The sequence below is a fragment of the Silene latifolia genome, chromosome 10 (genome assembly GCF_048544455.1).
Source record: "Silene latifolia isolate original U9 population chromosome 10, ASM4854445v1, whole genome shotgun sequence".
Lineage (NCBI taxonomy): Eukaryota > Viridiplantae > Streptophyta > Magnoliopsida > Caryophyllales > Caryophyllaceae > Silene > Silene latifolia.
In genome coordinates this window covers 44,644,806-44,716,894 of record NC_133535.1, presented here as the reverse complement: position 1 = coordinate 44,716,894, position 72,089 = coordinate 44,644,806, and the positions used below count along the sequence as shown (strand labels likewise).

General features: G+C 39.5%; 2 protein-coding genes and 1 non-coding gene across 3 annotated transcripts; 1 reads left to right on the top strand and 2 right to left on the bottom strand.

Annotated features, from left to right (window-relative positions):
• Positions 1-9,014: 9,014 nt before the first annotated feature.
• LOC141609792 (small nucleolar RNA R71) lies at positions 9,015-9,121 on the top strand. Its single transcript, XR_012527702.1, has one exon. It is a non-coding gene; the product is annotated as a small nucleolar RNA R71 (small nucleolar RNA).
• A 45,694-nt stretch (positions 9,122-54,815) lies between these two features.
• Positions 54,816-55,408, bottom strand: LOC141607528 (uncharacterized). The gene is made up of 2 exons (XM_074426885.1): positions 55,322-55,408; positions 54,816-55,229 (listed from the first exon to the last, which is right to left on the bottom strand). Exons 1-2 carry the CDS (start codon positions 55,406-55,408, stop codon positions 54,816-54,818), a joined length of 501 nt encoding a protein of 166 aa, XP_074282986.1.
• A 272-nt stretch (positions 55,409-55,680) lies between these two features.
• Positions 55,681-56,898, bottom strand: LOC141607527 (uncharacterized). Its single transcript, XM_074426884.1, has 2 exons — positions 56,751-56,898; positions 55,681-56,360 (listed from the first exon to the last, which is right to left on the bottom strand). The coding sequence occupies exons 1-2, from the start codon at positions 56,896-56,898 to the stop codon at positions 55,681-55,683; spliced, it is 828 nt and encodes a 275-aa protein (XP_074282985.1).
• Between the last annotated feature and the right edge of the window lie 15,191 nt (positions 56,899-72,089).

The following is a 72,089-nucleotide window of genomic DNA, read 5'->3' as shown; positions in this document are numbered from 1 at the left end:
CACGTATCAAATCTCCCCAAACCAAACCTTGCTTGTCCCCAAGCAAGCACTATGACCCGTATAAAAACTAAATGGAGAGGAGTATATCTCAGAGCTAACTACAAGCCAATGCCAAACCGTTTAATGCACATAGTCAACTACTGCAAAGCTTAAATCAAGTGAACAAATTTATGCATATCATGGAATTTAATCGGGCGTTCGACCTTGCAAGACTCATACATTCGGACTCTCTCGGGCCACTCTTCTCTCAGCAAAGTAAATGGTAAGATTATATGTAAAAGAGAGAGAAGAAAAATACAGTCTCTCACCTAGACTGCGACCGACAAAACATCTATGCTTGACTAGCATGAATAATGATTCTAGCTACCGTACATACGCATAACCACCGTCAAGGACTATCACATGCCGAACTAATGCAAGATTTTGGGTATGTGAGATTAAGTGGGAAAGGAAGGGCAAAACAATTATGGGAAAAAGTGAAGGTAAGAGCCAAGCTAGTACCTATCCAACCATCAGAAATCGTATCCCGTTCTTCCAACTCAAAATAAAAACCATGCCCTTAGTGACTAGGCAACACAAAATCCCAAACAAACGCCTCCAATTCATGAGGTAAGCATATGAGGCGTGTTCTTATTCAACCAAAACCTTATTATTTTCAACTCTTTTTTTTTTCTTTCTTTCTGCCTGTTTCTTTTTCTTTTCTTTCATTTTCATTTTTTTCTTCCTTTTTTTTCTTTCATCCTCTGAACTGGTGGTCGATCGACCAGTGATGGCAGTCGATCGACCACCCTTGCACAGCCAGAGCTCTCTGCCCAGGTAAGTCCTTTTTTTTTTTTTCATTTCTTCTAAATTTCTTTCTTTCACTTCAAAAAGACACAGCCCCTTCACTTCTCATCAATACTCACTCCATCAGTACAAACGAACCAAAACTGCTTCTAATCCGACAAAAATTCCTCCACTACTTCCTAGCTTGGCACAATGGTAGGCTAAGTATGGGATGTAGTTGAGGGCAACTGGCAGTTATGGCTTATAGTGGATTTAATGGGGTAAAATGAGAAAAGGGGGATTGCAAAAGTTCTCAAAACATGCAATACCGACCACAAACCAATGCGTATAGGCAATAAGCAATCAAAATTCATACACGTGCAAAACATGAAATGAAGGGAGTACTACTCTCAATCCTAATTTAACCGGTCATGAATATCACCAGTTAGGGGCTCTATATCTCAGAAAGTATAAGTAGTTTGCCAAAAGTGATGAGTCAAGTCTAATTACCCGAAATGAATTCCATAACAAAATTTGAGAAATCACATTTAATTCTCGCTAAACAGCTGTGAAAAGGGCATGGAATGGCATATTTGACTAATAGTGCAAAATCATCATTAATAACTCCAATCCGACTCAACTATATGCAAAAGTAAACGTGATATTTTTGATTCTTTTTTGAATTTTCAAATTTTTTTTTTTTTTTTTTTTTTTAAATGAATGAATGAAAACAAATGCAAACAGAGATGCACTAAACATGTGACTGAAATGCAATAAAAACAAATGCAGATGCAAAACAAAAGGCATATGCAAATACCCTCCCCAAACCAAAACGCACAATGCCCTCATTGTGCTCAGCAGCAAATCACCAGCAGAAAAATGGGAGAATAAAAGCATAAGAAAATAAAAGGAAGCTAATAAAGAAAGGAAGAATCTCACAAAATACGACCTTCCCAAACCAGCCAAAAACGGGGAGGTCACCAGCATCTAATCTCCACCATCGTAGTCAGAGTCACTGTCCTCTCCAGACCCCGAGTCGCTCCCCTCGTCCGCCTCAGCAGCAACGGCAGTGGCTCTCCTGGAAGTGGAGGCACCAGCAGTAGTAGTGGGAGGGGGTCTCCTGGCAGGCTGAGGGTAGCCGCCCACAGGAGGGACAAAGTAGGAAGGGTGAGTCCAGTCACCCTGTGGGAGCATCCCTCCCCTGGCTAACTCCTCGTAAACCGGGTAGAGGGCTAGAGCCGTGTCTAGCCTATGCTCGTTGAAACTCCTGCACAAATCACCCAATACACGTGACATTGCCCTCTGGTCCATGACCGGAGGGACAACCAAGGGAGTAGGTGGTCGAAAAGTGGCCGGGTAGCCAGTGGGAGCAGGAGTGGAGGAAGAGGGTGCTGTCCAGTGGAGGCACGAGCTCTCCTCGAAGTGCTAGCAATAGCAGTGGCCGCCCGCAGAGGAAGCCTGTAACTAGGTAAGGGCGGCCGAGCTGCCCTCTCAACAGTGGTAAGGGGCAGGACAGGAGGATAGCCAGTGACAAGAATGCGGTCACAGATGAAAGAATCTATCTTCCACCGCATCTGTCTATCAACCCAATAGACAGCCCTCGCGTAAGGAAGGTCCATGAAACGTAGGTCAGGGTCGATGGGGTCCTCCTGTCGGGGGAAAAGTAAAACAAGGCGGTTGGCGATACGTGTCACCAATTCGCCACAAGCAATGGTGGTCAGTGCACTCACCGTGATCGAAAGTGAGCGGCAGTCAAGTAGGCAATGTTATATATACGGGCTGTCCGACTGTCAACGTTCAGATAGCCCGCCAAGATCGAAAGCTCAATATTATTCACATTATTAGAGTCTTTACGGCCAAAAATGGTATTACCCATTAGTCGCAGAAAATAACGAAGAGGGGGCAAATGGACGGAAGTGCCCGTCCTTTTTTACCCGTAAAAGTCACTGATACAAGACCACAGGACTCGATGAGTATCAGAGGTGTCCGAGGTTCTGCCCTCGAAATAAAGACCCGAAAACCCGCAAAATCACCCAACGTCGAGAGAGTAGTTGACATTGAAAAGTCGAAAGGAAATGCAAGGGTTGGTCTTATTAGCCAAGAAAGCTTTCGAGTCAAAAGCATAAGACGAAAAGAATTCAAGGGTCAAAACATAATACGTGAACTCAACCATGTCCACTAAACCTGTCATACCCGTCCCATTTAGCAGGGACACAACCGACTCATAACAGCCTAATTTCTCCAAAGTATCTTTATGGAGAAATCGGGTAGCTGTAACCTTCATCTTCGAAACAAAAAGAGAAAATTTAGCACGTTGCGTAGAATTAGCAAAGATAACCTGCGAATAGTCAGGTAGACTATCCGTGGTAGCTTCTATCAGCAGTGGCGGTCCTCGTGGCCGCTTGGCAGCGCCTTGGCTTGATTGACCCTCGTACATGTGCTCCTTTCCTTTCGTCATCTTTGTTACCTGCAAACAACTCATTAGCAACAAGAATTCCCAAACAATGTGAATTTAAGGAAACCCGCATCAAAATCAGAACTGAAATGCAAATTAGGGTTTCGAAAAAATTGGGGGAAACGGCTTTAAACACATCCTAGCTGCTTATTTGCTTTGAAAATCAAGGGGGAAAGGGTAGAATAAGCGATTAAAGCATAGAAAAGACAAGAAATCAGTCCCAAAAATCGATTTCCCCAAATCGATTTTTCCATCTCAAATGCATATAACTCGAAAATTTCGCATAGAAACCACAATAAAATCGAAAATAGAGCATGAAAATGAGATTAGAGACATACCTTGAAGATTTCCTTGAAGATTAAAGCAAGAAAGGAAGAGATTAAGACGAAATTTGCAGAGAAATCGCGAAAAAGGGAGAGAAATAGGGTTTGCTTATGATTTTCTGATTTTGGGAAAGTGAAAGAATAAAAGAATAAAGGATGAAGACTTCCCTTATTAGCTGCATTCTGAACCCGCGAACTGGTCGATCGACCAATTGATTTGGTCGATCGACTGGTTTTCCATTTTCACGGCTTCTGGACTTCCCTTGGTGGTCGATCGACTATATGACCCAGTCGATCGACCACTCCGCTATACACAGTAGCCTCTGTTCCTCCCCTGCAGTCGATCGACTTACTCACTTAGTCGATCGACTGCTATCGCTGGCAATTAGACTTTAATTCGTCAAAAATTCATTTTGCCATCATAACTTCCTGTCTTTCTCTCGCAAATATCCAGTAAACCATCTACGCACTTTGCATAAAATAAATTCCTGCAAAAATTATCAAAGGCGCGCAAGTTTTCCAAACCAAGAAATTGCAAATTAAAAGAAATTAAAGAAAACAAAAACAAAAAACTCAAAATGCAAATTAAATGAAATAACAAAATAAAATTCCTAAATTACAAATAATTACAACCTGGGTTGCCTCCCAGTTAGCGCTGGTTTAAGAGGTCCCGCACGACCTTTTTACCTCAATTTGCATCATCTGATAACGGGTCGAAGTACAAAACCTCGACTTTCCCAACATATGCATCTGATCCGTGATAATGCTTCACATATTGGCCATTAACCTTGAACCTTTCTCCAGCAGAGGTCTCCAATTCAACTGATCCGAACTTTGTAATCTTTGTGACCGTATAGGGGGCGGTCCACCTGGATTTGACTTACCGGAAATAGACGGATACGAGCGTTAAAAAGAAGTACCTTATCGCCAATATGGAACTCGCGCTTGATGATTCTCTTGTCGTGCCAGCGCTTTGTTTTCTCCTTGTAGATCCTTACATTGTCATAGGCCAGCAGCCTAAATTCCTCTAGCTCATTCAGCTGTGTCATGCGTTTCTCACGAGAGAGGTTAGGATCCAAATTCAAATCACAAATAGCCCACCAAGACTTACGCTCTAACTCAATAGGCAAATGACAAGTCTTACCATAAATCAATCGGTATGGTGACATCCCGATTGGCGTTTTAAACGCGGTTCTATAAGCTCATAAGACATCATCTAACTTAAGACTCCAATCTTTCCGTGATTTAGAAACAACTTTAGCTAAGACTTCTTTCAATTCTCTGTTAGAAACCTCAACTTGACCACTAGTTTGGGGATGATACCCCAAACCTCTACGATGTTGGACACCGAATTTAGTCAATAAAGCACTATATTGTTTCTCTTTAAAATGCATTCCCCCATCGCTAATGACAACCCGAGGGACACCAAAACGAGCGAAAATAATCTTTTTAAACAGTTTAATCACGGCCTTTGCATCGCAATGGGGGGTAGCAATAGCTTCCACCCATTTGGATACATAATCTACAGCTACGAGGATATATTTATTACCTTGACTGCTCGGAAAAGGTCCTTGATAATCAATGCCCCAGACATCGAAAATCTCAACCTCAAGAATGCCTACCTGTGGCATCTCATGTCTCTTGGAAATATTCCCCTATCTTTGACAAGCATCGCACTCAAAGAACAAAATTGCGACAATGCGCATGCAAAGTTGGCCAATAGAAACCAGATTGGAGTACCTTAGCTACAGTCCTGGACGGACCGTGATGACCACCATAAGCAGAAGAGTGGCAAGCCTCTAGGATATCCTTCACCTCCCACTGAGGTACGCATCTCCGGATGAGACCGTCTGCGCATTCCTTGAAAACATAAGGATCATCCCAAAAATATTGTCTAGCATCATAGGCAAACCGCTTCTTCTGCTGCCATGATAGCTCGGGTGGTATCCTACCTGTCACAGCAAAGTTAGCAAAATCAGCAAACCACGGAGGTGGATAAGACCCTGAAGTAGTAATAGCTAAAAGACTCTCATCAGGAAAATAATCATTAATAGGTAACGAATCCTCCTTTTCTGTCAGCTGCAGACGAGATAGGTGGTCAGCTACCACATTCTCTGCTCCTTTCTTATCTTTGATCTCCAAATCAAACTCCTGCAAAAGGAGTATCCACCTCAAAAGCCTCGGCTTCGCATCTTTCTTAATAAAGAGAGTCTTCAACGCTGCATGGTCAGTATAAACAATAACCTTAGAACCTAACAAGTAAGACCGAAATTTGTCTAAGGCAAAAACAACAGCTAGAAACTCTTTCTCGGTGGTAAAATAATTGACTTGAGCCTCATCCAGAGTTTGGCTCGCATAGTATATGGCATTCAAAGCTTTATTCTTTCATTTGTCCCAAGAATCGCATCGATCGCATAATCGCGGCATCACACATGATCTCAAATGGGAGGTCCCAATCGGTATTTGAATGATTGGCGCAGAAACTAGGGCCTCCTTTAACCTGTTAAAAGCGACAAGGCACTCATCAGTAAATTCAAAGACAACATCCTTAAGGAGCAATTGTGTAAGTGGTTTAGCAATTTTTGAAAAATCCTTAATGAAACGCCGGTAAAAACCAGCGTGACCAAGGAAACTCCTCACTCCTTTAACATTCACGGGAGGAGGTAATTGCTCAATCACCTGCACCTTTGCCTTATCAACATATATACCTTTATCAGAAATCAGATGCCCTAACACAACTCCCTCATTGACCATAAACTGACACTTTTCCCAGTTTAAAACAAGATTAACATCTATACAACGCTGCATGACTTTATCAAGGTTAGCTAAACAACGATCAAAGTCACTACCATAAACTGAGAAATCATCCATGAATACTTCCATATTATTCTCTATATAATCAGAAAAAATCCCCATCATGCACCTCTGAAAGGTAGCAGGGGCGTTACACAATCCCAAAGGCATTCTACGATATGCAAAAACACCCTGTGGACAGGTAAAAGTGGTCTTACTCTGATCGTCCGGATGAATAGGGATCTGAAAGAACCCTGAATATCCGTCTAGAAAACAGAAAAATTTGTTAAAAGCAAGTCTTTCAGTCATTTGGTCAACAAAAGGGAGGGGGAAGTGGTCTTTCTTGGTGGCGGCATTTAACTGTCTATAATCAATGCACATCCGCCACCCTGTCACTACTCGAGTTGGTATTAATTCATTTTTCTCATTTTTAACCACGGTAGTCCCTCCTTTCTTCGGGACTACCTGAACTGGGCTAACCCACTTGGAGTTGCCAACTGTATAAATAATACCTGCATCGAGTAGTTTCATCACCTCAGCCATAACAACTTCCTGCATCTTTGGGTTCAACTTGCGTTGACCCGTCCTGTAAGGCTTGTGGCCTTCTTCCAACTCTATCCTGTGTAGACAAACATCGGGTGATGCCCTTAATGTCATCCAAAGAGTAACCCAACCTTCCTGTTTTTCTTAAGCACACACATCAAAGCGGATAACTGGTCATCATTAAGCTTAGAGCTAACAATAGTGGGTCTTGCTCCGTATCATCTAGAAAAACATACTTAAGATTAGGGGGAAGTGGCTTACGCTCCAAGCACTTTTACTCTCTGACAAAGATAGACAGAATCGGCTTCAATGGTGTAGCAAGTGTTTACCAAGTTCTCGTTGGCCAAGCTCAAGAGCATCTCATCTTCTTCCTCATTGAGCTCGTAGCTCTCCATTGAGGCTACCAAAGCATCCGGCCCCTCAAAGATTCTCCACTTTGTATTACTCGCACACACACCTAAACGGGTTAGATCGGCTAAGGGATCCTTGGTTAAGGATTCCCTCTAATTACAAGTAATGACCCATCAACAATATCAATGGAATAACACGTATCCTTATCGCGAGGTTCGATCGCCTTATGAGCAAGATCGAACTCAATGGTGTCATCCCCTACCTCTAAGGTGATGGTTCCGCATTTGACATCTATTACAGCCCCATTTGTATGTAAAAACGGTCGCCTAAAATAATAGGTATCCGACTGTCCTCTCGCAATGTCCAAAACAACGAAATCGACAGAATAAAAAACTTACCCACTCGAACGGGTACATCCTCTAGAACACCTATAGGTCTCAGAGTCGATCTATTTGCCATTTGAACGGTAATATCGGTCACCTTAAGTCTACCAATGTTTAACCTTTCGCAAACGGAATACGGCATGACACCGACATCTTTGGCCCCTAAGTCACAAAGGGCCTTTCCAATTACGTGGTTACCTATAGTGCAAGGAATTGAAAAACTACCCGGGTCTTTTAATTTAGGTGGCACATTAATTTGCGAAAGAGCATTACACTCTTCCACAAAAGCAACATTACCATCATCACGAAAATTTCTCTTACGATTTAAAATATCTTTCATAAATTTAGCGTAAGAGGGTACCTGGGTAATTAGATCAGTGAAAGGGACCGTTACCTCGAGATTCTGGACCATCTCCAGAAACTTACCGAACTTACGCTCCAGCTTAGTAGCCTTCAAACGCTCCGGATACGGGACTGCAACACTGGCCGTAGGATCAGTAACCTTCGGCTTCCGTAGGTTTAAAACCCCCGTCAAATCATCAATGAGTGAAGAATCATGCGAACTAGTTGATGGATTTGCATCCTACTCTGGAGTTCCAGTCGATCGACTGATATGAGTGGTCGATCGACCCACTTGGCTAGGCGTGAACAGTTCCTGGCCAGAATTGAGTTCGTCAGGTGATCCAGTCGATCGACTGGTGATGTTGGTCGATCGACTGACTGTGCTGGGTGTGAATAGTTTCTGACCAGAAACTATTTTATCTGACGCTTCAGTCAATCGACTGACATTGTTGGTCGATCGACCAGGAGTACTGGCAATTGAGCTCGTTTTTGCACCAGAATTTAAACGAGCTTCTTCATCATTTCCCGAGTCTTCCTTTGGCTTGTCGGGACTTTCATAAGAGAGGCCACTCCTGAGATTAATGGCGTTAATCGTTTCAATCGGCCCTTCACATTTTCTTGAAGAATTAGCAGCTTGCTTAGCCTTTATATTCTCCAATTGCTTCACAAAATTCTTTGAGGACTCAATCCCGGCTGCTTCCATATTCGCCACTTGAACCAAAAGTAGTTGGACCATTTCCTCAACTTCTGGGTCTCATCTGAGTTTTGAACAGGTATTTCTACTTTCTCCTTGGAAGCTTCAGAAATCTCAAGCTTCTCGAGACGGGTAGAAATAGAAGTTATAAGTGTCACCACGGCACTCATTTCATCACTTTGCTTTCGGGACTTTCCACGGAACTTCCAAACTCAGCTCTATGGACTGCCATCTCCTCAATAGTGTTCCAACCTTTACTTTGACCGATATTGTTTTGGAACCTGCCATTAGCAGCTGCATCCAGGATGACCTTGTAATCATCATATAGCGCATTATAAAATAGGTTGCAAAGATACCATTGCTGGAAACCATGGTGAGGGACAGCTCGGACCAAACTTTTGAAACGTCCCCATGCTTCGCAAAAATCCTCATCCGCTCCTTGCTGGAAACTTGTGATTTTACTTCTCAAGGCGTCAGTCTTTGAAAGTGGGAAGTACTTCTTGTAGAAGGCCAATGCTAGAGATGTCCAGTCCGTGACTCCAGCTGCTACCCTATCAAGGTAGCGGTACCAATCTCGCGCTGAATCCTTCAAGGAGTATAAGAACATCAACCCCTTTACTTCATCCCGAGTCACCCCGGTGGTATAGGTATGGAACAGCAGATGAGTCCGTGAAAATCTCCATATGCTTCAAGGGGTCCTCATCTGGTAAACCAACAAATTGATTTCGCTCCACTAAATCGATATAAGAGGAACGAAATTCAAAGTTACCCGTAGTAGGGGTAGGTGGCGGTGCCCCTTTGGAAGATGGTGTTCCTTTGGCTGTAGATTGTCATATATTGTAGCCATAATTGCCAAAATGAGAGTACTCAAGTCTTCCTCTCAAAAACCTGTCTTCTAACTGTGCAAAAGCAAAACTAGAAGCAAAGGTAAGCAACGGCCTCAAGGAACCAAAGTTCCTTGAGACAAGAAAAATAAACTAAAATAAAGCAAATGTAAGAATTAGACCGTCTCCCGCAAGAAGCAACGGCGCCAAAATTTGATACCGTCGTTTAGTACCAAAATTAAATTTATAATTCCAAACTAAAACTATAGCTAGTGATAGTAAGGGTCGAACCACAGAGAGACAAGGTTGATTTTGTTTGCTATTTTTCAGTCTATAAAAGTAACAATTAATTGGGGGGTTTTGAGTTTGGTTGATTAATTGGCTAATTGCTAAAATGAATATTCTCAACAAGATGAAAAGGGGATCGGGAACTTCGGTTTACCATGGCAAAAGTCAGGTCGAGAAGGTAGCGAGAGGTCTTATAATACGGTCTCGGGGAATATAAGCTAACCTTTCGATCGATGCTCAATTAACCTTACGGTCTATTTATTCCCTAGAATTTCTCAAAGCCTTCGCTCAAGGGAAATTCCTAATATAATGATAATACAATTTACTAATCTTTCAATCTAGTAAAAGGTTTATCAAAAGACAACAAGACCAATACAGAAGAATTCATACTACAAAACAATCCTTATTTCTACCATGGCTCACCTCGTTCCCAATCAAAGAAATTACCTACGCATAATTATAACTATACTAACTTCAAAATTGATAGCAAAGAATAGATTTGACATAATTGAATCGAACTAAAACAAAAGGGAAGAACTCAATTGCTGAACTTAAATTGATGAAAACAAGAATCGAAATAACAAGGAATTAAGGAAGAAAAGGAATTGCATAAAAGCTTACTAATTGAATTCAAGAACAAAGTATTGAAATCCAAGGTTTCCGTCTGCCAAGCTAGATCTAAAAACTGAGTTTTTCAATAATGAAAAGCATGACCTAAAAGTTTCTGCGTTCTACTGATAAAAAGATACTGAAAGTTAATTACAAGTTGGGCTTTTAAAAGTCTAACACGAAGAAATAAGTATCACTGAAAATCGGTCGATCGGCCGGTCGGCGTGGTCGATCGATCGGTTAATGCGAAACGTAACGATAGCGTCGATGAGCTTGGTGGTCGATCGACTTTACAGCATAGTCGATCGACCGGTTGTGCTGTGTAAAAACACTTCTTTTCTTCAAAAACAGCTCCTCACTCCAATGCACGCATCCCAAGGTGAGTGAGTACGACTCTCGTTCTTCTGGGCTTCCTTGAAATTGCCTCCGGAGGACGAATTAGGCTTGATTTATCTTACTTCCACTCATTCCTACAATAAATCATAGAAAATGCAAATTAAACCGTTTCGGGAGAAATAGTAGCCTTAAGCTAACAATTATGCATAGAAACACGTGCCAAAACCACAGATAAAGTGTATAGAATATGCACGTATCAATAGGCATCGATATGTCTTTCTATGCAACTCTTAATCATAAATCTCATTTATATTCAAGGATGCATTTCGTTTCATTGGGCTCTTAAGTAAACATTAACGTGCAATCTTTATGTTAAGTCTTTTCATTAGTCATATTCTTATAAGTACTTTCTTTTGGTCTCCTCACGTAGTTTCCTTAAGAACATCTTCTTTTGGTTTCCTCACGTAGTTACCTTAAGAACATCTTCTTTTGGTTTCTTCACATGGATCCCATCTATACATCATTAGAAATGTACACAAAATTTATTTATTTTAATATAGATCTCATCTAGTTAAGGTGTATACATCATTACAAAATATTGAAATATAGATCTCGTCCATACAAGGTATACAAATCATCTTTGTGTCTGAATATTACTCCCACTCTATCTTTAGAATAATTACACTAAATATTTTCAAAAGATAGCTTTTGAGACACAAAAGATGTTTTGGTGAAGAAGGAGAGATATGACATAGATAAATAGACTTATTAATAAAGATTTAATAGGTGTATGTAGGTTATTAAGTTTCCCTTAATCGAGTTCATCAACTCAATATCACTTTATAATTGATCATACACAAACTTTAAGTTTATGGACATATAATGAATATATCATTATAATTGTCTATTGGATCAATTTCAAGTAGATATTCATAGGTTTCTATGTCAAGCATATAAAGATGAAATTTAGAACAATTAAAATACGATAAACGTAGTGACTTGGGTTGCAAACCAAGTCACTATTAATCCAAAATTACAACTATTGTTCAAAGGATTAAAACAAACTTCCATGTCAAACAAGGAAATTGAAATAGTTCTAGAAATTCAAAAACAACATGATAATAAAGACAACAAATAAAACCAAGCTTCATGGGTGGCTACTCCTAGCTCCCTCACGATCTCTCAAGCTTGCTTTTCCTTGCCCTTGTTGTTCCTTGGAGGAGGCCTTAATTACAATAAAAAGGGGATACATTATCACAACTTATATCAAAATACTAAAGTTGAATTAGAAACATAAAAGAAGGGATAGTCATATACCTACTGGAGTGATCTTTCCAGACTTGATGTCACCAAGATATTTGGAACAATTCCTCTTCCAATGTCCAATGCCATTACAATAATGGCACTTGTCAAGAGGACTCTTCTTGGTTTTGGAAGTGCTAGCTTCAAAAGTTTTAGCCTTGGTTTTCATAGGAGTTTGCCTCTTGCCCTTTTTACTACTCTTCTTGAAGGTTCCCTTGCTCTTATTGCTTATATTGAGCACATCCTTAGAGGAGCTAGCATTTAGCCCCATGTCCCTTTCGGCTTGCACAAGTAACTTGTGCAACTCTTCAAGGGATACATCCTTATCTTGCATGTTGAAATTCACCCGGAATTGCACATATGCTTTGACTTTGCTTAAGGAATGAAGAATTCTATCAACGATGAGTTCTTTGGGAATTTCAACCTTTTGAATCTTCAAAGTCTCGACATGCTCCAACAATTTGAGCACATGAGGACTAACCTTTTGGCCCTCTTTGAAGTCGAGATCAAAGAATGCCGAGGCTGCCTCATATTGGACGATCCTCGGTGATTGTGAAAACATTGTCACAAGCTTAGAGTAGATTTGATAGGCGGTGCCCATTTTAAAGGCTCTCCTTTGGAGATCCGCCTCCATAGCAAAAATCAACCCATTTTTGATTGTGGCGGACTCTTTGTGGTAAGCCTCATATGCTTCTCTAGTGGCGGCACTCGACCTAGCATTAGGTTCGGGTGGAGAGGCCTCAATGAGGTAACGAAGCTTGTCGTCACCTTGAGCGGCTAATTTGAGTTGGGCATCCCAATCGATAAAATTTGACCATTCTTTTCAATTTTACATCGATCCATAAAGGATCGGAGCCATGAAACGTTAGTGAGAGAGTTTGCGTTGGTGTTTGGTGCGGCCATAGGTTATGAGTAATAAAAGCGGTCTATAAAACAAAAATAGAAGGAATAAAACATTTATCGTTATAATAATAAAACTTGTAAATTATTTAAACAAGTTTTATAGCATTTATCTAGTGACCTCTACCCAACTAAGATAAATGATCCTGAGATCCAAATTCATATTAACTCGGGCACGGTGAGCCGAATCATCCCTTATCAATATAACTCGGTGGATTAACTCTTTAATCGATTCTACTTTTAGAACTCTCGGTCGATAAAATTACTCTAATATTTATCTTCAGCCCGGAACACGTGCGACTACGGTCACGAATACTTCCGTTGAGCTCAATCCAAATTTCGATGTAATAACATTTTACCACCCCACTTCGCCAATGTAACAAGGTTTGTATTACGGTGAAGCCGGCTCAACTCCCTTATGAAATTGGTACTTCATGGGTTCTACTATTTGGTAAGGCTATTTCTCAATTATTAATTTAGTGAGAGGTCATGCCAATTTATTATCTATCACGTTTTAAGTGAACTAAAGCGGTGAACTACGATAATTATAATTGACATGGTCGAAGACTCGATTAAATAAAATGCATGTTTAGTTATGGCGATTTAGCGATGCATGCAAACATATAAAGAAAATGCAAAGCATATATATAAAGTCCTAGTATGGCCTTCCTAAAATAGTAAATCTAATAAACTATTACAAATTTGGAAACCAACTCCTTTGGTCCCTTGAACTTCGGTCTTGGCATGCATCTGGAGGTAACACCGTCATCATGGAAACTCCGGGAAAATTACAAATAATAAGTAAAATTACATAATTTCCTATTATACATTTGTAATAAAAATAAATCTATTAAATTACAAAACGGTGATATGAGATCACAATAATTACAACCGAATCGATATTCCCATGCATTTCGGGTAATATCAATTAAAACTAAGGCCATACTAAGTAAAATTACATAATTCAAAAATTATATAAATCAAAAATATGACAATCATAAATAAAACTCAGCATTAAAATATGTATGAACATGCTTGATTTTATGCCAAATCGCCTTTTAAGAGCCTGTAATACACCGTATTTTATATAATCAATTAAACGGATATTATTATATATTAATTATTATACATTTATATTACTAATTATGTCGGGTTAATAGTTGAGTCGATAATTACATTAAGCTATCGTAAGTTAATTGAGACGGGTTTATATGGAATTCGAAATGTGAGCTAACCCATTTAAGTGGGCCCAATAACATGTTCAGCCCAATTAACCCTAAACCCTAACCCTAATTATAACCTAAACACTACCCAAACCCTTCCCTCAACCCGCCTCCCTCACGCTCTCCTCCTTTCATCGGCTCCAACTTCAATCTTCACGCTTAGAGAGAGAGAGAGGAGTGTGGGTGTTGGCGGCACAAAGCGAGGATGAGCTAGGGGCTTTTGTCGACAACCGTGGGTGGCCCTGGTGGCGGTAGTGGCGGCAGAAAAAGGTAAGAGCAACCCATCTCCTCTGTTTTCGCATTGATGCGGGTTTTTGGGTGTTGTTTCGTGTCTTAGGGGGGGATCTTTGGTAGTTGTTGGCGGGGTAAGGGAATAGTGTGGTAAGGGTCGAGTGTGGTGGTGGTTGTTGAGGTGGTTTTAGGCGGTGGTGGTGGCTGTGAAAGGCGGCGGCGACTTGGGGGGGGTAGCAACGGGGTTTAGCGGGGGTTTTCGAGACGGGTTTAAAATGGCTAGGTTTGGGGTGGCGCCACCGTGGACTAGGGGGAGGTCGAGACGGCGGTGCCACCGTGTATGCAGGTTCGTGGGGTGACGGCGAGTAGGGTTTGTGGTGGTTTGGCGGGGGTAAGGTAATGGTTGCGGTGGTGGTAAGGAGAGAACGAGGGGAGTGGTTGGTGAGGCTCGTCGGTGAACCAGGCCAAATGACGGCCCTGGTTCGACTTGGCGGATCAATCGACGAGCTTGGGGTCGGTGGTTGGTGGTGGGGTCGAAGTGGGGAGCATGGCTGGTGGTTGTCACGGTGGTAAGGTGGCGCGTGGGAGTCGGGAAACGGGTTGGAAGTCGTGGGTTGGATCGTGTTGTTTAGTAGATTTTGATTTGTTTTCCTTATTATTTAAGTTATCGTATTTAGTTAATTAATTTAACTCCCGAGTTATTTAAAATGTTTACAGACGGTTTTGAGTCGGGATTGTTAGAGTTGTTCAAATGCTTGATTCGTTTCATCGTATAATTCGTTTAATCCTCTAATTATCGTTTTGGTTTAAGTTCAGAGTTATTTAAAATAAAATAATAATTAATATTAATTAATTAATTAAAGACGGGTTTCGAGTCGGGTTTGTTAAAAGAGAAAAGTTACTATATCGGGAAAGTTTCCATTTTAAGAAATTCTATTTTTAGTAACTTCTATTTTGGGAACGGGAATAGTTAAGTGATTGTTTATCATTTAATTATCTTTCGGAGGGCGAGTTGTTGTGGAATATTCTTTGGACACCCGACCATTTGACTGCAAAGATCTTGAGGTAGGGAAATACACTTGACTTATTATCGTTGTTGTTGAATTGTGTTGACTTGATTCATGGTTGTTGATTTACGTTATGATTCATATACGGGAAGGTGATTGACTGAATTGATCGTATTGAGTATGATATCACAACATCGGGTAACCGGCATGATTTTATGATTTATCAGTTCAATGATATATATATATTGTGTTGCATTAATTTCTTTTGAGCATTCATATGCATTGGAGATGGAGGATGTTGTGGTGATGTGGTGTGGTGATGATGATGTTGTGATAAGGCCCAGGCGGGTTCTGCAGGACTTGCCCGGGTGTCCTGTGCGAGTGGCAGATTGGGTACGGTCGATATATATAGTCTAGGGGATCGGTATGGTGGGCGTTCGGGTTATGAGTTATGAGACTGGTTATGAGATATGAGTTGAGATGGAGATGGAGGTGACGGAGGAGCATGCATATCATATTTTTTTGTTGTTTCATTGTTTTCCCTACTCAACCTCGTGGTTGACCCTGTGTATTCGTGAACACCTGTGATGACCCAATTATTGGCGAGCAGACTTGACAGGTTTAAGAGATAGAACGGGAGCTTGGTGGGCGTGAGACACTGGATCAGAAGACTTAGTAGCTAGATCATCATCTAGAAGACTTCACTTTTATTTATGTTAGTTCTTTGTAATTTGACGTAAAAGAGGTTTTGTAATATTTAAGTTAAAGTAATTATATAATTTTGCCTTGGAGTTTAATTTGTTATTCACTACCTCGGGAAACCGAGATGGTAACAGTCCGGTTTATTAGGGAATGTCTTGCTAAAGGCTCCTTCATAAACCGGGGTGTTACAAAGTGGTATCAGAGCGAACGATCCTCAGGCCTAAACCAATGAATCCAGTGAACATAGGAAGAGTCTAAATAAAATGAACCCCGGGATAGAACTGTTAGGAGCCCACTAAGGTAAGGGATGAGTTAGGGGCCCCCTCACACCGAACCAGTGGCCCTCTCAGTTTGACCCGGAAACCCTGAGTGTATATGAGAGAAAGGGTAGAAAAGTTGCATAAGGTTGAGCATGAAATTCATATATCGTTGCCTAAGTGTTAACTGATTGATACATTGATTATTGCATAAAAGAGTTGATGCATACCTTGAGACCCATATATTCTAACCATTCTGCAGGACAACGCTACGGTAAGTATTTTGTATGAATGATGACGTGATCATATGATGCTATGGAGATGAGAAATAAAATTCTCGTGTTCAGGTTGATAATCAATGAAGTGTTGGATTGTGGTAGTCGTGAGCGTGAAAATAATTGCGAGTCGATGATATTTACCTAGGTGGATGTTGAATGATGTGCTGATAGTACTATTATGGCTAGTGATATGCGGTTATGTGATCCCAAAGCCATGCTAGTATAGTCTTGTGATAGTAATAAGAAACACTATTGAATTGCATGTTTTTAGTCATAGCAATCGTAATTTAGATGTAAGGAGTAGATCGAGATGCGAAAGGATTCTATGGGGTAGATGTTACGAAATACACAGTGTGAGATTTAAGTTAAGATGAGTTAGTATCGATAGTATGGTTGTAAGAGTTTGGAACATAGAAAATGAACGACTTAGTGCTGAAACCCGTTTTGTTTGATTTTACTCTTTAATTGACCTTACTGTCATTCCTTTCTGTTTATTGCCTATGGATGAAAATTTATGAGAGATAGCCTCGTGAGTTAGTGTTCATTTGGCGTTGGTTTCATGCTTATAGGATATAGTGATTAGGAGTAATAAATATTTTAGTGAGCTGTGGTTAGGAAGTTCCTGTGCAGTGATGTTTGACCAACGATTTTGTAAAAAAATCCTCATTTAAATTGTATTAATAATTTTTGCACAATTCCAACTCCATCGATCAAAAGAGTCGCATATGTATCCAAATTCATAATCTACGAAAGTTCTTGATGTCTATATATTAAACGGTAGGTTTTGCAAACTGACCCAAGTTTTGGACCAATTGCTGTCACATGTTTGTTTGGACCAACTGAGTTGTAAAATTCTTTAAAAATGAAATTCTTGTGCTTTAGATCTAATTCTTTTTCCCCTGCGTTTTTAACTCTCCGTGTGTTATAAAAATAATATGAATCAAGTTTTAATCGAACGGTTATTTGTCGTGGTCTTTGGAAATTACAACGTGAATCATGACCTGTAAAATGTGCGTTCTATTGTAAGTTTTCATACAGTTGTTTGATTAATTCATGAGTCTTAGTAATGTGAATTTATAATGTTTTTATATGAAGATAGTAGCACGCATGTTCAGTAGTTATGTATCTTAACAAGTGATAAAATTAAAACTTAGTTGATAACATTGTTGGCATGATAGTATGAGTAAAATTGAATAGCTTAATTTGATCCTTAATCGAGGGTGAAATATTTTATACGAGTCCAGTTGTTTGCATATTTTGTGGCATGTTGTAATATCTCTGGTGTGTTCATCATATTTGTATAGTGGTCGGGTATACATAAATATAAAACTATATTATCATATCTTGGTAAAATTGGTGGCGTTAAATGTTCTAATATACTCGCATGAATATTTACAATAATTATGTTTAAATGTTTACACATGAATGGTAGTAATGATTATGTCTAAATGTTCACACATGTAGGATGTCACCTGAGTTCCAATGTCTTTTATGTGAGTCTGTGTGCCTATAGTTATACTTATAACTTTCATTTCATTAAATTATTTCAGTTGGACCTAAACCTATAACATGATAATAAACAGTGTTGTTGTTTCTTATTGGATATGTTCGATATTATATTGTCATTAAATGCTAAAGGGATTCTTGCAATTGTATGAGCATGATATAAAGGAAACTGTTTAATATAACACGACATTTGACATATCTATATTCTCGAGTCGTTACTATCAATTATATTCTAATAAAGATTGTTATGATAACTATGTTGGCAATTATAATGGGATAACCCTTTGATGATTCACATGATATGCATTGGTTCCAATGGCAGTCGTTCATTAGTAAAGATAGGACTGAAATGAATAAGATGAACCTGTAAATTACAATATATGAGTCGACACCTAAGCTCGTTTTGTTGAGGGAATTGAATTAAATTTATCTGATTTTGAGTTTCGTAGTAAGCTGTAAATGGATTCTATGGACGGCTCTGTTATAAGATTTATGTTAGGAAAGTTATTCATCGTCCGGTATGAAAGTAAAAGTTTTGAAAATGAAGTTAAATTTTGTCGTGTGAGTATAAATTGAATGAGATTTCGGCCGATTGTCGGTTGTATGGTTTCATGATATTTGCTAGTCCTGGGGGAATGAAACTAGAACGGAGTCACAAGTAGTGGGTTAATTTAGTCATGTTGTTCGTTCATGTAGCGAATTGGTGGATTGTGGTTAGTTACGAATGTCAAAACGGGAAATGTAATGTGGTGATTTAAGTGAATTATGTGTTAACACGGTATGTTGATATTAGCATGATATGTAAGGGATATTTGTAAAATTGGTGTAGTTAAATACATTTAATCTTTTATGTCATGGTGTTGGGTGCGGTTTAAATATATTTAATAGCAAGAACGAAATTTTATGTATGATAGTCTTGTATGTTAACTTTCCAATATCATTTGTTTACTCGCTTGTTTGACTCGACCAATAAGTTGTAAAATTTGTCAATCAATGTGCATTCGTCATTCGTGAATAAATCCCAAACCCTTTGTTATGAGTATCAAAAATATTTCTAGGATGATAAGTCTTTTAAACTGGTTGTCTTCATTTTTGGTGATTCGTGTCTTGACCTAAATCGCACAATTATGAAAAGGGAAGTCGATTTGGACCTATTAGGTTATAAATTTTCATAAATCGATTTATTAAGTTTCGACCCTAATTCTTTTCTTATGTTGATTGATCCCCTATGTTTCTAAGGTGTGAGATTACAATGATTGGTGAAATGAATAATTACTAATGATTTTTACTGGTAACGGTAGCTTCCTTGAGAGAGCTTGTATATTGATTGTCTTTGGTAAGGATTAGTTAACTTGAGCGTGAGTTGTGAATCTTTTATCCTCTTTCAGTTGTTAGCAGTAGTTTGAGAACTTTTGTTATAATAATGAAGGTTACGAGGACGTAACCATGTTTTTAGTTGGGTAGGATTGTAAAATCTTAATGTTTAATTTGCACTTGTTTGTAGATTGTAGTTTTGATCAAGTTGATGTTTCGTTGTGGGGTACCTATGCAAATGAGTTCTATATGTTTTGTTCCTACTTCTGTTAGTTGGATGATGTGTAAAAGGAGAGTGTAGTTAAACTACTGGTATTGAGTTATTTGAGTTTGGAGATCGGAATTTAGATGGAAGATGACGGTGTTCTCAGATGAATATTTAGTTGTTATACATTTGTGTTCTCAGGTAGTTATTAGTTGTAGTTAGTTGGGTTAAGTAAAGATGAGTTAAACTTCGGGACGAAGTTTATTTTTAGGATGGCAGAATGTAACTTTCCGTGTCTGTTATGTTTAACTGATGTGCCAAAAGTGTGTGTTAACGGTGTAGGAAATGCGTGACGTCCGTATGTACGATATACAATACCTCTTCCGAGGCTTGAGTACGGGAGCGAACTTCGGGACGAAGTTCATTTTAAGGGGGGAAGACTGTAATACCCCGTATTTTATATAATCAATTAAACGGATATTATTATATATTAATTATTATACATTTATATTACTAATTATGTCGGGTTAATAGTTGAGTCGATAATTACATTAAGCTATCGTAAGTTAATTGAGACGGGTTTATATGGAATTCGAAATGTGAGCTAACCCATTTAAGTGGGCCCAATAACATGTTCAGCCCAATTAACCCTAAACCCTAACCCTAATTATAACCTAAACACTACCCAAACCCTTCCCTCAACCCGCCTCCCTCACGCCTCCCTCCTTTCATCAGCTCCAACTTCAATCTTCACGCTTAGAGAGAGAGAGAGAGAGTGGCCGTGGGTATTGGCGGCACAGCAGGGATGAGCTAGGGGCTTTTGTCGACAACCGTGGGTGGCCCTGGTGGCGGTAGTGGCGGCAGAAAAAGGTAAAAGCAACCCATCTCCTCTGTTTTCGCATTGATGTCGGGTTTTTGGGTGTTGTTTTGTGTCTTAGGGAGGGGATCTTTGGTAGTTGTTGGCGGGGGTAAGGGAGTAGTGTGGTAAGGGTCGAGTGTGGTGGTGGTTGTTGAGGTGGTTTTAGGCGGTGGTGGTGGTGTGAAAGGCGGGCGGCGATGGGGGTAGCAACGGGGTTTAAGCGGGGGTTTTCAGACGGGTTTAGAATGGCTAGGTTTGGGGTGGCGCCACCGTGGACTAGGGGGAGGTCGAGACGGCGGTGCCACTGTGTCTAGGTTCGTGGGCTGACGGCGAGTAGGGCTGTGGTGGTTTGGCAGGGGTAAGGTAATGGTTGCGGTGGTGGTAAGGAGAGAACAGGGAGTGGTTGGTGAGGCTCGGCGGTGAACCAGGCCAAATGACGGCCCTGGTTCGACTCGCCGGCAGTAGTCGACCAGCTTGTGGTCGGTGGTTGGTGGTGGGGTCGAAGTGGGGAGCATGGCTGGTGGTTGTCACGGTGGTAAGGTGGCGCGTGGGAGTCGGGAAACGGGTTGGAAGTCGTGGGTTGGAGCGTGTTGTTTAGTAGATTTTGATTCGTTTTCCTTATTATTTAAGTTATCGTATTTAGTTAATTAATTTAACTCCCGAGTTATTTAAAATGTTTAGAGACGGTTTTGAGTCGGGATTGTTAGAGTTGTTCAAATGCTTGATTCGTTTCATCGTATAATTCGTTTAATCCTCTAATTATCGTTTTGGTTTAAGTTCCGAGTTATTTAAAATAAAATAATAATTAATATTAATTAATTAATTAAAGACGGGTTTTGAGTCGGGTTTGTTAAAAGAGAAAAGTTACTATATCGGGAAAGTTTCCATTTTAAGAAATTCTATTTTTAGTAACTTCTATTTTGGGAACGGGAATAGTTAAGTGATTGTTTATCATTTAATTATCTTTCAGAGGGCGAGTTGTTGTGGAATATTACTGGACACCCGACCATTTGACTGCAGTACTGAGGTAGGGAAATACACTTGACTTATTATCGTTGTTGTTGAATTGTGTTGACTTGATTCATGGTTGTTGATTTACGTTATGATTCATATACGGGAAGGTGATTGACTGAATTGATCGTATTGAGTATGATATCACAACATCGGGTAACCGACATGATTTTATGATTTATCAGTTCAATGATATATATATATATATTGTGTTGCATTAATTTCTTTTGAGCATTCATATGCATTGGAGATGGAGGATGTTGTGGTGATGTGGTGTGGTGATGATGATGTTGTGATAAGGCCCAGGCAGGTTCTGCAGGACTTGCCCTGGTGTCCTCTGTTGCGGTGGCGAGATCGGCTACGGTCGATATATATAGTCTACCGGGATCGGTATGGTGGGCGTTCGGGTTATGAGTTATGAGACTGGTTATGAGATATGAGTTGAGATGGAGATGGAGGTGACGGAGGAGCATGCATATCATATTTTTTTGTTGTTTCATTGTTTTCCCTACTCAACCTCGTGGTTGACCCTGTGTATTCGTGAACACCGTGATGACCCAATTATAGGCGGCGATTTGTGAGTTTAAGAGATAGAACGGGAGCTTGGTGGGCGTGAGACACTGGATCAGAAGACTTAGTAGCTAGATCATCATCTAGAAGACTTTCACTTTTATTTATGTTAGTTCTTTGTAATTTGACGTAAAAGAGGTTTTGTAATATTTAAGTTAAAGTAATTATATAATTTTGCCTTGGAGTTTAATTTGTTATTCACTATCGCGGGAAACCGAGATGGTAACAGTCCGGTTTATTAGGGAATGTCTTGCTAAAGGCTCCTTCATAAACCGGGGTGTTACAGAGCCAATATCGTATATTTTATCGGTTTTACGGATTTGCGTAATTATAAACTTGTTAAAATCACAATATGTCTCATAAATTCATATTTATATTCAAGTTAATTACCCTAACCATCTTAGGACTCAAAACTTAGTCTACACTAATATTTTGACAATAAATCAACTTGATTTCTAAATATTGTTCATTATTGGACCCAAAAATACAATTTTAAACCATAAACTCCAATTTAAATTATAAAAATTTTAAATAATTTCAAAATTTGAAATTTAAACTCATGAACATTCTAAAAAAATACCATGACACTCATAATATTCAAAACTTAGGTTAAAAATTTCGAAAATTTCTCAAGGAAAAACATCGTTGCGGTTTATCGGTTTCATTAATTATGACAATTAAAATATGAGCAAATTACTTTTAACCCATTTTTCACTTTTAGATCTGAAATGTGGGATAAAATGCAACATATGATGTATTTCTTAAGTCATGAAATATGTTTTAGCATTATATACTAAATAAAGTCACTATTTATTGAATTTTTACTCAAAAATTCGTAAATCATGCAAAAGGAGTCCAATACCTCTAAGATTTTTACACATACTCAGTAAAAATACATGTGACAACATATTAAATTTTCATGACCAGATTCGAAATGTAACTCATATTAACCTAATAAACCCTTTAAATTCGATTTAAGCTTATAAAATCCATATTTCATGCAAAATAACTTAGTTTATCACGAGATTTAACATGCAATCAGTAGATAATATATGTGAAAACATATCCAAAAACAACTAAAAAAATCGATGTTTAGCTATTTGTCGTCCAAAAATGACATTTTTCTCATAAAAATCACATTTTAATGCCAATAATATATAAAATGAACAATAAAATCCATAAATCGTCCCATATGACCTAAAATCCATTTAGGACCAGAAACTTTCAACATGAAAAATTATTTCGTGATTTATCTTCATAAATCCTAAATAACAAGTTTTATTTGTTAACTAATTAACTCGGAAAAACAAACCCGATTTTGCATGCAACAACCATAATGCTCTAATACCACTTGTAGGGATTCATTAATCTCATATGTTTACATATTCATAGTATGATGATTTAATTTAGTCATAAAATTAAAATGGATCTTATGCATGCAAAACTATTACAATGTATAAGAAGAAAATCAATTCTTACATTGGATATTTCGGCAATATAGGCACTAGTAAGTTAACCTTCTTACTAGTTCTTGAGCTTTCCAAATGTGGAAGAATAAGATTCAAGTTTAGAATCTTTTCTAAGGAATTATACCCAAGGAATGCCCTTAATTATTTTAATTAATATGGAACTAGTATTAACTAAAACAAGCTTAAATTTGACACAAAAAGGGTGTTTTTGTCCTCTCTTATTTCGGTTAAGAGGAGAGAAAATGTGAGCTTTTCTTTCTCTAAAAATATTTCACAAAGTGTAGAGAGATTATTTTCTAACACTAGAAAATAAATAATGAAGTAGTGAATAATTATAGAGAAAAACCCTTGCCCTTTTTTCTAGTGGGAAAAACCGGTTGGGGGGGGGGGGGAGTAATTGAGGCCAATACATGCCCAAATTGTTTTTCTCAAAAGCTATAGGGTTGCATGGCTACATGTAGAGTATAATCATTGTGTTTCCCTTATTAAAATAATCAACACAATTTAACCTCTAATACTCCCTCCATTTTCGGCACATACACATAAAATGGAAGACCCATTTTATTTTGTCATTTGTCAGTTTTGTCATCTGTCACATGTTACATGACATGTTACACTATAATGTATTTTTAACATATTAAAAATCAACATATTAATAAAATATATCACATACAAAATTTAACTAGTAATTCTTGATTACTTGTACCAAAATGGTTTATCGAATTATAAATTACAACGACTTGTATCTATAATTTAAATTATTCAACCTGTTTCAATTGTTTCGTAAACAATAATTTATTCTAAGTAATAAAACAATTCGATTACTTAGACCGTATTTAATCGAATTACAATGAGACACATTAATTTTACTCACAAATCATCCGTTAATTTTATGCAATTTAATTAACTCGTATCGGCATACGATTAATTAAATAATAAATTAAGAGTATTACCCTATAGGTATGACCTCAGGGTATCAACTGATCACCACCGTTGCACGACAGTAATGTCAAACTCTGGTCAGCCAATCATTACCGATATGTGTGGACCAGTTGACTGTAAAATATTACTTTCCCTCTTGTATTCTTAAATATGATATTTAAACATGTGATCATCATGATCGACAATTGTGATCGCATCATTGTCGGGGACACATGCTTCAACATTCCAAACTTGCAAATCCGACAACGAATATTACTAACATAATTGTAATTATTCCGAGTCATGCAAACCATACTTGCAAATCATAAATCACAAAAAAACGGTTAAAGAACCTTTTTAACAGCCAGGAGACGCTCCTTGGGTCGGCTCATGGCTCGCGCCCCAAGGCAGCTCCTGTTTTCATATTTTAAAACCTGGGCAGAGCCCTTTCTCTCGCCAATAGGCTCGCCCCCCAATGGGGCTGCCTGGCACTGTTCTACCTTGTTTTAGCACTTCTTTAGGACGATCCCGATTACGATTAATCCGAATACATGACGGATCAGATTGACAAGCTTACGTTTTTACACTTTGTCATTTGATACCCTTTTTCAAATAAATGGATCGTGTTAAGCATCATAATCCGAATTTGGTAAATGGATGTTTAATTTCCGTTTTCACATGCGAATCAATCTAAATCCAACTCGACATCAATTACTTGATATTTTGATTAACAAACCGACTTAGGAAGCTCTCACACGTTAGGTTAAACTTTTGGGTGTGCATTCATGCATTTACCGTTTTATCAATTCTTGCACTTAAACAACCACGATCGATCAGTAGAGGCTGCTAACGCGTGCGGGATTGGGTGTCTGATTAAAGGGCTTTGCAATACGTACCTTCACCTCTTACTCAGAACCTTTGGATAGTGGATGGCCTTATCCAGGGCATACGAGAGTCATTTTAAGCATAGAATACTAAAAGGGGGACGAGTCTTTATCTTTAGTATCTATGTCAAACACCGCTTTTTGCCTTGATTGACCTAGGTATAAAGTGGATTCGAACGGGTTCCAAGCATCCCACAAATGCTTGGTGGCGACTCCGAACATCTCTAATCGTTTCGAGACCCTTACCGAGACGAAACCGACCGATCTAAATTGATCCGGTCGAAAGCATTTTTACGCCGCCGAGCGTGGCTTTCAAGAGACCGATGTACATCCACAAATTGTCTTGGCGTGCATATGGCCTATGTCCACATTTGCATTTAGGAAAAATCTTAAAATTTTGAGAGAATTGTGTTGCTTTTTGCTTCTAATGCCTCATTTAGCTTACTTTTGTCATGAAAATGTGCTTATGCCCTCTTTCTTATCCTAATAATAGCTTATTAGCTAATGATTTATTCTTATTTGATGGGATATTTGCTTCATGGGGATGTCTTAACATAGAAGGTGGAAGATGAAATTGAACCGAATAGGCTTAATCTTGACTTTTGGCAAGCCACAAAATGGTAAGGTAGAGCCTCCTTGGACCGGTACATCTTTTTTCGGTCTCACTTAGGTGAGTGTAGGTCTCGTTATGGTGTGTGTTATATCAATAACGCACAAGTATGTTTTTTATTTCATCTTTTATGAGCATTACTTTTATTATATGCTTGCATTTGAAGCCATTCACATAGACTTTATTGCCCATTTCTAGCCCCTCCTTACACATGTTTACATTTATCTAGCTACGTTATAAACTTGCCTACCTTGTTAAGCTAGTAGCTATGTCATTGGTATTAGGGTACTCATTTGGGATTTGCTTAAATTTTTGGTCTTTGTGAGCTTGGTTATGCCGAATTTGCTATTTTCCGGATTTGGTTAATGAAAGAAAGAAGTGAAAAAGAAGTTGTGAAAAAGAGAAAATTGAACAAAATGATGAAAGAAAGAAAGAAAAGATGTGAAAAAAATTAATGAAAAGAAAAAAAAAAGGAAGAAGCATGAATTGTATTGAGAAAAAGAAGAAGTGGAAATTAAGAAAAATTCTCATGTTTTATTATCATTTTGGAGAGTTTTCTTATGGTTTGCGTTGAAATTTTGGGTTTAGTTTTGGGATTGAGCATCCTTTCATTTGGTTGTTGCTAGCTTGACGTAGCTTCACATAACCATAATTCATATGTTCCCCTTTCGTACCAATTATAAAATTGCCTTCTTCTACCCAATGGCTTCTTTTACATGCTTTTATTTTAATTGTTTTTTACTTGTGATTTGAAATATCTACCGTATTAGATTGCGGGCACACTCTCATGAGTCGAGGATACACATAAAAATCCTTTTACATAATGAGTGATTAGTGAATCGTGAGAGTACAAAGACAAAAAGATCATGCAAGAGCCGAAAAGTTCATTACATAGTCATTCATGCTACGCCGTCATGTAAATCTCATCCATGATTTTGCTTTATCCTTATGCCCATGTTGTTTCGGGATTTGAATCATTATGATTTAGCTTGTTTTAAGATATTTCAATTGATGGGATATGGTTTCTTGCTTGGGGATAAACAAGAGTTTAGCTTGGAGGAGTTTGATGTGTCCATTTTATATATGATTTTACCCCCTATTTTAGCTCTATTTTGCATGTCATTTGCACTAATGTTAGTGATTATGTGAGCTAATTCCGTGTTCTAGTTGTGTTTGCTTGTTTTCATTGTGTTTTGTAGGAAATTAAGCTTTTAGTAACTTTTTCCCGTCAAAGTAGCAAGAAAACGAGTTCACGAGGCTAACAAGACTAAGCGTGACCTCAGAAGGATATTTTGGTAACTTTCTAGCCTGAGTAAGAAGTATGGAGCTTGGGTTGATGAACAAATAAAGAAATGAAAGTCAAGTCCAAAGACCAAGTCAATTGGGAAGCTTAGGATCCCAAAATGATGCAATTAACCGGGTGATTAAGGAGCTTAATGACGGAGCATAGTATACTTGGTATTGATTAATGAGGAATTAAAGAGAAAATGGCCGGATACCTACGACCCCGATCGGGGCTCCCTTGCTCTATGGATTTTACGTTATGCCCTTATATTACTATAAATAGGGGCCTTAATCCGTCATTGTAGGATATATTTTTACACTCTTTTACACCTTTCATATAACCTTAAGCACAAATTCTCTCTAGTTTTCATTAGTTTACATTTGGTTAAGCATTTATTTTGTTAAACAATCTACATTTTGTTAAACATTTGGTTCTTATTATAATATAATCTTTCCATTCAAAGTAATTTGGGTTTGTTATTCAAGTTATTATTATTCAAGTTCCAAGCTCTCTTGTTACGGTAATTTCGATTCTTGTTCATTTCGTTAATACATTCTTCATTATTGTTTTTTTTTTTTTGGTAGAATGTAAGCATTATCATTAAAAAACAACCAACCAATACATAGTTTTTAGTTACATATGACAACATTTAACTCTGATAACCAAAATAAATGACCAGGACAAAACGAGTGCAGGAGCTTGGCGGCGGAATTTATGACAGGGTCAAACTTTCGCCGCTAACGGCCAACTCGTTTCGTTAACGGCTGGCCGTAAGGATACACCTCGCGCGTAACAGCAGGAAGGCCAATACATTATCCTCCAACGGTCAAGCAAGGAACCCTGTTCCCACTCTCTAAGAAGCATTCTTGTCGGCAAAACACTTTCTTGGGGACACGATGCACGGCGCGTTATCTTTAACCTTTCGGAGCAGGCGGGGTACTGGGCACATATGATGAGAAAGGGCACCGGGGCCGCGGTAAGCCGACCCCCTTCTTTACTGCGGGAAGAGCGGACGGAAAGAAAAGGCCTTTGCTCTATCTGATTCTTCCGCTTCCCAGGAATGAACGTAGTTTCCAGGACTAGAAGCAAGAGCAAGAACATTAGCCGCTTTATTTCTTTGCTTATTAGGCTGACCTATAAAAAAAAGTCGTAGGATCCCCCAAGCCCAATTCAAAGCAAGGCCTTCCTCTCGCTCAGCTACCCCCTGTTTCAATCAGAATGAGTCCCTGGCGAAGCAGGGAGTATGGCAGTATAAGCTGGCTACATAGCAGGCGCCCTCACCTGCGCCATTCCCTGACCTAGCAGCAGACGGGGGCCGTGCCTGACTCTCCTATTCCAGTTGGTCTCAGTCTACCTTCAAGAGGTACTGGTCAATGGTCATTCGAGTTCACGTTGACCTCGCATATAAGCAACCAACAGGCGCGGGATCTACTACATGAGGAGCGGTACAGAAGTAGATGATATCATTATGGGTAGGGTGCGTGGTACCACTAAGATTGTGGCGGGGGTAATTGCTTATCGGCTCCCCCAAGCAACTTAGTGCTGGATCCTACTTCTTTACCAGCTACTACCAGAAAAAAATGATCAGTCTGACGCCCACCGATTAATCCCCTAAAACGCGGGCAAAGGCATTCACCGAGAAAGCCTAGAAGTCAGAAGCAGTCGCCGAGCACGTGCCACTTTAGCTCGTTAAATACGAGAAATTACTCGCATATCCCAGATTGAAAGCACCCGTCAAAGCATTACCCCTTTTAGGTTTAGGTAAGGGGGTACGTGTTTGAATGGGCTCTTCCCCTTCCTTGTTTGTCTAAGTCGAGGGCGTGATGCCCTGGCTTGGTTGAAAGACGTCAGCTCCTTGGCGTCCTTCTTCATGGTGAGCCAGTAGTATCCGGGGAAAAGCAACTAAGAACCTAACAGAACGGCGCGAGCAGGAAAGGAGAAGGTTTACCGCCTCTTTGTTCGGGTTCCGGTAATTGGTTTGTTCCTCTACTTCGTCAGTATGGAGTCTCCTTACTCCTCTTTTCCGCTTTACCGGGTTGCGCTGCCTGATGCTCCGATCGAAAAGAAGCTGAAACTCCTTCTTTTGTGGCTGTGGCTAAAGCTTCAACTTTTCCAAATATACCTTGTCTAGCCAATCCTTATCTCTAACCCTTAGATTGAAGGGTACAAGGTTTCTAATTCTGTCTTGGATTACAGCCTTGATCTGCTTTACCACCCATTCAGGCCGCATAAGTATACCATATATCCTCACCTGATTCCTCTGGTACCAGATATTATACTAAACAGCAAGAACAATCACTGTAATTGTTCTCTTCCTACTCTTGGACCATCTTTTGTTTTTGATGCATTTCAATCTATCTGCAGTCCCTAACCTGCAACCCAACCAACCTTCAATTTTAGCCTAAATTGCAGCAGCATAGTCACACTGACTGAAAAAATGCTCTGAAGTTTCAGTAAAATTCTGGCAAATGCAGCATTTATCATCAGTGCTGATATTAAGCCTGAACAGCCTACATTTCAGCAACAACGCATTATGACAAATCAGCCAACCATTAAAAGAATTTTTAGGAACCACCCAGCTATTCCACACACTTCTATGCCAATCAACCTTCTCCTTATGAACTCGTAAAAACTCATAACAGCTTGAAGTAGAGAAAATACCATTCCCCACTTTCTAATGATCCCCATCAAACCCATCCTTAATAGAATTAACAACATTATAAATTTGTTTCCAATGCCAGCCTATATCACCAGCAGGAGAATTAATAACATTATAAATTTGTTTCACACCCATTCTTCATTATAGTTATTTTATAGTTTTCGTCATTGTTATTAGCATTACAATATTAGTTTGATTATTACATTTTATTATCGAGTTATCATCACTAGTTTATCATTAGCATTTCTTATTATATTTCTCATCTTTAGCCACTTCACTAATTCATATGTTACTTTTGTTTAGTTTATTAATAATTCTTATAATTTCATGTAGTTATATTTACATTATAATCATGTTTATTGTTAGGCCCAGTTTAGCCTGGTCTGACTCTAACCTGGTCTGACCTTACTAGGCTGATTGAGGCAACCAGAGACCGGACAAATCTAACTACTATTTGGCTATTGAAGAATATTATAGCAAGCAGGCTACTAAATCCTGGAAGAGAAGCCTGATGGTAAGTGCAGAATAGCCTGGCAGGACATTCAAACAGGCTGGATTAAGAAGATAAACAAGAGAGGCAGTTGTATGAGCTAATAACCACGTCCTATTCTCAAGGAAGACCAAGTCTAATTATAAGACTATATCATCAATGAATCAAGACGCATAAAAGAAGAAGAGCTAAAGATTAGTTAAGAGTAGAACGAGTCAAACCGGATTAATAGGGAGTGTGCCCTATTAATCTGGCAACAACTCCGAGAAAAGAGAGGAACGTTGAAGATCAATACAACGTTAACATTTGTAGGACTATAAATATTGTAATATGGCATTTGTAAATGGGATGATCATTCATTGATTTTTATTGAGCTACTCCGCAATTTACCTCTTATTGTTTCTCGGATATTCAATTATATATATACAAATTTATATTCAGCTTATTGAAATAATACAAGTAATATTCTTTATACTCAGTCTTCCCTTGTTATTCACTCACAATATTCCAAACTTATAGAACTAGATACCCAAATTACTCTTTAATCAAGCCGGATCCATTCGGGGAAATCTGCTAAAACAATTGGCGCCCACCGTGGGGCATCTAGTTCTTTAATCAAAAATTCCTTTTACCATTCTCCATTTAATATTCACATACAAAAATGGTGGAACTCACCCCAGAACAACGGTTTAGCGGCTGCCCTGGCTAAAATCAAAGAATTGGAGGCAATTCAAGAGAAGCGACCCTAGCAGGCGAGTAAATCAATAGGTCAAGGAATCGAGTCTAGCTTTGAGGAAAAATTGGAAAATCGGGCTTCAGGCTCCAAGACCCGATTCGAACCGGGAACCCCATTCTCATCCATTATCAAAAACATTGACTTTTCCAATTTTGGAACTCCGGAGAAGGATACATTATCCGGTACCCAAATCATTCCCACTGATGAAACAAACAAAAGCAAGCAAAGAATAATGATGGCTATGCTTCAGAAATCCAAAAACTCCACAAAAAAATAGAAAATATACCTGGAGTGCCAGACCTTATGGCTGAAGTAGAAGTTGACAGCTTTGCAGATTCACCCTTTGCAGATGAAATTGCAAAGATTGATCTACCCAAGAAATTTACCGTCCCATCCATGAAAACTTATGAAGGGACCTCTGATTCAGAAAATCACGTTGCCATATTCAAACAGAAGATGTTGGCTGCCTCAATACCCAGTGAACTCAGGCAGGTCTGCATGTGTAAAGGCTTTGGTACAACCCGACCGGAGACTGACATTACAATGGTTCATTAATCTCCCAAATGGAGGTATCGGGAATTTTGCGGAACCGATCAATGCCTTCAATCAACAATTCGCAAGCAAAGCGAGAGACATGGCTAAGAGACCCAGAACTGTTCAGGGTAAAACAACTTCCTAAAGAATCTCTCAAAGAATTCATGGCAAGATTTGTCAAAGAGAAGGTGGCCATTCCCAGGTGTGACGAAGAGACAAAGAAGAGAAGCCTTCAGCAAGGAGTCTTGCTTGACAGCGACATCTATGCAGATCTAACCAAGAAAGCATGCCCAACTTTTGCCACTGTCCAATCCATCGCCTTAGAGCATGTCAGATAGGAGGAAGATCTCAACTTCAGAACAAACTCGTCCGGAGGAAAGCAAGGCTATGGACACACTAACAGGAAAAGCTCCTACCAGAAAGGAGGCAACCCCAGATCAGCGCCCTACTCCAGGCCTGAACGATCTGAAGTCAACATGGCACAAGAACATAAAGGTAACCTTTCTAGCCTACCAACTATTCCTGAATATAACTTCTCTATAAATACTGCAGGATTAATCAAACGCCTGGAAAGCTTGGGAGATACGGTCAGATGGCCCAAAAAATCCGACAACCCTAGGAAAGATCCAACAAGGTGGTGTGACTTCCATCAGGACATTGGGCACACCACAGAAGAATGCATTCAACTCAGGAAACAAGTGGCATATCTCCTAAAGAAAGGCTATCTAAAGGACTTAATCCATCAGCCAAAGAACAAAGATGAAGGACAAAACAAGAGAGATTCAGGGAACGGCAGAGATCCTCCTCCTCCTCCCCCCATCTATGAAGTCAAGTTCATAAATGGAGGATCAGAAATCTGTGGTCTGACCAACTCGGCTGCCAAAAGAATATCCAGGGAGTCTAGACTTCAGCCCCCTTCCAGGTCGAAGTCATTGCCTGCCATTACTTTTGATGACTCGGACCTTCAGGGAATATCAGATCTACACCATGACAGCTTGGTAATCACCATGCAAATTGGCACAGACTAAGGTATCAAGAATCCACGATAGACGGAGGCAGTTCAATCAATTTGGTGATGCTTGACGTCCTCAAAGCAATGAAGATAGATGAAGGAAAGATCATCAAGAAATCCAGCGTCCTGGTTGGATTCAGCGGAGAAACAAAGAACACCCTGGGAGAAATTAGCCTGCCAACCTATATGGAAGGCGTGGCTTCGTATGAAAGATTCGGGGTAATGGATTGTCTATCCTCATATAATGTAATCTTGGGCAGACCATGGATCCACAACGTCAAAGCAATCCCATCAACGTACCATCAATGTGTGAAAATACCAACCGAATGGGGGATAACCACCATCAGGGGAGAACAAAGGACGGCTCAGGAATGCTACACCCAGGCTTTGAAACCCTCAAAGTCAGGTAAGTCCCTTGCATAGCAATTAAAGTCACCTGTCAGGGAAGAATATATTGCACAAACACATATGGAAACAGGAGAGGTCATTTTGGACCCAGAATTCCCTGACAGGAAGGTACTTGTAGGGTCAGATGCACTAGACTCGGTCAGGCCCAATCTGGTCAGTTTTCTCAAAACTAAAATGTCATGTTTTGCTTGGTCACATTTTGATATGACTGGTATAGATGCTGATATTATAACTCATAAGTTGAATATTGACAAATCATTTAAGCCCGTACAGCAAAAGAGAAGAAAATTTGCTGCAGGGAGGCATGAAATCATCAACCAAGAAGTTGACAAGCTACTGGACATGGGAATGATCAGGGAAGTAATGTACCCTGACTGGCTTGCAAATGTAGTAGTCGTCCAAAAGAAAAACGGCAAATGGAGAGTCTGTGTAGACTACACCGACCTAAACAAGGCCTACCCAAAGGATCCATTTCCCCTGCCACACATCGATGCAATGGTGGATGCCACTGCATGCCACGAGATGTTAACATTCATGGATGCCTCCAGCGGATTCAATCAAATAAACTTGCACCCTGCAGATCAGGAAAGTACAGCTTTCATCACTGAAAGAGGTATATACTGTTATACTGCTATGTCCTTTGGATTAAAGAATGCAGGTGCAACCTATCAAAGACTAGTCAACATGATGTTCAAAGACCAAATAAGAGATACCATGGAAGTCTACATAGATGACATGGTAGTCAAGTCAAAAAAGGCAGAAGACCACGTCAAAGACCTGGAAGTAGCCTTCCAAATACTGGAGAAATTCAATATGAAGCTCAATCCACAAAAATGCCATTTTGGAGTCTTAGCAGGCAAATTCTTGGGCTATATGTTGACAAAAAGAGGAATAGAAGCCAGCCCTGAACAGATCAAAGCTATCCTGGAGCTAGAACCACCAAAGACGGTCAAAGACATATAAAAGCTGACTGGAAGAATAGCGGCCCTGAACAGGTTCATTTCAAGATCGTCAGAGAGGTGCAAATCATTCTATAGTCTGCTAAGGAAGAACAAAGACTTTCAATGGACCCCGATCATCAGTGCCTTTGAGGACACGAAAATATATCTATCCTCTCTTCCCTTCTGGCAAAACCAGTCAAAGATGAACCCCCGACAAGTATACATCTGTCGTCCAAAAGCTTCTTTGTCGGTGCGGTCTTGGTCAAAGAAGCAGACGGACAACAACAACCTGTCTATTACGTAAGTAAAAGTATACTGGATGCAGAGATCAGGTATGGCCTGCTTGAAAAATATGTTTTAGCTTTAATTATGAGTTGCACAAAATTAAGACAATATTTTGAAAGCCACCATATAATAGTCAGAACCAATCTTCTTATCAAGTCTGTACTTAGGAAGCCAGAACTGTCCGGACGAATGTGCAAATGGTCAGTCCAGCTAAGCACATACAACATAACATTTGAACCAAGGACAGCAATTAAGTCACAAGCACTAGCAGACTTTGTGGCTGATTTTAGTCCAACCCTAGAACCCGACCTAATAAAAGAAGTAAATAAACTGACCAGCGACCAAACAGACCTAGAATGGACCCTATTTGTCGATGGTGCAGCCAACATGAGAGGCACAGGCCTGGAGGTAGTACTAAAATCGCCACAGGGGGATAAGATAGTATAAGCTATAAGCTGTGCATTTGAAGCTACCAACAATGAGGCAGAATATGAAGCCCTAATAGCTGGATTAAAGGTATGTATTGACCTTGGTGTGCAAAACCTAAAGGTACGTACTGATTCCCTTCTTATTTCCAACCAAGTAAACGGAATATATATTGCAAAAGACTCAAAAATGATGCTTTATTTGGAAGTTGTTCAAATTTTAAAATCAAAATTCTGCAATTTTAATATTGACCAAATTCCCAGGGACTTGAATACCCAGGCCGATGCCTTAGCCGGCCTAGGATCCAACTCCAGTCCCCTTGACTTCGACAAAATACCCATCGTACATTTATTAGAACCTGCAATAAATAAACAAGACGAAAGTTTCCCAATTTATGTTGCCAATTCTTGGACAAAACCCTACTACGACTGGCTACAACAAGGAATCCTTCCCCTAAATAAGCAAGATGCCAGAGCACTAAAAATAAAAGCTGCTTCATATACTATTATTAACAACGTGCTTTTTAAGAAATCGCAGGCTGGGCCATACCTCAGATGCCTGGAACCACAGAAGCTGAACAGATATTATCAGAAATCCATGAAGGATACTGTGGAAATCATAAAGGCGGAAGGAGCCTGGCGAGCAAGGTACTCAGAACAGGTTATTATTGGCCCACCTTGAGTGCCGATTGCCTAGAATTCAGCTCTAAATGCGAAGCTTGCCAGATTCACGGACCATATATCCATCAGCCATATGAGGAACTACATTCCATATCCGCACCATGGCCATTTATGAAGTGGGGCATGGATATAGTAGGGAAACTACCTCAAGCACCCGGACAAAAAAGTTTTCATGCTAGCAATGACTGATTACTTCTCCAAGTGGATAGAAGCTGATTCATACAGGCAAGTCAAGGAAAAGGATGTCATAGCATTCATCAAACACAACATCATATGTAGATATGGCATCCCCTCTGAAATAGTATGCGACAATGGCACGCAATTCGTGGGAAAAAGAAACGACCTTTCGTGCTCAATGGAACATCAACCTGGTAACCTCCACGCCAGGATATCCAAAAGCTAACGGTCAGGCAGAATCCAGTAACAAAGTAGTAATCAGCTGCATAAAGAAGAAGCTAGAAAGAAGGAAAGGCAGATGGGGGTCAAGAGCTCCCCCGGTCCTCTGTCTTGTGAGAACCACGCCTAAAACATCCACAGGCCAAACCCCCTACTCCTTGGTCTATGGATGTGAAGCAGTAATCCCGGCTGAGGTCGACATTCCATCAGCCAGATGCAGCCTGAACACAATAACAAGCAATATACCTCTAATGGAAGACAACCTGGACTTAACGGAAGAGCTAAGAGATGCAGCCAACATTAGATTGACAGCATATCAGCAAAGAGTTGCAAAAAGCTAAAACAAGACTGTCAAAGCCAGGGTATTCAGGGTAGGAGACCTTGTCCTCAGGAAAGTCTTCCAAAACACAAAAGAAAAGAATGCTGGCAAATTGGCCACAACCTGGGAAGATCCCTACCTGATTGACTCAATAGTCGGCCAGGGAGCTTATAGATTACAAACCCTGGACGGCAAAATGATCCCAAGAGCTTGGAATATTGCACACTTAAAACTATTTCACATATAAAATATATCTCCCAGTCTAGGTATAATTTTCACCTTAACATTTCTTGCCTGGCCTGATATGAAACTAAATGTATGATACTTGCCATTATATGAATAAATGTCGTATATGATTTCTTCAATTATATGTCAAGTACTTGTCAATATTCTTATATTTACTTTTACCAAGTAGAATCTTCAATACTTGTTTTACATACTGCATTTTATTTAAAACAAATCTTAAAGATTGGGGGCCACCTCACCAATATCCAACTGATACCCAACTTTCAGTTGCAAAAACAGGCCATAAAATATTGAGCTCCATTTAATATACAAATCAGGAAAATCTTTTCCTGAATTGTATAACATAGATGGGTCATAAGCCCTCCAGACAGGCAGGGGACGTAAGCCCTCCAGACAGGCAACAACCCCACCCATAACTCAATGAACTGGCCAGATCCAGCACAAAAACTGGCCCGATCCAGTCGAATAACTGGCCAGATCCAGTAAGACATCCAATACTACAAAAGTACCTTATCAAAACGCAAAAAGGAACCGACAAATATCAAATATCTATTTATCCAAAATAACCGGCCTTGCCACGTGCCTAATAATTATCCATTCCAGGGACATCCCCCCTGGATGGGCCAAAAAATACCTAAATATTCATTCCAGGAACATCCCCCCTGGGTGGGCCAAAACAAAGAAGAAAAACATAAATCTAAGCAAGTTTTGAGCCAGTAACCGACTCACAACCATCCACCATTTCCTGATCACCAGATTTTTCCTTGGAAGGAGAAGAATCCACTTCTTCTTCTTGACCCATGTTAGCCAAATCACGATACTGAGTGTCCAGTGCTGTCTCATCCCGGTCCGGATCCCAATTAGCCCGGTCAGATTCCGGATCCCTGATAGCATCAACCCGGCCTTTCCCAAAGAAGTACTGAGCGGCATCAGCAAGCCGCGCCTCCACTAATTCCTTTTCAGCACCAAGCTCTTCATTCTTCCTCAGCTGATCCTGCATTGCCCGCTTCTTAGCAGCCAGCTCTCCCTTGACAGCCTCCAACTCTTGCCTGACAACCTTCTCAGCATTTTTTACAGCCACCTCACAAACTATAGCAGCCCTGGATGCCTCTCTAGCTGTCGCCAGCTGAGATTGAAGTACTACTTCATTACCCCTGGATGTGTGCAGCTCACGGTTAACCTTATCCAGTTTTTCTTCCAGGCTAGAAATCCTGGCCTGGGCATCCCTGAGTTGACAAGCAGTAGCCAACCCGACATCCAATCCCTACAAGAAACAAAATTAATCAGCCCAATATAAAGCAACATAAAGAGCACATAAACAATTAAAACATCCCTTTATAACTGACATCCTTAGCGTGAGAAGCAAGTTCAGCAGCTTTTGTCACAAGAGAAGTCAGGATAGAAACCACCTTAGTAGAAGACTCAAGGGTATTATCAGACAAAAGCTGGCCGCCCATTTTTGCAGAAAATTCATTTATCCGTGCCCGGGCAGCATCCATATCGTCAATCCTAGCAGACACTTGCCTGATACTCCTGATTGGTTGAGCCTGAATAGGCTCTTTCTCTCCCCCTTCCTCTTCAAGAATAACATCTTCCCTTCTCCTTTTAGAAGCCTGAAAAACCTCCGGTGATACTAGCCTGGGTGGATCCTGAGGAGGCTGGACATCAGAAACCAAAATATCAAGTGTCTTATTACTCCCACTAGCCTCCTGGCTCTTGGACTGTTCAGCAATTCTAGCTACCCCAGCCTTCAAGTCTTTTGCAGTAAAGCTGGACAACCTAGTAGAAGACCTGAATACTGAATATATAAAGAATACACATAAATATCAGATGAGAAGCGATCAGAAGACAACAATTGACATAAAGACATATAGAAGACGTACAGGAAAGAGCAGTGGAGCTAGGCTTGCCTTTGGTTACTTTGACCACACTCAGCTTGGTCTTCATATACCGGGGCAATAAATCCCTACCCAGACTAGCAGGCCAGGCCCTCTCTTCCTCAGGAATAGCAAGGAAAGCCTCTATCCTGGAAATAGCTTCCTCGTCAAGAGGATCAGAGTTCCAATCAGGAGCTGCAAAAATCATCAAAAATACACAGGTAAAACTCAAAACATCCTAATTTCGTATAATATATATTGCAAACTAAGAGTACAGGAAACCTACCACTCTCCAAGGGAGGTTATCTCAGATAATCAAAGCCTGATCCCAGACTCTCAGTCCGGGCGAATAGGAAAGTCTTTGCCCAACTTTTATCATCTCCAGAGTCCAGGTTAGTAATTAATGGAGACATTTTCGACTTGATTCTCAAATTAAAACGACCATTAACAGGATTCTTCATATGATATATTGCCTTGATATCATTAATAGTAATTACAAGATTGTGTTTAGCACATAAATTTTCAATAGAATGAACGAGTTTCCAAACCATTGGCATAATCTGAAAAGGTGATACTTCCATAGCACGAATGGTATCAATCATTAAAGGAGTAAAAGGTAACTTACAACCTGCTTTGAACGCCCATTCGAAAATACAAAACCAACCAGGTGACACCCAGTTAGCTCTGACTGGACAAGACTCAGGAATCCATACCTCAGTCGAATCAGGAATTAATTTCTTCTCCCTTAAAACCCTATCATAGTTTGTCTTCAATAAGTTTTCTTCAGGAAAGTAAGGATCCAGAGATTGAAGAGCAGAAAAAAAAGAATCCTGATATTTAAAAGCTATAGCACGGGCAGGAGGATCAACTTCAAACACCTCTTCCTCCTGGACGTCTTTAGGTTCAGGATCAGCAGCAGCTTTCTGGGGTGCAGGACGCTTTTTGGCTCCCATATCCTTTATTATTTAGTTTATTGTGATGAATTTTATTTTATAAAGTTAGCAGAATGGAGCTCCTGGGAAATAGGGGAGAATTTTAGAGAAAATTTCGCAAAGAAAGTGGAAGAAATTTGGTGAAAAACAATCTCATCACAAATACCGTATTTATAGAAGGGGAATAACGGTGCAAAAACCCTAGAAATTGCAAAACTGTCAGCATGACATCATACAAATTAGCCGTTATTGTGTTTAACGGTAACTAGGAGTCTAAGAGTCATTGAGCAAATATAACTCTCTTTATTGTTTAGCCCGGTAAAATTGACATCTCACCCCTGGCCTGATCCAGCACGGGTAAAATGTCAAGGGGCAATTGTTAGGCCCAGTTTAGCCTGGTCTGACTCTAACCTGGCCTGACCTTACTAGGCTGATTGAGGCAACCAGAGGCCGGACAAATCTAACTACTATTTGGCTATTGAAGAATATTATAGCAAGCAGGCTACTAAATCCTAGAAGAGAAGCCTGATGGTAAGTGCAGAATAGCCTGGCAGGACATTCAAACAGGCTGGATTAAGAAGATAAACAAGAGAGGCAGTTGTATGAGCTAATAACCACGTCCTATTCTCAAGGAAGACCAAGTCTAACTATAAGACTATATCATCAATGAATCAAGACGCATAAAAGAAGAAGAGCTAAAGATTAGTTAAGAGTAGAACGAGTCAAACCGGATTAATAGGGAGTGTGCCCTATTAATCTGGCAACAACTCCGAGAAAAGAGAGGAACGTTGAAGATCAATACAACGTTAACATTTGTAGGACTATAAATATTGTAATATGGCATTTGTAAATGGGATGATCATTCATTGATTTTTATTGAGCTACTCCGCAATTTACCTCTTATTGTTTCTCGGATATTCAATTATATATATACAAATTTATATTCAGCTTATTGAAATAATACAAGTAATATTCTTTATACTCAGTCTTCCCTTGTTATTCACTCACAATATTCCAAACTTATAGAACTAGATACCCAAATTACTCTTTAATCAAGCCGGATCCATTCAGGGGAAATCCTGCTAAAACATTTATTAATTCATATAACATTAGTTTTATTTCCATCATGAGTGAGTAGTTTCATATGTCTAGGGAATAGGGAAGTCAAGCATGTTATTATTTGTAAATATTGAACTAGGTTGATGTAATATTGTTTAATTGTTTATATCACATATTGGCATCATCTTCATTAATCTTTGTTTAGTGGCCATAATCATTGATTAAGTTTGTTAATTCTTTCTATAAGTCGAAAGACACGGAATCGAATTAGATTAAGCATGTGTTAGTAGGACGACCTAGTCATAACGAGAGTTCTCTAGGACCCGACCTATGGTTGATAATAAGGCCGAGAGGTGGTTGTCATAGGACCTAAAGAATTAACAATGTTATTTATTCCGAGTTTAACATAAGCATCTATATACAATTGTATGTGTGACACGACTCCCCTAGACACTTTTATCAAGTATATTTTACATCATTTTATTTACAAGTTATCAAACCAACCAAACAACCAATCGTAATCGACCTTCATAGAACTCTATACATAGCATTTCATAACGCAATTCCCGTCTCCTTATGTTCGACCCCTTGTACTACATTCATTTGTGTCTAGGGAATTTTTCTTTGATTAGGTATACGACAAGCCTATCACTAAGCTACCCTGACATTTCTGTCCTGATCGTCACGCCAAGGTAGAATTTTATCATGTCGGTAGTGCGAAATTCTAGTCCCGAAAATTGCCCCTTATCTCCTCATTATCGCTGGGTCAGGACAGTAATGAGGAGATAACTATTACTTAAATTAAATAACTTTCTTAAGATGATTTATGAGAAGTCTAATCAATCTTCAACGGCTAATTGGAGTTTAAATACGACAGGTGATCATTTAAGGCAACCGCCTCTAATTACTGCACGCAACTTGCAGTAAAACCATAATCTTCACCGCATTATACATATCTTTAACCTATGTCTTTAACCTTCACCAAAAACCATGGTTGCAAAAAGAAAATCTAATAGAGGTTACAAGACTCTTGGTGTTTCATCGACAACTCCTAAACCTGTTTTGGTTGTTTCTGAAAGCCAAGCAGAAATTGGTTAGGATTGTTAGGCCTGGAAATCCACAAACCGCCCTGATCAGCATTTCATCTAAACCTGACTGCCAGGCTGTCAGGGTGTCAGGCTCTCAGGGCACATGAAGATAGGCGCCAGGCCATGGAGAGGACAACGGTCAAAATATCAGGATGATATTTGATCATATCCGCGTATATTAATGGAAATAAATACGCAGCATTAAGTATAAAGATTATGCAGTAAATACGGTAATTAAGAGGGAGATATTCAACAATTATTACCAGCAATTATGGAGAATATTCAGCCTTCAATGCTTGATCATGCAGCCGTTCAAGATGGGAAAGCTATATAAGAGGCACTTTGAAGATATTGGAGGCACATCATTGATACGCAAGAAGAAATATACACATTACTTGGAGAAATACAAGCATTGTCATTATCATATCTTTATTCTCCCAAATAATATAGTGAAATCCTCTCCTGGCTTGGTGCCCGTGGTTTTTTCCCATTCAAAGGTTTTCCACGTACAAAATTGTTTGTCTTGTTATTGTTGTTATTTTACTTATAGCTCAATATCGTACCCTGACGACCTGACCAATAGTCTAATTAGAGCTAGTTAACCCTACGCAATATCACCCTGACCTGATTTTGCCCTGCGTAAAATCCACACAAAAAAATTGGCGCCCACCGTGGGGCATCTAACTCTCTAAATCCTTTTTTCTTATCTTACAAAAAACTCAAAAACCTACAAAAATGGCCCAACCCACCGTTGAGGAACAATTGAATATAGCTCTCCAAAAAATCACAAAATTGGAAAGCCTGAAAGAAAAAGTGGCCCAAACTGAAGCAGAAATCCTGCAACTGAAAGAATCTGAGTCAGCCCTGAAGCAAAAATTGGAAAAACCCCAAGGGGAAGGCTCTAAATTCCAACCAGGAACCCCGTTTTCATCAATCATTAAGAACATTGATTTTTCCAGCTTTGGGAGCCCAAGTACTCCTAAGATCACTAACGTAGATGGTGATGATGAACCAAAAAATGATGATAAACCTGATGAATTAGCAGCAGCCATCATGATGGCAGTAGTTCAGGAGATCAAGAAACTCAACGAAAAATTCGACAAGATACCAGGAGTACCTGCCAGCATGGAAGAAGCTGCCCCTGACAGCTATGTTGATTCGCCCTTCATAGACGAAATAGCAAAAGTAGACCTACCAAAGAAGTTCACAATTCCATCCATGAGGGTCTATGATGGAACCACGGATCCACAAAATCATGTGTCTCTTTACAAGCAAAAGATGCTGGCTGCGTCTATCCCCAGCGAGTTCAGACAAGTTTGCATGTGCAAAGGATATGGAACGACCCTGACTGGCCCTGCCCTGCAATGGTACATCAACCCGCCATCGACAAAGATCCATTCCTTTGCCAACCCGATCAACAGATTCAACCAGGCAGTTTGCAAGTAGCAGGGAGTTGGAAAAACGATCCAGTGACCTTTACCGAGTTACGCAGAAGCCTGATGAAACTCTCAGGACATTCCTTGCAAGATTCAACAAAGAGAAAGTCTCTATACCCAGGTGTGACGTTGGAACAGCAGTGGAGGCATTCAGACAGGGGTTACTACCACATAGTGACTTATACAGTGAACTCACTAAGTATCCCTGCCATATCTTCGAAGATGTTCAAGCCAAGACCCTTGTCTTCATCAGGCTGGAAGAAGATAAAAGCTACAAACTTGGATCACCCAGTGGACCAAGGGATCATGAAAGAAGCAATAGGAAAAGCAATAGAGGGAACAACTACAGACCCACTCCATATTCCAGGCCAGATCAGTCAGAAGTCAACCTGGCTCATGAATATCAAGGTAAGGTTAAGGTTTATCCACCTATCTCCGAACATAACTTTAGTGTTGATATTGCAGGATTAATCCAGAGGCTTGATAACATGGGAACAACTGTTAGATGGCCCAAGAAATCAGAAAATCCAAATCCCAGGAGAGACAATTCAAAATGGTGCGAATTTCACATGGATATTGGACACACCACAGATGACTGTTTCACCCTGAGGAAGGAAGTAGCCTACCGCTAAAGTCGGGATACTTGAAAGACCGATCAAGACGAAGGGCGGGAACGCAAATCGGGATAAGGAAAATCGGGAGCACAGCAGGATCGTAATCTCCCTCCACCACCACCACTCTATGAAGTAAAATTTATATCTCGGCGGTTCGAGATTTGCGGCCCGACAAGTTCAAAGAAGAAAAAGATAGCCAGGACACCGAGGACCGTGTCACCCCGCAAGCCGGATCTGTTCCAACAATCACTTTCAATGATTGTGACTTGGTGGGCATCCCGATGTTCATCATGATGGCCTGGTCATTTCTATGCGATTGGAATGACCCAGAAGAAGGATCCTGGTAGATGGAGGGCTCGATCAAGAAACCCGATCATGCTTGACGTACTGAAAGCCATGAAGATAAACGAGGATCAAATTACCAAAAAATCCAGCGTCCTAGTAGGATTCAGTGGTGAAACCAGGAGCACTCTGGGAGAGATCCACCTCTCATGTGGAAGGAGTCTCATCCTATGAAAAGTTTGGGGTCCTTGACTGTTTGTCATCCTACAACGCCATCCTGGGCAGACCCTGGATTCACACTGTCAAGGTCGTACCATCAACCTATCACCAGTGCATCAAGATACCAACAGACTGGGGCATAGCCACAATCAAAGGGGATCACAAGACAGCCCAGGAGTGCTACACAGCAGCCTTGAAGCCTTCCAAGGCGGGTAAGTCCCGGCATAGCAATTACTGAAGACTGTCAGAGCACTTATATAGCACCTCCCAGAATGGAAACAGATCAGGTAATTCTAGACCCTGATTACCCTGACAGGTATGTTTTAATAGAATCTGACGCACCAGATAATGTCAGGCCTGAATTGGTAAAATTTCTTAAAAATAAGTCATCTTGGTTTGCTTGGTCACATTTTGATATGACTGGAATTAGCGCTGATATTATTACCCATAAGCTCAATGTTGACCCATCTTTTAAGCCTGTACAGCAGAAGAGACGCAAATTTGCAGCTGAAAGAAACACCATAATAAATGAGGAAGTAGAAAAACTCTTGGATATGGGGATGATCAGGGAAGTAATGTACCCCGAGTGGTGGCTAACGTAGTTGTTGTGCGAGAAAAAGAATGGGAAGTGGAGAGTCCGTGTAGACTACACCGACCTGAACAAAGCTTGCCCTAAAGATCCATTCCCCTACCTCATATTGATGCCATGGTAGACGCCACAAAGCGAGCCATGAAATGCCGACATTCATGGATGCTTCCTGCGGATTCAATCAAATAAAAATGCACCCCGCCTGACCAGGAGAGTATCGCATTCATTACAGCATCGAGGCATATACTGTTACACTGCCATGCCTTTCGACCTGAAGAATGCAGGGGCAACGTACCAGCGCCTGGTCAACATGATGTTTAAAAACCAGATAGGTGACATCATTGAAGTATACATAGATGACATGGTGGTGAAATCCAAGAATGCAGAAGATCATGTGAAGCACCTAGAAATAGCATTTGAGATATTAGAAAAGTATAACATGAAGCTAAATCCTGCAAAGTGCCACTTTGGAGTCTCTGCAGGCAAATTTCTTGGATATATGGTCACAAAGAGAGGCATAGAAGCCAGCCCTGAACAGATAAAAGCTATCCTGGAACTGCAGTCACCCAAGTCTGTCAAGGATATCCAAAAATTGACAGGGCGGGTAGCTGCCCTGAACCGCTTCATATCAAGATCCTCTGAGAGATGCAAAACATTCTATAACCTCCTCAGGAAAAATAAACAATTCCAGTGGACAGACGAGCATGAGGCAGCCTTTCAGGATCTAAAATCCTATTTATCATCACCACCCTTACTGGCTAAACCAGAAAAGGGAGAACCTTTGTCAGTATACCTATCTCACACGACACAAAGAATCCGTAATGATCCTGGTGAAAGAATAGGATGGACAGCAACATCCAGTCTACTATGTAAGTAAAAGCCTGCTAGATGCTGAGTTAAGGTATGGACTACTTGAAAAAAATGTTTTAGCTTTAATTATGTCATGTACCAAGTTGAGACCCTATTTTGAAAGTCACCCCATTATAGTCAGGACCAACCTACCCATAAAATCTGTCTTGCGTAAACCTGAACTTTCAGGCAGGATGGCCAAATGGTCAGTACAAATTAGCACATATGACATCTCCTTTGAACCCAGGGCAGCGATCAAATCGCAGGCTCTAGCAGACTTTGTGGCTGATTTTAGCCCTAACCTGGAACCAGACCTAATAAAAGAGGTCAACCAACTAGAAAATAAAACCCTAGACCAAGAATGGACCCTATTCATAGATGGGGCATCCAACACCAGGGGGACAGGGTTAGGACTAGTACTTAAATCACCACAGGGAGACGTGATAGCCCAGGCTGTAAGCTGCGAATTCAAAGCTACCAACAATGAAGCAGAATATGAAGGCCTGATAGCAGGCTTAAAGGTATGTCTAGACCTCGGTGTTCAAAACCTAAAGGTAAAAACTGACTCACTCTTAATTGCTAATCAAATAAAGGGAATTTATACGGCTAAGGATGCAAAAATGATTTCGTATTTAGAATATGCAAAAAACCTTACCGCTAAATTTGCTTTATTTGACATAGATCAAATATCAAGAGACTTGAATACCTAGGCTGATGCTCTGACCAGCCTAGGTTCAAATTTTACCCCCGCTGTTTTCGATAAAATACCAATTGTACACTTATTAGAGCCAACCATCAGCAGACCTGAACAGATCAATCCTGTCAATCAGGACAATAACTCTTGGACTAAAACCCTATTACGACTGGTTTCTCCAAGGAATACTACCTCAGGGTAGGCATGAGGCAAGGGCCTTTAAAATTAGAGCTTCAACTTATGCTATCATCAATAACACCTTGTTCAAGAGATCGCAGGCTGGACCCTACCTGAGATGCTTGGAGCCTGGCGAAGCCAAACTATTACTTCAAGAGATACATAATGGACACTGTGGCAACCATAAAGGAGGAAAGAGCCTGGCAAGCAAAGTTCTCGATGTGACAAAGCTACTGGCCTACACCGAGGGCCGACCGCCTGAAATACTCTTCAAAATGCGAAGCCCTGCCAAATTCATGCACCAATCATACATCACCATCGAACTCCTTCATTCAATCTCCGCACCCTGGCCATTTATAAAGTGGGGCATGGATATTGTGGGAAAATTGCCTGTAGCTCCAGGACAAAAAGTCTTCATGTTAGCCATGACTGACTACTTCTCCAAATGGATTGAGGCTGACTCTTACAGGCAAGTAACCGAAAAGGAAGTAATATCCTTCATCAGGACAAACATTATTTGCAGATATGGAGTCCCGTCAGAAATAGTATGTGACAACGGAATTCAGTTCGTGGAGAAAAGGACCCAAGCATTCTGCCAAGAATGGAATATCAACCTGGTAACACCGACCCCTGGATACCCAAAAGCTAATGGCCAGGCAGAGTCAAGCAACAAGGTAGTCATAAGCTGCCTAAAAAAGAAGCTGAAAAGAAGACGAGGCAGATGGGCTGAAGAACTTCCATTAGTACTATGGGCAGACAGGACAACTCCAAAGACTGCAACAGGCCAAACACCTTACTCCCTGGTATATGGCTGTGAAGCTATCATTCCTGCAGAAGTACGGGTACCAACATCCAGATGCAGCCTAAACAACGTTGAAACAAACAAAGACCTGATGCAAGATAACTTAGTCCTGACAGAAGAACTAAGAGACGCTGCCAAAATCAGGATGGCATCATATCAACAAATAGTCACCAGGACTTACAATAAAAACGTCATGATCAGGGTCTTTAAAGAAGGAGACCTTGTCCTACGCAAAGTATTTCCAAATAAAAAAGAAAAGTCAGCAGGCAAACTAGCTCCCATATGGGAAGGCCCTTACTTAATTGACTCAATTGTCGGACAAGGAGCATAGAGGCTCCAAACACTAGAAGGGGAAATGATCCCAAGATCCTGGAATGTAACTCATTTAAAACTATTCCATATGTAAAGATCAGGCTACAATCAGGTATAAATTCAATCACTACTCAACCCAACATGCTATGTGATGAATTACATGTTTTACATGCCTTGTTTGTATTTTATATCTGATCAACTAACCCATATATTTACTTTTTTGAATCCTGAACAATTATACATAATAAAAGATTATATGCATAAATAATCAGGATTGAGGTCTACTCTACTGTATATTCCTGAAACAAAAATTATGCACTTAACCGTGCCTGACGAGTTGGTAACCACCACCAGATACAGTAAAGAGTCAGGACCAATCAGGCATGAAATAATTGCCTCGACTCGACTAGGTTTATCGCCACTTATTACAACCGGCTGGGACGCAGCAAGACAGTGCAAGGGTGTTTTATCCCGACCATCAGTCTAAATGCCCTCTAGACAGGCCGAATACCAAGCCCTCCCCTAGGCGGGGGACATAAGCCCTCCTGACAGGCCGGATTTCCCACCCCTTCAACCATTATAGCAAAACACTATACTTGGTTGAAATACTCATGACAAATTGAAACGAAAATAATGTGCAGGTTATTTAAGCAGAATAATGTGCAGATCATGCAAACGAAATATTTGACACGTCCAACAGGACGAAACTCACAAATCAACCAAAAACAAAAGTGAAATCAGCCAAAAGAAGGCCATCATGCCTATATTAATAAACCTTTACCCCCTGGGGCAAAGGTGCCAAAATATTCATAAAGGCCAGGGAGAGTCCCCCTGACCCAAAACAGGAAAATAAAAATAATGTTTGTCCAGGGACATCCCCCCTGGATGGGCCAAAATACCAACTAAAATATATTACTGCTTCTCCTTAGAAGCAGCAGCATCAGCAACCTGCTCCCCACTCTTAGCCGGCTCAGCTTCAACGTCCTGCTCCCCTGGAGAGTCAACCTCATGTTCATTCTCCAAATTGTGCAGGTCAGGATACTTTGAAGCAGCAAAAGCCATCTCAGCTGCAGGGTCCCATTTGGCCCTGGCCTCGACAGGCTCCGACATAGCAGCCGCCCTTCCCTTGATATAAAAATAGAGGGAAGCATCATCCAGCTTGAACTCCAAGTCATCCCTCTCCTAGGTAAGCTCTTCATTCCTATCCAAGGCCTCTTGCAACAGCCGCCTGCTTGAAACTGCCTCAGTCTTAGCAGCATCCCTCTCAGCCTGCACCCTTGTCAAGTCAGTAGTTTTAGCAGCCAAGTCAGCCTTTGCAAATTCCAGCTCAGACTTCAACCTATCATAATCTGATCTCATCAAATCAATCCTGGCCACCAAAGAAGTAGCCTGATAGGCATTATGGAGACAGGTCGCAGCACCCTGGTCAAAAAACAAGAAAAGTATGAGTAACTTATACCAACAATAGAAAATTACCAAAACAAAACACACATAGAAATTATTCCAGCTTACCTCCCTCACAGCAGCCAGGGCACCAGCCAACAGGCTGACTGAGTGATCTACTGAAGCAACTGCCTGAGTAGCAGTCTCAACAGGGTCAAGGGTAAGCATGACATCCGATTTAGAAGCTGCATAGGCCCTGATTTTCACCCTAGCCTCCATATTATCCAACCCGGCTCTCACCTCCCGACCGGGCAGAAACATCAACATCTTCAATTCTCCTTTTCGGGTCGCCGAACTTGTCTCGGCAGGGCAAAGCAGTGCGATAGTGACCTTGGCAGCATCAGACTGCTCAGTCAAGTCAATGACAGGTTCAGTATCCCCGCTTCCCTGAGTACCTTCCTCCTTGATCTCAGCCAGCCTGGCTGAAAGGTCAGCCATACCAAACCTGACAAGGCGAATAGACGACCTGGTAGCTGCAACACGAAATGCTGTATCAGCAATACAAACCAAACATTATCAGGAAGCCCAGGTAAAAAGAAAGGAAAGATTAAAATAGACTTACTGCCTGAAGTGCTGGCACCAGCAGCCCCTGACGCTTTAGCCGCCCTGGGAGCACCGTCAGCCTTCAAACAGCGAGGAAGGTGACCAATCTCGCAACAAAGAGGCCAGGACCTCTCCAAAGGAGGAATAGCAAGGAAAGCAGAAACATTAGGAGTGGGGTACTCAGTTTCAAAGAACCAGATCATCAATCGCACACATAGGAGGTATGATTTATTATAAATTTCATTTCATTTTTTACTAACAGATAAAACATGCAGGCCAAAGAAAGAAACCAAAAGACTTACCAGCCACGCAGGCCTCATGATTTAAGTACGCCAGGCCAGGACCCACGGAATTGGTCCTGACAAACATATAGCCAGCAGCCCAGCCCTTATCATGGCCACTGTCTAAATTACTCAGAAGAGGAGTGGTAGACGCCCTGACCTTAAAACTTATACGGCCAGGACTGTTTGTTTTAACAGAATAACAGGTCTTCAAGTCATCAAGAGAAAAAGAAATATTGTGTTTTTTACAGAGGTTCTCAATAGAACATACAACCTTCCATACCATTAGCATCAATTGATAAGATGGAACACCGATCTCCTTAATAACCTCAGCCATAAGAGGAGAAAAAGGAAGCTTACAGCCTGCCCTGAAAGCCCAGTCATGGATGCAAAACCAACCAGGACAAGCCCAGTCAGCCCTAATAGGAGAATCCTCAAGGATCCAGACTTCAGCATCAGCAGGGATAATCCCCTTATCCTTCAAAATTTTCTCGAACTCAGGCTTCAAACGGTTTGCAGGAGACTGATCTTCGTTTAAAGCCTTCGTAGGCTTAAATTGAAAAGTACCATGAGATATTGAGATCATCTCCAATGGAGGGTCACTGGGCTTATTTACTGTGGGAGATGGAGCAGCAGAAGAAGCAGGCAAAGTTTCCGAAGAAACTTCCTCAGGATTCTGAGGAGGAGGAGTTGCAGGAACCGCTGCCCTGGTAGATTTTTTCTTTGCGGCCATTATTTAAAGAATTATGGAAAGTTGATTAAAGATTAAGGAAGTTGGAAATTAAGAAAACTGAAGAAAAGGATTGATGAAAAGGGAAGATGAGAAGAGATTGCGTTGATGAGTTCAACTTAATGAAGCACACAAGTATTTATAGTGAGGAAGATTAGGGTTTCAGCCGCAAAATCATTAAGGAAGTTGCAGTAAATAAACCACGCGTCAGCAATTGCAGTAAAAGAGCCGTTACAGAAAACTGATCAGGGAAAAATTAACCGTTGGGTGATCTTATCAAAATTGAAGTTATCTCCTCATTTTTTCGTCGTGGCACTACCAATAAGGAGATAAGGGGCAATTGTTAGGCCTGGAAATCCGCAAACCGCCCTGATCAGCATTTCATCTAAACCTGACTACCAGGTTGTCAGGGTGCCAGGCTCTCAGGGCACATGAAGATAGGCACCAAGCCATGGAGAGGACAACGGTCAAAATATCAGGATGATATTTGATCATATCCGCGTATATTAATGGAAATAAATACGCAGCATTAAGTATAAAGATTATGCAGTAAATACGGTAATTAAGAGAGAGATATTCAGCAATTATTACCAGCAATTATGGAGAATATTCAGCCTTCAATGCTTGATCATGCAGTCGTTCAAGATGGGAAAGTTATATAAGAGGCACTTTGAAGATATTGGAGGCACATCATTGATATGCAAGAAGAAATATACACATTACTTAGAGAAATACAAGCATTGTCATTATCATATCTTTATTCTCCCAAATCATATAGTGAAATCCTCTCCTGGCTTGGTGCCCGTGGTTTTTTCCCATTCAAGGGTTTTTCACGTACAAAATTGTTTGTCTTAATATTGTTGTTATTTTACTTATAGCTCAATATCGTACCCTGGCGACCTGACCAATAGTCTAATTAGAGCTAGTTAACCCTGCGCAATATCACCCTGACCTGATTTCGCTGGGTCAGGCCAGTAATGAGGAGATAAATATTACTTAAATTAAATAACTTTCTTAAGACTATTTATGAGAAGTCTAATCAATCTTCAACGGCTAATTGGAGTTTAAATATGACAGGTGATCATTTAAGGCAACCGCCTCTAATTACTGCACGCAACTTGCAGTAAAACCATAATCTTCACCGCATTATACATATCTTTAACCTATGTCTTTAACCTTCACCAAATACCATGGTTGCAAAAAGAAAATCTACTAGAGGTTACAAGACTCTTGGTGTTTCATCGACAACTCCTAAACCTGTTTGGTTGTTTCTGAAAGCCAAGCAGAAATTGGTTAGGATCATGCTCCTGTTGAGATGGTGTCTATCTTCCATGAGGACTGAATTTAAACCAACGAAGGCTCTTTATGGTCAAAATTCTCTTCCTAATCACCTCAAACCCGAGTTTGAAAAAAAATTGAAAGACAAGGGAATCATTCCTGCCGATTCAGTGGTGTGGATACCTGAAGATTCTTCTGTCGGAGCTGATTGGGCTTGCCCTGGCTGGTTCTGCATCCATGATTGGGCTTTCAGGGTTGGCTATAAAGTTACCTTTCGCTCCCTTGATGATCCATCTGATTAAGGAAATTGGTGTTCCTCCTTACCAGCTCATGCCTATGATCTGGAAAGTTGTCCACTCTATTAAACATCTATGTCATAAGCATAGTTTGACCTTTACTCTTGATGACCTCAAATGTTGTTATTCCCTAAGGACAAATAATCCTGGTAGGATTAGTTTCAAGGTTAGAAACTCGATTTCTGCTCTGCTTACCAATCTGGATGGTGGTGTTGATAAGAACTGGACTGCTGGTTACATGTTCATCAGGACTAACTCGGTTGGTCCTGACTTGGCATATCTGAACGTTGACGCCTGTATTAGTGGTAGATATGCTAGATTTTCCTTGCGAGAAATTTTTTAGTGCTAAATAGAATAATGGATACTAAATAGATTGTACATTTATTGCACTTGAAAATTGGACATATGAGACTGATTATCCTTCTAAAAGGGTAACTGCTTTCTTGGCTATTCCTTTCTTGGAGAGGACATGGCCTTTCTGCCCTGGGGTAAAGCGTTTCCCCCATTGTTTGAAGGCTGAGGATTCCACCAAACTCCCAAGGCGCACTAAGGCTGTAGGAGCTTCTACTTCTGGCAGTAAGATCCTTTCTTGACTTTCCTTATACTCTTATTTGTTTTTAGCAGTTGTTTTATTACTGATATAGATCCTTATACTGTAGCTACCAGGTAGTCTGCCAAATTAGCCAGGTTTGGTACTGCTGATCTAAATGTCAGGCTTGCCTAGGTCAAGGAAGAGGGTTGTCAAAGTAGTGGTGGGGCTGATTTTTCATTGACTTCACTGGTGCCACTACTGCCCCAGTTGTTCCTGCTGAGACGAGTTCAGCAGCTCAAAAGAGGAAACAAGAGGAGGCTGACATTTCTGCTTTTGCTGTTAGGGAGGTCAAGGTCAGGACAGACAATATGGATGAGGCCAGGGAAAAGATCATGAGCTTTGCTTCTTATAATTCCTCTTTAATATTGTCAATGGACCATATTAAAACTTCCACTATGGTTGTTGCTATTATGGATCATGTTGTCAAGTTATTGGCAAATGTCATAGGCTCTATGCAGGAGGCACTTCATGTTTCTTCTTTACTTAGTTATTTTCCTTGCAAAATTTATAATTATCTTTTCTAACATGTCTTATCTTTCTGATCAGAGTGCAGCAGCTTATCTTTTTAATGCTTATCAGGCTACTTCACTGGTGACTAGGATTGATATTTTGAATGCTGATCTTGATAAGTTGTAGTCTGAGTCTTCTTTCGTCAACGCTGACCTGGTTGCCGCCAAAGCGAACCTGGAAATGGTGAAAGCCGAGCGGGATGTTGCCAAGACTAAATCTGCATTTAGCAAGCAGCTGTTGTAGGAGGCGCTGGACAGGAATGAGGAACTCTATCTTGAGAAGGATGACCTAGAGAATAAGCTTGATGATGTTGCTTTCTATTTCTTCATCAAGGGTAAAGTGGCAGCTATGTCTGAGCCTGTGGAAGCTCGATCAGGATGAAATCCTGAAGCTGAAATGGCTATTGATGCTACTAGGTACTCTGACTTAACAATCTTGGTGAAGATTAAGAGGTTGACTCTCCAGGGGACCAAGGTGCTGCTGCCAGGGTTGAGGATGCCGATGAGGCAAAAGATGACGATGCTGCTTCCAAGGGAGAGCGGTATTTTATATATAATATTTGTTTGGATTTGGCCCATCCAGAGGGGGTGTCTCTGGAAAGACAATTTTATTTTATGTGGTATTGGTCATGAAGGTTATTCCTGACAAAATAATTATATGCTTTGATGGTCCTGATCAGGAAGGTTATTCCTGATCAGATGAGTATATATTTTGTTGCTTGTGCCTCATAGGGCAACGGTTTTATTAATGATATAAGGTTTTGCCTTTCAGGCTTGCTTTTCTTAATCCTGTTATCTCTTTATTCCTATTAAACTTGTTTTCTTCAAATATGTTAACATTTTAAACCTGTTTGATTTTTCAATCATGTGCTTATCTTAATTCCTGTATAGTTTTTATCCTATAATGATTGAAGTGGGTGGGAAGCTGGCCTGACTAGAGGGCTTATATCCTCTGCCTAATGGGAGGGCTTGGTATTCGGCATGTCTAGAGGATAGTGTACGTGTAGTCAGGATCTTTCATCTTCTTACCCGTCACATTGCTGCGTCCAGCCGTTGTAGAGGTGTGCGGCAAATAGCGAGGTCAAACTATTATTTCATGTCTGATTGGTCTTGTATTTGTCATATCTGGTGTTAGCTACCAACTTCGTTAGCGCAATAGGATGCAAAATAAATAGAAAGTACTTAAAGAAAATAAAACTGAAATATAATAGATCAGAGTAGCCCTCAATCCTGAAAGCTAATTCATATAATGACAAATCATGTATAATTTTTCAGGATTCAAATATTATATTTAAATATACATATATAATGAACATAGTTTGAACATTCAGGTATACAAGGCAAACATATCAATCACATACAAGTTGCATTTTGAGCATATAAGACAGACGAGTTTGACAAGCAGAGCATACATGGTTGAATAAGTCAAGCATGTATAAGTAGTGTTGAATACTTACCTGGCCAAGACAGGATAGAGCTGTATTACTTTGGAAATTTATATATGATATAATTTTTAATGAGTTATATTCCAGGACCTTGGAATCAGTTCTCTTTCTAAGTTTTGGAACCTATATGCTCCTTGTCCGATGATTGAGTCAATTAAATATGGGCCTTCCAATACAGAGGCTCGTTTGCCTACTAGTTTTTCTCTTTTGTTTGGGAATAATTTTCGTAGGACTAGGTCCCCTTCCCTGAAAACTCTAATCTTGACGGTTTTATTATAACTTCTAGCTACTGCTTGTTGATATGATGCTAGCCTGATTTTGGCAGCATCTCTCAACTCTTCTGTCAGGACTAAGTTGTCTTGCATTAGGCTGTCATTTGCCTTTATGCTGTTCAGGCTATATCTTAAAGTTGGATTTTTTTTCTTCTACAGGAATGACTGCTTCACGGCCATACACCAATGAATAAGGTATTGGGCCAGTTGATGTTTTTGGAGTTGTCATGTCTGCCCATAGTACTAATGGAAGCTCTTTTGCCCATCTGCCACGCCTTTTCTTTAGCTTCTTCTTCAAACAGCTGATGACCACTTTGTTGCTTGATTCAGCCTGAACATTTGCTTTTGGGTAGCCAGGAGTTGACGTCACCAGGTTGATATTCCATTCAGCACAGAAAGCTATGGTTCTTTTTCCAACAAATTGTGTGCCATTATCACACGCTATTTCTGAAGGGACTTCATATCTATAAATGATATTTTTCCTGATAAAGGATATAACCTCTTTTTCAGTGACTTGTTTGAAGGAATCAGCTTCTATCTATTTGGAGAAGTAGTCAATCGATCATGGCTAGCATGAATATTTTCTATCCTGGAGCTACTGGTAACTTCCCTACTATGTCCATGCCTCACCTCATAAATAGCCAGGGTGCGGAAATTGAATGTAGTAACTCTGATGGTTGGTGGATAATTGGAGCATGTATCTGGCAGGCTACACATTTTGTATAATATTCTAGGCAGTCAACCCTTAGGGTTGGCCAATAGTAACCAGTCCTGAGTATCTTGATTATCAGGCTTTTGCCGCCTTTATGGTTGCCACAATATCCATCATATATCTCTTGGAGCACTTGTTTGGCTTTGTGTGGTTTAAGACATCTCAAGTATAGTCCAGTCTGAGATCTTTTAAACAAAGTGTTATTGATGATAGAATAAGTAGAAGCTCTTATTTTAAATACTCTAACCTCATGTCTGTCCTGAGGTAGTATACCTCGCTAGAACCAATCATAATAAGGCCTAGTCCATGAATCATTGTCAGTATTGACAGGGTTCACCTGTTCAGGCTTGCTGGTGGTAGGTTTAAGTAAATGTATAATGGGTAATTTATCAAAAATTACAGGGGTAAAATTTGAACCAAGGCTGGCCTGAGCATCAGACTGGGTATTCGGGTCTGTTGATATTTGTTCAATATCAAATGAATGAAACTTAGCGCAAAGGTTTTTAACATACTCTAAATATAAAATCATTTTTACATCCTTTTCTGTATAAGTTCCTTTTATTTGATTGACAATTAAAAGTGAATCAGTTTTTATCTTTAAGTTTTGGACACCGAGGTCTAAACTTACCTTGAGTCTTGTTATGAGGGCTTTATACTCAGCTTTATTATTGGTAGCTTTGAACTCACAACTCACAGCCTGGGCTATTATGTCCCCTTGTGGTGATTTTATCACTAAACCTAACCCTGTCCGTACAATAGATTCCCCGTCTGTGAACAGGATCCATTCCTGGTATGATATTTTATTTTCTAACTGGTTAGCTTCTTTGGAAAAGTCTGACTCTAGGTTAAGGCTGAAATCAGCCACAAAGTCTACTAAGGCTTGTGATTTAATTGTTGTCCTGGATTCAAAGGTAATATCATAGGTGCTAAGCTGGACTGGCCATTTGGCCATCTTGCCTGATATTTCAGGCTTTCGCAGGACTTATGTTATAGGTAAGTTAGTCCTGACTATTATGGGGTGACACTCAAAATAAGGGCGTAACTTAGCACATGACATAATCAAAGTTAGAACATATTTTTCAAGTAATCCATACCTCATTTCAGCATCTAGTAGACTTTTACTTACATAGTAGACAGGATGTTGCTGACCTTCTTGTTCTTTTACCAAGACTGCACTTAATGCGGTGTTAGTTACGGATAGATATACTAACAGGGGTTCTCCTTTTTCTAGCTTGGTCAGTAAAGGTGGAGACGAAAGATATAACTTTAGATCATGGAAGGCTGCTTCATGTTCAAGTTTCCACTAAAACTGCTTGTTTTTTCTGAGAAGGTTGTAAAATATTTTACACCTTTTAGAAGATTTGGATATGAACTTCTTTAGGGCAGCAATCCTGCCTGTTAATTTCTGAATGTCCTTGACAAATTTGGGCGACTGCAATTCCAGTATAGCTTTTATTTGTTCAGGGTTGGCCTCAATTCCTTTCTTTGTCACCATGTAGCCTAGAAACTTCCATGTCGAGACTCCAAAGTGGCATTTTGCAGGGTTGAGCTTCATGTTGTATTTCTCCAGAATTTGAAATGTTATTTCTATGTGCTTTACATGAACTTGTGCATTCTTGGGTTTCACCACCATGTCGTCTATGTAGACTTCCATAATGTCCCCAATCTGCTCTTTAAACATCACGTGGACAAGGCGTTGGTATGTTACCCCTGCATTATTTAGACCGAATGGCATGGCAGTATAGCAATATATGTCTCGTTCAGTAATGAATGCAGTACTCTCCTGGTTAGCAGGGTGCATTTTTATTTGGTTGAATCCACTGGAGGCATCCATGAATGTTAGCATCTCATGCCCTACTGTTGCATCTACCATGGCATCAATGTGTTAAGAGGAAATGGATCTTTAGGGCGGGCTTTGTTCAGGTCAGGGTATTCAACACAGACTCTCCATTGATGATAGCATTTCTTTCCTGAGCAAATTTTCATCGTTTTTCCTGTACAGGGTTGAAAGATGTGTCAATATTGAGCTTATGGGTAATAACATCAGCACTAATTCCAGTCATATTAAAATGAGACCAAGCAAAACAGGAAGAATTATTCTTAAGAAAATTTACAAGATCAGGTCGGACAGAATCTGCGGCATCAGACCCAACTAGAACATACTTTCAGGGTACTCAGGATCGAGGATTACCTGTTTTGTTTCCATCCTCGACGGTACTACATACGTGCTCCTAACGGGGTACGGTAATTGTTATGCGAGAGACTTACCTTACTTGGAAGGCTTTAGGGTCTCGGTAATTCCTGGGCTAAATTATTCTCACCTTTAATGGTTGCTACTCCCCAATCTGTTGGTATCTTGACAGATTGATGGTAAGTTGAAGGGACAGCCTTAACATTATAGATCCATGGTCTACCCAAGATTGCATTGTATGAGGATAGGCAGTCCAGGACTCCAAAATTTATCATAAGATGCAACACATTCAGCATAGGTGGGAAGATAAATTTCCCCCATTGTGCTTCTCGTCTCTCCACTGAATCCTACCAAGACACTGGATTTCTTGGTGATTTGATCTTCGTTGATCTTCATGGCTTTAAGTACGTCTAGCATGATCAAGTTCACTAAGCTGCCTCCGTCTACCAGGATTCTTCTTACATTGGCGGTCCCAATTTGCATGGAGATTACCAGGCCATCATGATGCGGGTCAGGAATGTCAACCAGATCACAATCATTAATGGTGATAGGTGGTATATTTCCAGGCTTGCAGGGTGACTTTATCTGAGATGTCCTGGCTATCTTCTTTGATATGGAACTGGTCAGGCTACAGATTTCTGATCCGCCATTTATGAATTTTACTTCATAGAGTGGAGGTGGTGAAGGAAGGGTGTTGGAGCATATAATTTTCAAAGTTATGACTAATTGAGTGTATTAATTTCAAGAGTAAATATGATTAACAATTCTGATATTAACGGAATAAAAACAGAAGCCAAACAAAGGAAAATGTATTGTTTTTATGAGACAATTTTCTGATTGTATATGAACAAAACAAAATGCAGCCAATATAAACATAGGAACAAGTTTAAGCATCCACAGAGGCAAACTTAACTCGTCTTCTTAATCACGCCACAAAGTTCGAGAATTAAGGGACTCCACGAAGGAAGGAAGCAATCCACGAAGGAATTAAAGTTTGCACAAGCAAAGTGTTAATCTGAGTTTTACAATGAGGAACTCACCCTTTATATAGATAGATCAAAAACAACTAGTAAGAGACCTAAATGACCCAAATAGAAATCCAACCATTAATCAACAACTACCTTAATCTTATGGCCAACTTTTATTGTAAAAGAAGATAAACTAAATAGTACTTGCTAATTAAAATGCAAATGAGGGACAAGCTTTGTTGTCCTGTAACTTTTCTTGAACTGTATGGGATGTGCTACTAGTTGTTCATGAAGGTATAAGAAGCTAGACTCCAAAGAAGAACCACAAGAGTTGATTTCAAGGTTCACAAACCATTTAAGTCATTGTTGGTTGCATTTTTCTCACTTCAAAAAGGTATGCTCCCCATACTAGACAATGCTTACATCCTTAGGATAAATTAAAGGACATATTCCATACGTGAACGTGCCATTCAAGGCATATAAATGTCATTGTTGCAAACAGGTGCCAAAACAAGCTCTCCATAACATTGAGCAAATCAAACCCGTCTTGCAGACCCCATATCTTACTCCTCAAGTTGAGTTAGAATGTCCCATGGTACCAAAAAAGAGTTGGCTTTCAGTTGAAATTGGAATCATATGAAATAGGCTCCTAGATTAAGAGATATAAAACAAAGACTAAGTTCAGGTCAGAACTGAATGTTCAGCAGCATGCTATGTTCCGCAGGGATTTTGAGGCTTCAGATCTCTTTGCTCAGGTTGAACCAATGTGCAAAACATATATCCAATAAAAGCTAATTAAGTTAGATTTCATCTACAATTTGAATCACACACTAATGCTTCCTGGATTGTGAGATATTGCCACTTCTTTGATGACAGGTCAAAACTGGTCTGCAAGGCATTCCTCGTGCACACCTTGTTTGTTTGGATATAACTCAAGACACATAACTGATATGGGCATGATCTAACTCTCAGTTTTAGCTTATATTCCAAGATTTTCAAGCATATAAAGAACATGAAGAATGAATGAGGGTAGCTCAAGATATGACGTAAAGAACATGTCTCCTTATTCTTATTTGTAAACTTGTAATTGCTTGTTATCAACATTAACTCGGAGTTCCCTTGATTACTCCTATTGCAAACTCCCTTTCTTGAAAAGAGTTTGTCCTTAAATCTTGTTTGATCAAAACCCTTAGCTCTTGCTGCAAACCCCCCGGATTCAAAAGAATTTGACCTCAAATTTGACAGACAAAATCACCCACTGATTTTTGTAAGTTCAGCTCATTATTGAAGGTAAATAAGTCCTATTTCAGTTGGTGCATCCCTATGAAACATTCAGAGGAAATAAGTCTTCTCAAACTCAAACCCAACCCCATAAAGATGGGTTCACGCTCTTCCTTCCCGGATCAAACATCATAAGAAAGTGTCTTTGCTTTATGTAATGAACAGCCCTATTTTCAGAATGTGGTGCACATAGTCCATCTTGTAGGTGAAACCATTCATCGAGCTTATCTTGATCATGATGCCATAATGCACTTATTACTACTCCTGAATTAAATGATAAGGTGATGGAATTGCTGCCGTTAAAGGATGAGTTTTGACATGGCGTAAGGCAGTCACAAACTTCCTTAAGAGTATGAGCTATTTGAATAGTAACAAATGCTTCAACTAGCACTCCAAGTAGAAATGTTGCAGGGATGGACACACTTGTAAATTCCTTCAATATAGACCCCATAGAGTTTATTACTTCCTGCTTGATAATTTCACTAGGCTCCATACAGGATTCATTCACACAATCAGCAAGCAGTCCAAAATGAAAGCATGATTCAGTTGAACTCAAGTGTCCCACATCAATCCAACTTAAAATTTCATATTCCAATCCATTATAGCATGGTCCTCTTTGAATTGCAGTATTATATTCTCTCATCCTCAAACCCAAATAAAGGAACATGATTATATTACAGGTCATAATTCCTAGGTTGATGTTGTTATAAAGAGGTTCAGTTATCACCGCATAAGGCTCTGAATGAGCCAAATATCTATTATTGACACTTAAGGAACCCGAAATTAACATGATAAACAAATTCACACGAGTTTTATCAATCCTTTTAATGACATAGCTCCATACAAACTCAATGCTTAAAGCTGGACATCACCTTGTAATTCGACTTAATTTGCCACTATTAAATATTTTCCACTTTGAAATTCTTAACAAAAACATTTCAAAGATGGTATTCCTCTTTGACAACTCACATTCTAATTCATAAATATATTCCAAGCCTCCAAAATACTGAGAACATTTCAGCTCATCATTCCTTAAAACATAAGTCAAACCTAAATGTAATTCTTTAATTTGTTGGCTTAACATGAAATTGCATTGGAAAGAAAAAGACTCACTTGAAGTTTCCATAACATATATAAATGAGAATGTGGTTCACTTAGCCAACAATTTATACCTTCCTTAAGGATTTCTGGTGTGCAAACCCTACCTGTCAAGAAAGGAATCATCTTTTTGATGTTGAGAAGCAATTTTGACAAAGAACTGTTGCTTTACTTCATCCTACTGCTGGTGAAAATTACATCAGTCGCAGTCGGTTTTGTTGTTGTATCTTGTAGTAGATCCTCGAGAGCTTGATTTTTTCGCACCATCATGATGGACTTGTACTAATTCCTTATTGTTTCTTCTTCTTTGCTTCCAAGAATAGGGCAAGAGTTATAGTGCATCTTCATGGGAGCATCACTGGCAGCATGTGAATCGACTTCATTATGGACTCCATTTGAAGGAGAAAAGAACTCATTTACATCATCGTCGGAAATTAGAGGAAGCTCGGGGTTGAAGCAAGTACTACCTTCCTCATGAATAAAATCAATAAACATTGACGACTCCATTTGAACATGGCAAAGGAAGGGCCTTTGAAAGTGTAAAGATACTTCCATTGATTTGTTGCTGAAAGCTTTTTTGTAATTCTCTAAAGCCACAGGACTTTCCATGAATAGAGGGAAGTCCAATTTCTATAGCAATGGAATGGATGACAGATTGGTAAAGGAAATTGAAATGGTTACTGGTAGGCAAAAGGGGACAATTCCTTTCAAATATTTAGGAGTCAATGTCTCTCCTAAATTATTGTCCATATTGGACTGTAATTATCTAATAGAGAGAGTTGTTGATAGGATAAGAGGATTAGGTTCCAGAAAACTTTCATATGCAGGAAAAGTGGTGCTCATTCAGTCTATGCTTAGCACTCTGCATTGCTACTGGGCTAGGATATTCATTTTACCAAAGACGGTTATTAGTAAAATTGAATCTATATGTAGAGCTTACCTCTAGCATGGTTAGGATCAGAAGGAAAGTCCAGCACTGGTCTCATGGTCTCAGATATGCCAACCTCTGAAACAGGGTGATTTGGGGCTCAAAGATCTACATATCTGGAATGTAGCTGCCATTGGGAAATACGTATGGTGGGTAGCAATGAAAGCAGATTATCTTTGGGTCAAATGGGTCCATGCAATGTATATCAAACACACTGGGTGGAAGGATTATGAACCTGGTGTTGGGTGTAGCTGGGCTTGGAGAAAACTCTGCCAAGTAAAATATATATATATATATATATATATATATAACTAAACTATTTATTGCAGAGGATGTTGAGCAGTATACTCTCAGAGAGGGCTACCGATGGTGATAAGGTCTGTTGCTACCCCTGGATGCTAAACATTTGGATTTTACCTCGGCATAATTTCTTGTGTTGGCTTGTGGCTCAATAAAGACTACTAACACAAGACAGACTGGTAAGAATGCATATTACTCAGGATAATTGTTGTTACTTGTGTGGTTTAGAGGAGGAGAACCATGGTCGTCTCTTTTTCTAGTGCAAATACAGCAAGGCATGTTTACAATTGGTGACAGACTGGTGCCTGTGTCCAATCCCTGACAGAAATTGCATTCTCTGGTGGGTAGGATGGAGGCAACAATCTGCTTGCAGGAAGAAGATAGTAGTAGCCATTCTGGCATGCCTGATGGCTCAATTATGGCACTGTAGGAACATCTGCAGACTGGAGGGCTATGTTTTTAGGCCTGATGTTCTATTCAAAAATGTACGGCATGAAGTGCAAATTAGATTAGGACATTGTGAAGTTAAGACTCGAAATAGTAGAGTGCTTGATTGGATTAGTTTTATCAAAAATCACTAGAGGCACAAAGTTATATGTAATGTCTTAAAATGATATGTGGTTGTATGGGACTTTTCCAATATTAATGAGAACTTACATTTTCCCAAAAAAGGGGTAAAGAAACTGATTTTGATGTTACTCTGATAAAAAAAAAAAAAAAGAATCTTTGGTAATGTAAAGGTATGAACTTTAACATTAAAATTACTCTAGGATCGTCTTAGATTTTGGAAAATCAAGAGCCTAAGCTCTGATACCAATTTGTAGCATATAATTTGTAAACTTATGACTAATTGAGTGGATTAATTTCAAGAGTAAATATGATCAACAATTCTGATATTAACAGAATAAAAACATAAGCCAAAGAAGAGAAAATGTGTTGTTTTTGTGAGACAGTTTTCTGATTGTATATGAAAAAAAATAAAATGCAGCCAATGTAAAGATAGTAACAAGCTTAAGCATCCACAAAGACAAGCATAACTCTTCTTCTTAATCACGCAACAAAGGTCGAGAATTAAGGGACTCCACGAAGGAATAAAAGTTTGCACAAGCAAAGTGTTTAATAATTCAAAATCTAAGTTTTACAATGAGGAACTCTCCATTTATATAGATGGATAAAAAAAACAAGTAAGAGACCTAAATGACCCTAATAGAAATCCAACCATGATCAACAATTACCTTAAACTAATGGCCAGCTTTTATTGTAAAAGAAAACAAACTAAATAGTACTTGCTAATTAAAATGCAAATAAGGGACAAGCTTGGTTGTCCTGCAGATTTTCTTGAACTATATGCGACGTGCTACTAGTTGTTCATGAAGGCATAAGAAGCTAGACTCCAAAGAAGGACCACAAGAGTCGCTTTCAAAGTTCACCAACCATTTAAGTCATTGTTGGTTGCATTTTTCTCATTTCAAAAAGGTCTGCTCCCCATACTAGATGATGTTTAAACCCTTAGGATAAATTAAAGGACATATTCCATACTTGAACATGTCATTCAAGGCATATAAATGGCATTGTTGCAAACAGGTGCCAAAATAGGCTATCCATAACATTGAGCGAATTAAACCCATCTTGCTAACCCCATATCTTGCTCCCCAAGTTGAGTTATAATGTCTCCTAGGTACCAAATTAAAGTTAAAATAATTATATTTCATTTGCAATTGGAATAACATGAAATAGGCACCTGGATTGAGAGATATAGGACAAAGACTAAGTTCAGGTCAGAACTGAATGTTTAACGGCATGCTATGTTCCATCAGTGACTTTGAGGCTTCATATCTCTTTGCTCAGGTTGAACCAATGTGCAAACCATACATCAAATGAAAGCTAATTGAGTTACTTTCATTTACAATTGGAATAACACACAAACGGTTCCTGGATTGTGAGATATTGCCACTTCTTTTAGGATAGGTCAAAACTGGCCTGCAGGGCATTCCTGGTGCACACCCTGTTTGTTTGGATATAACTCAAGACACATAACTGATATGGCATAATTCCAACTCTTGGTTTTAGCTTACATTCCAAGCTTTTCAATCATATAAATAACGTAAAGAATGAATTAGGGTAGCTCAAGATATGACATAAAGAACAGGCCTCCTTATTCTTACTTTTAAACTTGTAATTGCTTGTTATCAACATTAACTCACAATTCCCTTGATTACTCCTGTTGTAGGTGCCCTCCTACTTTTTCTCCTGATTGCTTTTGCTGGGATCTTTATTCCTGCCTCTGGCTTTGATCAAATCTTTGAGGTTCCCTGCCTTCAGTAGATAGGTTACTTCTTTCTTAAGAGTAAAGCAATCCTCTGTTATATGTCATAATTCATATGGAAGTCACACCAATGGTCTGATCTCTCCTTGGATTTTGGTTGTGTACCTTTCTAAACCATCTGACCACTGGTCCCATGTTGTCAAGTTGTTGCATAAAGCCTGCAACATCAACACAAAATTCATGTTCCGATATATGTAGATGAATTTTAGTCTTACCTTTAATGTTCTTTGGTCGGGTTGACTTCTGAATGGTCAGGCCTGGAATATGGAGTCGTCCTGAAATTATTTCCCCTGTAATTGGAGTTATTTATGTTCATCTTTTCGTACTCCTTCACATTGCCGGATGCTCCAATCTTGTAACTTTTATCTTTCTCTAGCCTGATGTAAGCAAGCATTTTGGCCTGAACATTCTCATAGGTATGGCAGAGATACTTTGTGAGTTCCACGTAGAGATCACTATTGGGTAGTAATCCCTAGCTGGATGCCTCCACTGCTGTTCCAATGTCACACCTAGGAATAGATATTTTCTCCTTGTTGAATCTATTGAGAAAAGTCCTGAGGGTCTCATCTGATTTCTGGGTAATCCGATACAGATCACTGGAATGCTTCTCCAATTCCCTACTGCTTTCGAACTGCTGGTTGAATTTGTTGATCATATCAGCAAAGGATTTGATGCTTCCATTTGGCAGGTTGATGTACCATTGTAGCACAGGACCAGTCAGGGTTATCTAAAATCCTTTGCACATGCAGACCTGCCTAAACTCGCTTGGAATTGATGTAGCCAACATTTTTTGTTTATAGAAGGCCACATGATTTTGTGGATCTGCAGTCCCATCATAGGTTTTCATAGATGGAATCACGAATTTCTTGGGGAGATCCACTCTAGCTATCTCGTCTATAAAAGGTGAGTCAACATAGCTATCGGGGGCAGCAGCCTCTTCCATGCTGTTAGGTATTCCAGGTATCTTTTTTTTTTCGAGTTTTTCATGAAGTCTCTTGATTTCCTAGACCACTGCCTGTTGGAGCTTGTGTCCTCCACAGTTAGTGTGATAACATATATAAATCTCTTATAGGTTCACAAGGGTATACTTAGTATTTTATCAGTTGATTAACGTTTACTTAATAACGGTTGGCTTGCTAGAAGTTTGACGTTATTATCATACAGATGGCGGTGATCAACTGGTCCCTAAAAGTCACACCTAAAGGATGTGTGTGAGAGATGTGATTGTATGAAAATATAATCACATTGATGCCTGACTAAAAGGTTAGTCTATGTATTTGACTTAACAGTCAGCCAATGTGATGATGAGACGATTATTTAATACAATTAAATAATTCCAGCTGAGACGAATTAATTGTTAAATTCGTAAATTGAATATAAACTGTTATATTTAATTAATGTATATAATGTTAGCTCAAACGAATTAAGATGTTAATACGTAATTAAACGTAACCAGTTATATTTAATTAGCAAATTATAAATATGTTATATTTATAGTTAATGTATATATTATGCGAGATTGTCATAATAAAATGTTGACAGACCGGTATTAATAAATCGACTACAAACTGTTGTGTATAGACTTATTACTACATGTCGACATAAATTGACAATTGAGAAAATAATACACATTTTATACATTAGAAAACAACCAAAAATAAGAAGATTTTTCTCCTTATTTTGTGGTTGTTGAAACCGAAATAAGAGAAAAAAAAGGGAAGAAAAATATCTTCCCCATTTTTGTCTCCTTGGCCGGTTTTTAAGAGATTAGAGGGAGAATTCATTTTCTCTCATTCTCTTGACCTAATTCTCTCATCACTCACACAAAAACCCTAAAAAATTCATAACAAGTTTGGGGATCTATTCTAGCAAGAACAAGGGCATTTCTCATAACATTTTGGGTGCAACAATTAGGAGAATATCGATTTCGATATTGTTCTTATGCCAAATTTGCTAGGACCAAGGTTGATTCATATCTCTATACTTTTGTTTATGTAATTTCAATTTATGACTCGTTTTTCACTATTATAATTTCGTTATAATCCGAAATCTTGATGAAGTATACCGATATTTCCTACAAGTGGTATCAGAGCATAGGCCACGAAATTATTTTATATGATTTTCATAAATGAATTTAAACAAAAAAAAATTTGAAGAAAAAAATCTATTCGGCCGAATCAATTTTTTTTTGCCGAATGAATTTTTTTTTTTTCAGCCGAGAGTTTTTTGTTTTTTGATGCATTGTTCAATTTTTATTTATTCATATTATTGTTTAATAGGTTAAGATGATAATATGATAAATTTGTAGATGTTTTGATTTAATAAGAATTAAATTAAAATGTAAATGGAAATTGTTTTTGTTTTATGATGATAATTTGTTTTTGTTATATAGTTTTTGGCATACATGATGTTAAATTGTTGTTTAAGGTCATGATTCATTAATTTAAATGTTGATAATTATGCCAATCTTGTTCTAATAGCAACATTAAACAAATTTGTTCATTATAAAAGGGTTGTTTTTCTTGAAAAAAAAACTGTTTTTTTTTTTTGATTTTAGGGCTTAATGCCGAAAGGAAAAAAACGGCTTTTCTATTTTTAGGGCAAAATGCCGAGAGAAAAAAAAATTATTTTTTTTTTGTTTTTGTGGAAATGCCGAGAGAAAAAGAAAAAAAAATTCTGTTTTTTTTTTGTTTTTTCCGATTTGCCGAGAGCATTAATAAAAAAAAAGTAGTTTTTGGCCAAGTATCATTATACATTATTTCAATAATGTATGATTCTTAGTTGTGAAAAGGTTCACAAATTTAAGATACCTAATTATTTTAAAGAGGTTTAAAATAATGTTGGATTAATTCATATTACAAGATTAATATGTATTAAGATTGGAATTATTGTGAGTAATTGAGGAACTGTCACATAATTTGGTCATTTAAATAGGTGGTTTGGATAAATTACTCTACATAATTAAGGAATTATATCTTGAATGATTAATTTATAGTTGATGCATTTTTATTTAGTTGAATGTTTTGTTGAATGGTTTAATTTACGTATTTTTGCAATCGGTTGTAATTTTCAATACCTAGTGTGGCCTTAGTTAATTATGTTTTCGTAATAATGGAAACATAATTTTAATGTAATTTTGAGATCTCGAATCTCCTTTTGGTTTTCTTTTATATTATGGTTTTGAAATTAGAATGTAAATAGGTTTATTTTGTAATTTTTATTGTAATTTTGAGAAGACTAAAGATGGAGATTGGATTGCTCACTCCCGCTACATGGACCAAGATGGAACATCAAGACAAGCTTCTCGGGTCCTAAGAAGGATTCCAAAGTTGTATTTATGTTCATTTTGGTAGATATGCCACACTAGGACTTTGTTTTTGTTTTACGTTTTTCCATTCCTATTGCTTTTCTTCACATGATAATTAGTGCATCATTTTTCGCCTATACCAAACCACCTAATAATTTGCATGAAAATTGACTCATATAGATTGTATGTTAGTTATCATGGACATAAAGATGTCACAAAATTTTAAGCCATCATCTTAGTTTATTCATTCTCGCATGCTAGATATTAGTTCACTTAAAATGAATTAAAATAAAGTTGATGGGATCTTCCTCTAAAACTGAAATTGAGACTAGTCTTTATAGGCCAAACAACTATGAATCCCTTCGTCGTCGGTAGGCATATAGGACCTTACTCTCCATATGACCCCTTCTACGTTGGGTAAGTAGTTTGTGTTGACTTAGTTTACCTCAACATTATAATCCGAAGAGTTTCTCGAGATTATGATGGACTATAGATAGAATTTACAGAAATTTATCAACCAAGAATTCTAATAGTAGAATTAGCCAAGAGGTTGGCTTATCAATTTACAGATAGTTGAGTCTTAGGATCATTTATATAATTCTTGAGGGAGGTCAATTGTATAAATGCTTGAGTCTTCGCATTATAACAGTATTGCATTAGACTTAAATCATAACGATGAGTATGCTTATTATATTTTATTCTTCTTTCTCAGTGTAAGATTCGTTTTATATTGATAATACTGCTTACAACAATGGCTGGAAATAATGATATCCCTATGCCAAGTGCCACACTTGGAAGCGAGTCCTGGCTAAAAGCTTTCATGGACAACATGAATCAGTTCACACGACTGAAAAATGACGGGTCCAACTTTGCGGACTGGGAGCCATCATTACGGAATGCTGCCATTGCTGACGGTAAGCTCAAGTACTTAACTGAGCCAATACCGCCAAACCCAGGCCCCAATGCAAGAGCTAACGAGTCAATTGCTTATAGTGACTTCGTTATGGAAGCGGGTGCGATAAAGAACGTACTCATTTTTGCAATGGAAACCAATTTGCAAAGACGCTTCATTGCCCAAGGTGCAAACAAGATTTTCACCACGCTCACTAATGAGTTCTCAAAAGCACCGAGAATCGTTACTTATGAGCATACCTGTCACTTCTTTGATGCGAAACTCCAGAAGGGCCAACCGGTTAGCCCACACATTCTTAACATGATTGAGAATGTCGAGAAGCTGGAGGAACTTGATTGCAAAATCAGTGAGTGCATAGTCATTGACCGTATGCTTCATTCACTTCATGATGGTTTTGCCCTTTTTAGGGCAAATTACTACATGAATGACATGAAGAAAAGTCCTCATGAGCTACACTCACTTCTCGTACAGACCGAGAAGGATATGAAATTGAGTGGGAGCATGAAGCAAGATGTTCTCATGATTTCCAACAAGAATAAGGGTAAGGGCAAGGCTCACGGCGACCTAACTGTAGGAAAGCCAAAGTTTAAAAAGTCAGGAAACAGTAAGAGTGGGCCTGGTGAGACTAGTGGCTCACAAGGCAAGGAAAAGAGCAAGGCCAGTGACATTGAGTGCCACCATTGTCACAAGACTGGGAATTGGAGGAGGAATTGTCCCGTGTACCTTGAGGACATAAAAGCAGGCTGCGTCACTCCTGTTGGTATGTCATCTTATATTCATATGATTGAGATTAACCATGCAAGTTTTGGAACTTGGGTACTTGATACTGGTTGTGGTTCTCATCTGTGTAATCATTTGCAGGGCCTAAAAAACATCACACCTCTCGCAAAGGGTGATGTGGACCTGCGAGTCGGGAATGGAGCTAGAGTTGCTGCGGTCTCAAAGGGGAACATACGTAATCCAACTCCCAAGTGGTTTTGAGTTATATTTATATAATTTTTACTATGTACCCAGATTATCTAAGAACATTATTTCTGTTTCCATACTTGATAAAGACGGTTTTTCATTTTCAATAAAGGATAATAGTTGTATTTTCTCTTTCAATGAAATGGTTTATGGCAAAGCAGTTTCCATGAATGGAATTTATATCTTAGATCAAACCACAGATATATTACATGTGAATAATAAGAAATTAAAGGTTGGTGACAAAGATCAAACTTATCTATGGCATTGTCGAATGGGACATATAAATGAAAAACGTGTAAAGAAACTCATCGAGAATGGGACTATTCCCACATTCGATTTTTCTACATTTGGCACGTGTGAATCATGTCTTATCGGCAAAATGACTCGAATTTCCTTCAAAGGTGTTGGAATGCGCGCTAGTGACCTATTAGGACTCATACATATTGATGTATGTGGACCTATGTCAATTACCACAAGAGAGGGCTATAGATATTTTATCACTTTCACGGACGATTTGAGTAGATACGGATATGTCTACTTAATGAAGCATAAAAGTGAGTCTTTTGAAAAATTCAAAGAATACCAGAATAAGTTTGAGAACCAACTGGGAAGAAAGGTTAAAGCACTCCGTTCAGATCGGGGTGGCGAATATCTTTCAATGAGTTTGATCAACACCTTAAAGACTGTGGAATAGTTTTGAAGTTAACTCCACCTGGAACACCTCAATTAAATGGTGTGTCCGAATGGAGAAATCGAACACTACTTGATATGGTTCGATCCATGATGAGTCACACGATAGTAACTGATTCATTATGGGGTTTTGCTCATTTGTCAGCTGCTCTTATACTTAACCGAAGTCCGTCTAAAGCTGTCGACAAGACTCCATATGAAATATGGAAGGGAACGGTCCCTAACTTGTCCTTTATTCGGGTTTGGGGCTGCGAGGCTTATATCAAGTGGAGACACGAGGATAAGCTCGGCCCGCGATCGGTCAAGACATACTTTATTGGTTATCCAAAAGGAATGTTTGGTCATTACTTCTATTCACCTACCGAACATCGAGTTTTTGTTGCGGCTAGTGCGAAATTCTTAGAGGAAGAATTTCTCGAGAACAAGTCAAGTAATAGAACCTTCGAGCTGTCGGAGATTCAAGAACCAACAACCGAGGCACAGATGGAGGAAGTTGTTCCTTCAACTGATGATACGGTTAATATTCCTCAGGAACCTAGGAGGTCGGGTAGAGTCTCTAATCCTCCAGACAGATACATTGGTATGGTCGAGGAAAATGACGTTTTGCTCCTAGAGAGTAATGAACCCGCTACCTATAAAGGTGCCATGGCCTGTTCCGACTCAAAGCTATGGCTTGAAGCCATGCAATCCGAGATGGACTCCATGTATGAGAATGACGTATGGGATCTTGTTGATTTACCTAACAAGGTACGACCTCTTCAGTGCAAATGGCTTTACAAAATAAAGCATTCTGTAGAGGGGCAACCAGATACCTATAAGGCATGACTAGTGGCAAAAGGTTTCACTCAGGTGCACGGATTGCATTATGATGAAATTTTTTCACCCGTAGTTATACTGCGTTCCATTGGGATAATCTTAGTGAATGCCGCTTTTCATGACTATGAAATTTGGCAGATGGATGTGAAAACCGCCTTCTTAAACGGTTATTTGGAGGAGGAGTTGTACATGGTGCAACCCGAAGGTTTCATAGATTCTGAAAATCCTAAGAAAGTGTGCAAGCTTAAGCGTTCCATTTATGGACTTAAGCAAGCTTCTCGGAGTTGGAATCATCGTTTCGACCAGGTGATAAAAGAGTATGGTTTCACTCGATCGGTCGAGGAACCATGTTTATATGTCAAGTCGAGTGGGAGTAAAATTGGTTTCTTGATATTGTATGTCGATGACATACTCTTGATTGGGAATGACATTCCTCTCTTATCTTCGGTAAAAGGATGGTTGAAGAACCATTTCCAGATGAAAGATCTGGGTGAGGCACAACGCATATTGGGAATCCGTATCTATCGAGATAGATCACGACGGATGATATCACTAAGTCAGGAGTCTTATTTGGATAAGATTCCTGAGAGGTTCAACATGACCAACTTCAAGAAGAGGAACCTTCCAATGACGTCTGGGATGCATTTGAGAAAGTCTCAGTCACCCACGACACCTGAAGGGGTTGAACGCATGAGTCGTGTTCCTTATGCATCTGCAATAGGATCAATCATGTATGCCATGATATGCACACGTCCAGACGTGGCATATGCATTGAGTATGACGAGTCGGTACCAAAAGAATCCAGGTGAAACACACTGGATAGCTGTTAAAAGCATCCTTAAGTACCTACGGAGGACTAAGGATTGGGTATTGACTTATGGAGGTGATACTAAGCTATATGC

Bases quoted from the DNA above. Each gene is read 5' to 3' on its own strand.
- LOC141607527 (XM_074426884.1), bottom strand. From the start codon at position 56,898: ATGGTGACAAAGAAAGGAATTGAGGCCAACCCTGAACAAATAAAAGCT. The intron at 56,361-56,750 runs GTAAAATATTTT...CTGAAATATCAG, and splicing joins ATCCAAATCTTCTAAAAGGT to GCAAGATGGCCAAATGGCCA.
- LOC141607528 (XM_074426885.1), bottom strand. From the start codon at position 55,408: ATGTGTAGCCTGCCAGATACATGCTCCAATTATCCACCAACCATCAGA. The intron at 55,230-55,321 runs GTGAGGCATGGA...TTCTCCAAATAG, and splicing joins GCACCCTGGCTATTTATGAG to ATAGAAGCTGATTCCTTCAA.